Raw genomic sequence first — 72,089 nt, 5'->3', positions numbered from 1 at the left:
ATTGCACATGTTAGGCCGGGAGATACTGACGCAAAATTTCGGGTCATTTGTAACAGGATGGCGGTCTAGAGGGGTCTTAGTACGCAATGACAAAAATGAAAAATGATGGTCAGAACGCTGGTACCGGAGGACTAGTCACGTGGGCGTTAGTCACACTCGTCGGATAAATAGCGAAAGTCCAACGATTTGTAACACAAAAATTTTAGAATTTACCGATAGCCCTTAAAAAAGATGTAGGCGGTAGTGTCATGCCATACTTTTACGATGTGACTTACAGTCCGCCTTACCGACGTGAATGCGTTGATTAAAAAAAAAAATTCAATCATTTGTACCGGGCTAACTTTTGCACAGGTAACCATCGTCGCGCAGCCATTTACTAAAATCGCCATGCCATACTTTTCGGACGATTCCAAATAGTCGCCATACCGCGGAAAATCTGCAAATTTTTGAATTTTTTTTCTCGCCAAACGATTTGTACCACCCTACATTTTTTTTTCAACAACTCCTGAATGATTATAAATAGAAGTGTGATAATGCCATACCTGTGGGAGGTGGCGAATGTGTATAAGATTTTTTTCTTAATGTAAGATTTTATTCGTAGTTTGAACGATTTGTAGCAGTATGGCACTAATTTTTCCCTCTATCAAAAGTATGGCAAATATAATAATGGTCACGTTGCATCATATACTTTCCAAAAATGCCGTACTGGTCAACGGCAAACAACCGACCGACCGACGACGACAAATCGCCAATTCTTTTCATTTTTTTTTACGTCTTGGCTTAAGTCTTACAATCATCCGCCCCATGTTTGCAATCTGCGATATTTTTTGAAGTGAAACTTCTTTATCGGGGGTGGACAAAAATTTTGTGAGACATTTTTGCCGTTACGCCGCGCGCGTGACATTTTTGCGTTACGCCGTACTCGTGACTATATACATGTTATATTAAAGTGATCAGCAAAATCAAAGGGTTTGTTTTAATTCTAATTCCAGTGAATTTCTAAAAAAATATAAATAAGTAATTATATCTTTTTTTCTAATACTTAGGTGTAATAATGGTATTTATTTTTCTAAGTTATTTATGATTAACCTCACTTTTTGATTGTATTTTTCAATACACTAACACGTGGGTGGAATTATGGTATCAATTTTTTCTAATACTTGAATGTTGATTGTGGTATTTATTTTTCTAAAATTGTATTTAAAGTTAACCTCAGTTTTTGATTGAATTTTTTAAAACACCAACACGTGGGCGTGATCATGTTATTTATTTTTCAAGTTATTAATGCTTAACCTCTGTCTTAATATGTATATATTATGTACTATGTGCGTCATTAATTTCTGACTGTTTCGAGATTTGGTGCAAAATAAAACAGTGTGTAAATAAAATTAAACAATTGAGTAAAAGTATAATTTCATAGATAACACGTTGAGAAGTTCCCTGTATAAATATATATTATACATATCTTGTATAAATACATACATAATATGCCTATAGATCTTTACTCAATTGTTTTATTTTATTGATTTTTTACAAATTTTATTTACACACTATTTTATTTTGCACCAAATTTCGAAACAGTCAGAAATTAATGACGCACATATTATATATACGTTTTAATATAGAATATTTTTTATTTTACAACCTTTACAACTTGATCATTAGGAATTTATTACCTCTATTGTTCGAACAAAAATAAGTTACCGACTTTAAGAACGTGCCGACAATGTAAGTACACTATTGTTTCTTAGAAAACATTTTAGGAGTATACGATAATAAATCTATGACTCACGTAAACACGTGTTTGCTTGATTGGTGTCAGGTGTTCAATTATTATAATTTTATGAATTCAAAATTTATAAGAATAAACCTCAAACTCTCTGTCCAAACAAAATCCGCCTAAGTCGAAATCCTTTATAAGCTGAAAACGGCAGTGGCCGGCGTAAATATTCAAATAGGTAGCGAGGAGCGAAGCGACGAGCATCTTAGGTTAACTTTTGAACTACCGCACGAGCCGAGCGAGCGAAGCGAGCGAGTTGCAGCAGCGGCCGGTGTAAATATTTAAATAGGTAGCGAGGAGCGAAGCGACGAGCATCTTAGGTTAACTTTTGAACTACCGCACGAGCCAAGCGAGCGAAGCGAGCGAGTCGCGGCAGTGGCCGGCGTAAATATTCAAATAGGTAGCGAGGAGCGAAGCGACGAGCATCTTAGGTTAACTTTTGAACTACCGCACGAGCCGAGCGAGCGAAGCGAGCGAGTTGCAGCAGCAGCCGGTGTAAATATGTAAATAGGTAGCGAGGAGCGAAGCGACGATCATCTTAGGTTAACTTTTGAACTACCGCACGAGCTGAGCGAGCGAAGCGAGCGATTTGCAGCAGCGGCCGGTGTAAATATTTAAGTAGGTAGCGACGAGCGTGTGACTAACGTATTTCTTTAATATTGTATATAGTAAATTATTTTTTGAAAAATAAGGACATAAAGAAGTTTCACTTCTTACGTGTGTACTCTAGTACACGCACACATTTTTTTTCTAGGTAGAATTGTATACAAACAAACAGAATATAATGATCCCATACTGTAAAAAATTATTTTACGTATTGTACAGTCGTATTTTTGAAACGTGACGAATAAATTAATTTTTCAAGTATGGCAGCACTTTTTCCCCCTACTAGAAGTATGGCAAATATAATAATGGTCACATTTTATCAAATACTCTCCAAAAATCCAAATGGTACAAATTGTTTGGCGAAAAAAAAAATTTTTTGCAGATTTTTCGGCGGTATGGTGGCCATTTGGAATCGTCCGAAAAGTGTGGCATGGCGATTTTCGTAAATGTCTGCACGATGATGATTACCTGTGCAAAAGTTAGCCTGATACAAATGGTTGAATTGTTTTTTTTTTTAATCAACGCATCGCGTCGGTATGGGGGGCTGTAAGTTACACCGGAAAAGTATGGCATGACACTACCGCCTACATCTTTTTTATGGGCTATCGGTAAATTCTAAAATTTTTGTGTTGCAAATCGTTTGACTTTCGCTATTTATCCGACGAGTTCGACTAATGCCCACGCGCTAGTCCGCCGGTACCAGCGTTCTGACCATCATTTTGCACGCCTCATAAGCGAAGCGTTGAGGTGGGTACTACTGTCACTTCGCGCAAAACATCTGATTTTTCAAACTTAAAATGTCTTTATGTATCATACATTGCACTTGTAAGATAATACATACACACACATATTAAGAAATAAAACCGGCCAAGTGCGAGTCGGGCTCGCGCACAAAGGGTTCCGTAGCAGCAAATATAATAAATTACAGTTAAATCAACCTATCTCAAAAACGAGAGATACTTTGATCAAACCAAAAATCGTTGAAAGAGTTAATTAGCATGCATCACCTCTATTTTTTTTAGAATTTTATACCCCGTAGTTATAAAAATAGAGGGGGGGGGACATACTTTTTACGACTTTGAGAGCTGATATCTCAAAAACCGTTCACTTTAAGAAAAATGTTTTTTAGAAAACTTTATATCATTTTAAAAGACCTTTCCATTGATACCCCACACGGGTATGTACATCGAAAAAAAAAATTTCATCCCTCAGTTACATGTATGGGGGGCCCCACCCCCAATTCTTTTTTTTACTATTTAGTGTCATATTTTTGTAGCGGTTCATACAACACATATTCCCATCAAATTTCATCACTGTAGTACTTATAGTTTCCGAGTAAATCGGCTGTGACAGACGGACAGACGGACAGACGGACAGACGGACATGACGAAACTATAAGGGTTCCGTTTTTGCCATTTTGGCTACGGAACCCTAAAAACACTATTTTTAACGTTCATGATATTTTTGATGTCATTTTTAGGGTTCCGTAGCCAAAATGGCAAAAACGGAACCCTTATAGTTTCGTCATGTCCGTCTGTCCGTCTGTCCGTCTGTCCGTCTGTCACAGCCGATTTACTCGGAAACTATAAGTACTACAGTGATGAAATTTGATGGGAATATGTGTTGTATGAACCGCTACAAAAATATGACACTAAATAGTAAAAAAAAGAATTGGGGGTGGGGCCCCCCATACATGTAACTGAGGGATGAAATTTTTTTTTTCGATGTACATACCCGTGTGGGGTATCAATGGAAAGGTCTTTTAAAATGATATAAAGTTTTCTAAAAAACATTTTTCTTAAAGTGAACGGTTTTTGAGATATCAGCTCTCAAAGTCGTAAAAAGTATGTCCCCCCCCCTCTATTTTTATAACTACGGGGTATAAAATTCTAAAAAAAATAGAGGTGATGCATGCTAATTAACTCTTTCAACGATTTTTGGTTTGATCAAAGTATCTCTTATAGTTTTTGAGATAGGTTGATTTAACTGTAATTTATTATATTTGCTGCTACGGAACCCTTTGTGCGCGAGCCCGACTCGCACTTGGCCGGTTTTTGTTATTTAAACTAGTTAAAAAACAGTTTAAAAAAGTTCTGTCTTGGACGTCCGTGTGTCTGTATGTGCGGATCCTTTTTCTTGTTAACACGATAGCGACCGAAATACTTTACTAATCGAGTCTTTTTTTTTCTCTTACGCTTGAGTATGCTCAGGAATAGAACCCTTTCATTTTTCAGGGTCTGATTCGATGTGGTTTAATTGTTATTAAATAAACAAAAATAATAATTAATAAATATTTATTAAAAAAAAATTATGAGGCGTGCACTTTTGGATTTTCCAAATTATTTTTTTCCTTTTGTCATTGCGTAATAAGACCCCTGTAGAACCGCCATTCTGTTACAAATGACCCGAAATTTTGTGTCAGTATCTCCCGGCCTATGTGTAGCTTTTATTTTGCAATTGTTTATAAATACAGGGTGATGTAATTGGTGTAGTACGAATATCTAAAAATCTATGAAGAATTTTGTGATACAGTAAATGGAAGAATTATAGACTATTTTACAGTATTTAATAAAATCATTTAATTTTTTGTTCATTTTCATTAGAAATGTCAATTTTTCTCACCAATGTGGAAATTTGGATGATAAGGATCTTGTTAGAAAAATATAAATTTTGACTAAAATCGGCATTTTTTTTTTCAAAAATCAAATTACTAATTAATAATCAGAGTTATCACCATTTACATTAATTTACAAACGATATCGGTTGTTCTTACTTAAAATTGAATACCAATGTCTTATTGCGGTATGTGTTCTTTGGAAGTGTTCGTAAAGTTGTTGATCCGTAATTAAATTTTGCGGAAAATCTTTGCGTACACGTGTTATTTGTATTGTTTTTATGACCTGAAATTTAATTATTATTTGATAATTGAATGATTATTAATACTTCTATCCAATTGATTATTATTAGAATAAATAATTAAGTTCATCAATTGATTTACTTTTAAATTATAATTTTACAGGTAAATTATGAGAGCTTTCATAATTATATTTGCATATACATATATCTACAACGCACCATTTTACAATTCAAGTCTAAAATGAAACTAGAGTCGCATTTATTTTTGAACATACTGTAAGTGAAATTGCATAAGTGTGAGTACTGTGAACATGCCAGCTTTCCTTAATTGACCGATAGCTAGTATGGGATATAAAATAATCTGTCATATTTTATTCAAATCGGTTCAGTAGTTTAGAGTGCATAATAAACAGCATGACACGTAATTTATAAATTTTATTATGACCAGCTTTCCTGCTGCGGCTTCGCCCGCGTATTCAAAGCATAGTTCCCGTTCCCGTGGGATACCAGGATAAAACCTATGCTACAGTAGGGATATAGGGACAGAGAAAGAGGCTTTATATGATTTTATACAGTCTCTATCTGAGCATCAATTATTTAAATCACGATCAATTCAATCAATCAGAAAAGGAAAGAACGATTTTTAAGTTTCAATTAGTGTTTCCTTTTGTTAGGTATATTAATTTAGAACGTAATGTTAAACTATCACGCAAGTATTAATTACTATCAGAGGGAAGGGCGTGGCCGCTAAACCGAACTGCTAATAATTATACTGTTGATCGTCTTTGATTGATATAATTATTGACTTATTAGTTATTAGGTACATATCGTATAATTACTTATCTTCGGGCCGTACTGAATATTTTCATTTTAGTTGATTTTAGGTGCTTGGAATGTAAGTTTTTAGTTGATTTTAGGTGTTTAGTGAATTATAATAAAGAATAACTAAATAAAATATGACGTATTTAAATTATTATGTAACTAATACTACTACTTACCTATCATAATATTATTTCCAGCGTCGACTTGATATTATCACAGTATTACAATAATATTGTAATACAGTAATATTTTATATTATCATCAATCATCATCATCATCAATATACATATAATAAAATTGTAGAAAAGTAGTGTCTGTACAATTGAAATATGTAAAAAAAAATTAGCAGGTGTTATTATTTAATCGTGCCCGAATCCGAAACTGTTGTTAAAAAAAATTTTGTCTGTTTGTCTGTTTGTATGTTTGAACACGATAATCTCAGAAACGGCTTATCCGATTTAGATGCGGTTTTCACAAATATATTGTGGTAAGCTTCATTTAACATTTAGTGTTTATTTCATGTTAATCGGTTAATAAATAAAAAAAATTTGGAAAATCCAAAAGTGCACGCCTCATAATTTTTTTTTAATAAATATTTATTAATTATTATTTTTGTTTATTTAATAACAATTAAACCACATCGAATCAGACCCTGAAAAATGAAAGGGTTCTATTCCTGAGCATACTCAAGCGTAAGAGAAAAAAAAAGACTCGATTAGTAAAGTATTTCGGTCGCTATCGTGTTAACAAGAAAAAGGATCCGCACATACAGACACACGGACGTCCAAGACAGAACTTTTTTAAACTGTTTTTTAACTAGTTTAAATAACAAAAATGACATCAAAAATATCATGAACGTTATAAATAGTGTTTTTTCTTAATATGTGTGTGTATGTATTATCTTACAAGTGCAATGTATGATACATAAAGACATTTTAAGTTTGAAAAATCAGATGTTTTGCGCGAAGTGACAGTAGTACCCGCCTCAACGCTTCGCTTATGAGGCGTGCAAAAGTTATGACCATTTAAGTAATCACGGCGAACATTTGCTAAGGCATTCTATTGATACACTGTACAGTGTACGATAAAAGCACAATTTAAATAAATATATTACGTAAGTTATACGCTACAGTTATTCCTTGACAAGTCCAGATTGTCATATTGAAAGTCCCCAAGGGGGGGCGGGGTAAGCTGAGGGTGCAGTAGGGGGGAAGAGTTCAAAGGACCTTTATTTAGGTTTTTGCGCAGCCTTAAAATCTGCACAAATTGCATTATTTCTACATAAAATTTCCTTTAAATTATGTCGTAGGTATTATATTTTTAACCCCCGACGCAAAAAGAGGGGACGTGTTATGACCGCTATGTGTGTTTGTGTGTCTGTCTGTGCCACCGTAGCCCGCTAACGAGTAATAAGAATTAGATGCGGTATTTGTGAGGGGGAATATTTTCCGACGCTGGTTCTTAGATATAGTTTATCAAAATCTGTTCATCCGTTTATTATATATAGGGGTAAATGTGGGAATGAAAAAAACGAATGTTGTAATTTATACCTAAGTGACAAATCAAATGAAAGTACACGACCTGTCAGAACAATTAGTCAAATTTATCAAAATCGGTTCATCGATTTATTATATTATATAGTGTTAGACGTAACTTTTGATTTAATATTTTTGTGGATGAATAGTTGTCAATGTAGTTGTCATTATTTCATGTCTGAACATGCTTAGCTGCCGAATACTATACAAAGCCGCTTTCCTTTGACTCGTGGTGCATTCGTACGAATCGTGCCTAGGGGCTCGGACGTTGATTATATGACGTTCGACGCAACTACCCTCACTTTGCTATTAGTGGTTGACTTGCTGCGATTTGTTATCAACTACCTACATCAATTAGGTAGCTGTGTAGAATCGCAGTACATCCTTATTACATTCAAAATAATATTTAACTAACTTCGCATCTAAGGAATTGTGTGTTCTATCTGGGCTAGTAGTAGTGTCTCTTTGTGATAAGCGATCCTCGATGCCTATGTCACAAATGAGTTGGTGTTGTTCCCATGATACGCTAACAAAGTGCCTCTGTCATGTGGAGTGATTGGTGTTCTGTAAGATCAGTGTGGCCGAGGCAGTGTGTTTTTGAAATCCCGATATGAACTACCGTAGTATTGTAGTACGAGAAAAGGCGTACGAGGACGTACGATTGTCAGTATGGCCGTGTTAGACATAACTTTTGATTTAAAATTTTTGTGGATGAATAGTTGTCAATGTATACTTAGTAGAGCCATTTTAATAGGCAACATTTGACAGTTCAACAAAATTCAACAATGTAGCCTAGTAACGACGACATAGAATAACATGATATTTCGTTTTGTTAGAACTGCACATTTGCTTAACTTTTTTCAAATACGATTACATATTTATAATAATAATGACCGATACAAGTAATTTTAAGATTTCATATTACTGATAAAACATTCTAAACATAATAAACAATTTCTGAATTAAAGAACTGACGTCGCTACAATTTTAAAGTGAAACTTTTATTACATCGTCTCAAACTTTTTGGTCTGTGTAGCGCATGTCGTGTGTATCGCGGCTGCCGAGTAGGTATACCTACTCGGCAGCCGACCGACACGCGAAATGCGCTACACAAAGCAGTGTTCGGAACAGTTCGAACAGTTTCACTTTTACCGTGGTTTCATAAAACCACACAACATTTTTTGTGTCAATAAACTTTTTTTCTTTTTAAATACCAGAGACGTTACTCTAAAAATCGAAATCTGACATCTAGAATCGAATGCATTGATTGCTTGTGAATAAAAATCATCATAAATTAATAAATGTGTTTCAAGTTCGATTGACTAATGTTTCAAGTCAGTATCGATTAATTCACTTTAATCGATGTTTTTAAGCAGGTTACCTCTATTCGAAGATAAAATTGATAGACGTCAAATGTTGCCTATTAAATTGGCTCGACTATAGTTGTTATTATTTCATGTCTGAACTTGCTTAGCTGTCGAATACTATAAAAAGCCGCTTTCCTTTGACTCGTGGCGCATTCGTACGAATCGTGCCTAGGGGCTCGGACATTTTTTTTACGACGTTTGACCCAACTACCCTCACTTTGTAAATAGTCGTTGGCTAGCTGCGATTTTTTATCAACTACCTGCATCAATTAGGTAGCTGAGTAGAATCGCAGTACATTCTTATTACATTCAAACTAATATTTAACCCGGCCTCGCGTGTAATTTCTCACAATAGGGTTAAAAGTGGGAATTTAAAAAACGAATGTTGTGAAATATACCCAAGTGACATATCAAATGAAAGTGTATAACGTGTGAAAGTACAATTATAGTCGAGCCAATTTAATAGGCAACATTTGACGTCTATCAATTTTATCTTCGAAGAGAGGTAACCTGCTTAAAAACATCGATTAAAGCGAATTAATCGATACGGACTTGAAACATTTGTCAATCGAACTTGAAACACATTTGCACGACTCATGATGCGAAGCATCAGAGAGTGCTTTACGATCGAAAAATTTTTTTCGCCTCATTTTTGCAGCTATTCTTATTATTATAGCCTTGTTAGTTCACGGAATCAAGATATTTTGCATACTATTGTCGAGATAATTTAATGGAGATTAATCCCATACTTTTTAAAAATTGATTTACTTCAATAGAATTGAAAAAAAAACACCGAAATAGGTCAAAAAATTTTCCTGTCCGTCATGTAACCTGAAAACACTATAACTTGTGAAAAAATCCTTCATTTGAGTTAAATTTTTTTTTAAATATTCTAATCGACGATTGTAGGTCACTGAATGCGAATGATTAATTAATTCAGTGTCGTTTAATTGCAATTAATAAAAAACGAAAACTACAATAAGTTTTTTTATTTTTTTTTTATATTTCATAATTAAATGAGCATTATGAGTCGTGCACTTTTGGATTTTCCAAACTTTTATTAATTTATGATGATTTTTATTCACAAGTAATCAATGAATTCGATTCTAGATGTCAGATTTCGATTTTTAGAGTAACGTCTCTGGTATTTAAAAAGAAAAAAAGTTTATTGACACAAAATTGTAGAGACGTCTGTTCTTTAATTCAGAAATTGTTTATTATGTTTAGAATTGTTTATCAGTAAAATGAAATCTTAAAATTACTTGTATCGGTCATTATTATTATAAACTAGCGGTCCGCCCCGGCTTCGCCCGTGGTACATATTTACGTTTTCTCTACATAAAAACCATCCTCTTACTTCAAGGAATATAATAAAAAAAGAATTATCGAAATCGGTTCAGCCGTTCTCGAGTTATGCGCTTACCAAAACATTTTGCGATTCATTTTTACACGCTTTATATTAGCTTCACCTGTATGTTTGTATGTTTGTAACCGACTTCTTTTGGCGCGATTTTGACCCACTTCAAACGGCCAGATTTCGTTCAAACTTTGTAGATTTATTGAGGACCGATGACAATACACTAATTTGATAAAATTTTCTATTTTTTAGTTCGGTTTTCTATAAAAAGCGTGTTTTTTTTAGTTTTATTAAATTATTGTTATAAATTAATTCCCAACTGGCAACCCGAACCGAGTGGGTGTTTATAAAAATGAGCTGAACAGCGGATTTGACACTTTCCGTTGGGCTCTCGTACGTAACGGTCGTTTTGGTTGTGCTTAACAAACGGACGTCCATTTGGCAAGGGCGTCCGCTTCATACCAAAGACGGACCAGGAGTTCCGACTCATCCAGCGCTATCTTACGCAGCTGGAGAGCAATACCGGAATCTCTTGGTTTTGCTACTCGCTGCCCGCTGAAAGAAGCGTTAAAGTAGCGATCCGCGGCCTGCCGGCTAACACAGAACCGGCACTAGTAGAGACAGAGCTGCGAGAGCTCGGGTTCATCCCAGAGCACGTCCGCGCAATACCCGCTCGTCCAGGCAGGCCGGGCTGTTTGATGTTCGCGCAATTGCAGCGGACCCCGGATCTCATCCCAGGCATTTATGAGGTGAGCGAACTGCTCTGTATGCCTGGGATCACTATTGAGGCCTGGCGCGGCAGAAAGGGGCCCGCGCAATGCCATCGCTGCCAGCAATTTAGACACTCCTCTCAAAACTGCCACCGGCCAATAGCCTGTGTGCGGTGCGGTGAGAACCACCCGGCGAAGGAGTGTCAACGTTCGCGCGAGGAACCACCAACGTGCGCCAATTGTGGCGGCGCCCACACGGCTAATAATGCGAACTGTCCCATCTTTCGCAAGGAGACGCGCAACCGCCGAGCAGGCACCGTCGCACGCACTGCCACAAATGCCCGTGCGCCCGCAACAGAAGTCGATGCACCTGGCTCGCTCATGGCTGCCGCCAACCAGCCAGGACCGACGGGCAAACGCCGCCGTAAACGTGGCAAACGCACACAAAAGCGGCCACCAGCTACACAGCCCTCCGCGCCACCTACTGCAGCCCCAGTCACTGCACCGCCTAGTGTACCGCCTGCAGCATCCACCTCTAGGCCACGCTCTGCGCCGCCCGCCGCGCCGCAACCTACCCAGCATAGCAAAACGTCCAAGCCCACCGTGGTCGCCGCCCCTGTACGGGGGACGAAGGCGAAGCGAGTGATGCCGCTGGACCCCCGATTAACCAAAGTAATCAGCACCCTTAACCAGGTGCTGATAGCCATCCAAGAGCAGCGTGACCCAGTACCGCTGATCTTGGGCTGTATCGCGGAGCTTTGCGCCTCTTATGGCTGAGCTCCGTATCGCATTTTGGAATGCCGACGGGCTCTCAGCTCAAAAAGCCCGTCTCTTTAAAACATTGCTCTCCCAGCGTCAGGTGGACATCGGCCTGGTTAACGAGACACACCTCAGACCAGCAGACAAGTTGAAGGTTTCCGGATACTATGTCTACCGGGAGGACCACACCTCGCCGATCGGGACTGCTTACAGGGGATTAGCAGTCCTGGTCCGTCGGAACCTCATCCACCAACTGCTGCCAGTACCTCAGTTGCAGTCGTCGTACGCCCTCGGCGTAGAAATCTGCATAGACCGCCAGCCCATCCGTGTGTTCGCCTTTTACAAGCCGCCGCAAAATCGACTGGCAGTGGCTGATGTCCGAACCTTGCTGGACTCGCCACTGCCCACGATCCTCGCTGGCGACTTCAACGCGAAACATACGGCATGGAACTCCAACACCGTGAGCCCGGACGGCAGACGCCTACTGGACGATGCAGATCGCCACGGTTACGAAGTGCTAGGACCAGAGGTCCCAACGCACTACCCGTACTGTGCAGCCCACACTCCGGACGTCATCGACATAGCAGTAGCTCGCGGCCTCGCTGCCGCACCGTCACTTGACGTCCTGGATGACCACCTCATCTCCGACCACCAAGCCGTCCTCCTGACGCTGACAATGACTCCATTGACGACATCGCTGCCTTCTCCAAAGCATCGCCAGGACTGGAGAATCTTCGCCAAACACATGGCCGAACACTCGCCGTCCTTTAGAGTAGAGAGCCCTGCAGACGTCGATCGACTCGCAACGGACCTCAGCGCAGTCATGTCCAATGCGCTTCGAGAGTCCAGACTCGATGCTGCAACTACTCGTAGAAAACCCCAGCTCCCTGCCTACATACTAGCAATGTTAGAGGAGAAGAGGAAGCTGCGTAGACTATGGCAAAACCTGCGATGCCCGGCCATGAAGACGCGGCTGAACGCCCTGGCAGCCAAGATATCAGACGCACTGGAAACGGTAGCAGTCGAATCTTGGCACACCGCCATCGAGCGAGCCGGCGATGACTGGTCCGGCATGCACCGCCTTTGCCGCCAGCTTTCCAGGAAGCCCTCTCCGATTAGACCCCTCATGGCCGGTGACGGAACCCCACGTTACCGCGCCGAGGATCGAGCGGAGATTTTCGCAGACTTCCTGGAGAAGCAGTTTACGCCTAATCCGACTGCGAATGTGCAGCACGTAGAGACCATCAAGCGACATGTGATGGACTACTTAGAATTGCCGATACCGCCGACAGAAGATCCCGTCGTGTTCTCCCCTGGTCGAGTCCAAAGGATGATTCGCCGAACTAAACTGCGCAAAGCCCCCGGTCCCGACCGAGTCACCAACGAAGCGCTGCGTCACCTACCCCCGCGAGCCATCGCAACGCTGACGCGGCTCTTCAATGGAATCCTCCGTACCGGGCACTTTCCATCCCCGTGGAAGCTCGGCCGAGTCATCCTGATTCCCAAGCAAGGCAAGAACATCATGCTGCCTGAGAGCTATCGCCCCATCACTCTTCTGTCCTCGACCTCGAAAGTTTTCGAGAAACTACTGTTGCTGCACATTACGCCCCACCTTCAGCCACGCGACGAACAGTTCGGGTTCCGCGCCGAACACTCCACCACTTTACAAGTGACGAGAGTACTGCACCACCTCGCTACCGCTTACAACAAGCGAGAACAATCGGTTGCAGTATTTCTTGATATGGAGAAGGCGTTCGATCGCGTCTGGCACACCGGACTCGTCTACAAGCTGTCCACGTCTACTACTCCGCGTCGAGTAGTTAAGACTGTGGCCACCTTCCTGCAAGACAGGCGTTTTCAAGTGGCGGTTGAAGACGCTTTGTCCACAGAGCGCCCCATCCGAGCCGGTGTGCCCCAGGGAAGCTGCCTGTCGCCCGTCTGCTATAGCAGATACACGGACGACATTCCAGTCGCTGGCGGAGCTATTTTAGCGTTGTATGCCGACGACGCTGCGTTTATCACCACCTCGCTGAACGCCAAGCACGCATCGGTAAAGATGCAGCGAGCACTGGATGCGCTTCCCTCATGGCTGGAGGACTGGAGACTCAAGGTCAACGTGGGTAAAACTCAGGCGATTTCCATCGGGCGGGCGCGCCTTCTGCCGCCCCCGGTGTCTCTCATGGGCGAGAGCGTCGAATGGTCACCGACGGCCAAGTACCTTGGTGTGACCATTGACAAGACGCTCTCGATGCGGCCCCATGTGAAGAACGTAGTTGCCCAGACGCGTGCCGTGCGGAACATACTCCGCCCCATGCTAGCATCTCACCTGCCTCTCCGTACGAAGCTGTGCATCTACAAGGCGTACGTTCGCACGCGACTCACCTATGCGGCCCCAGCGTGGTTCGCGTTAACCAAAGAGACAGACCGCAAGTCGCTGCGAGCGCAGCAGTCGCTAGCGCTCCGCACCATCTCCGGAGCACCACGCTTCGTACGGAATCAGGTCATCTCCAGGGACCTGCGCATGGAGAGCCTGGACGACTTCGTTCGTCGCCTGAGTTCCTCCATGTTCGCGCGCGCCGACGGAGCGCGATCCCAGCATTTGCAGGGCATCGCGAATACCATCGGCGACCGCCGGACATAAGAGGCCTACCACGTGACCTAATCTCCTAGGACACGACCGCTTCCTCGCCGCTGGCTGATGGGCGCCCCCCGGCACCTTGCCGGCGGGCTCGACCTCGCTAAGCGGCGGGTGGCTTCACCCACGGACATTCCTCCCTGCAGCAGCTAGCAGATCGCCCGCGATACCACGCGGGCTCGATCGCACTGCAGCAGGACACTTCCCGGACACGACACCTCGGACCATTAGGTCCCACCCAGTGCCCCGCCTGTAGTTGCAGGCGGCGTTGCCACCACTGAAAGGGGCCGTCGCCCCGAACAGTTACCCCGAGGCCTGTGAAGGCCTGCGTGGAAGACCCCGAGATGAGATGGTTGTGCTTAGTTGTGTTAATAATTATTTTGAGTCGATTATTATTTTATTGTTGAAAAGTAGACATATAAAGTCATTTTGTAAGGAATAAAACTTTTCTAGGTTAAATTTAAAATCGTTAAGATCAGAATTGGGATTGCCACGCGTTTTAGACCGTTTGCCATCTAAATTTAGTGCTTATTAGTTGTTGTTCAGTTCAGTTGTTCAGTGTTGAAAGAACATTATCTCAACCGTAGCGAAATAACATCCGTTGCGTCCTGTGAGCGGGAGTCATTAAGTACCTTGGGGCTATTGATTAGTCATGGTCAGGTTAGGCCGAGTCGGGGAAGCAAAGTTGTTAAGAAAATAACTAGTTGCTATGATAATAACAGGTGCTACGGGACAGTTCTCAACATGCTACGTGTTGAAGGAGGCAACAAGGGTTCCCAGTGGTACGATATGCTGTGCGCTGGCAATGGCACGTGCGCTGTACATCCACTGCGCCGCTGCAGTTGCTGACAACGGGCTTCCGGGCTGCTTGCAACCAATCTACGGCGCCGGGATGCCTGCGTGAACGAGGAACGACGGTAGCCACTCACCGCTGCTGTCGAAGACTTTGTGTTTGTGGTGCTATTGTTTATAGACCACTTAGAGAACATACGAGGGTATGGGTCTCTGTTTTGAAAGTTTGTGGTGCTATTGTTTATAGACCACTAGAGGACATACATGGGTATGGGTCTCTGTTTTGAAAGTTTGTGGTGCTATTGTTTATAGACCACTAGAGGACATACATGGGTATGGGTCTCTCTGTTTTGAAAGTTTGTGGTGCTATTGTTTATAGACCACTAGAGAACGTACAAAAGGTATGGGTCTCTCTGTTTTGAAAGTTTGTGGTGCTATTGTTTATAGACCACTAGAGGACATACATGGGTATGGGTCTCTGTTTTGAAAGTTTGTGGTGCTATTGTTTATAGACCACTAGAGAACGTACAAAAGGTATGGGTCCCTCTGTTTTAAATTTTTGTGGTGCTAATGTGTTTAGGCCACTTAGAGAACATGCAAAATGTATGGGTCTCTGTTTTTTTACAGGTTGTCGCTTATGAGAGCACTTGGAGCCACTGTCGTTACGACGGTGTATTACATTTTGAGTTTTATCTATATTCGTGTTAAGTCTGAAGGTATCTAATTCTGTAATAAGTATTTGCTTTTTAATACACCTTGTCTATGGCCGCTTGAGTGCACGCTTGCGTCCATGGCACTGGTAATGGTAAAATAGAGATGAAGGTCATTTTTCGTTCCCCTGCATAACATAATATACGCTTCAGACTATAACGCGAAACTAGGTTGATTGCTAACAAGTTTCCTTTATGTTCCTGAGACAGCGCTAAGGCGATGTTGAGTAGATTTCAAGGGATGAAGCAAGCAGGTTGGATGGATCTGATGTTACTTGCTAGTGGTAGAAGTCATGCTGCGGTCGAGGACGCCGCACTGTCAGGAACGGCCGTGTTGTGTGCACCTTAGGGGTGATAGTGGAAATAAATAATCCAAATGAAGCATCAAAGGATATGACGTGTACATATATTAGGTACAATTAGACATGATTTACATCAAAATCGGTTCTGCCATTTACTAGGGGTGAAAGGGAAAAGTTGAAAGTCTGTGAAAGTGGAAGGATATGGGAGCGGGAGGATAGCCATACCCTGGAAATTTTGAACTCTTTTGTACCTAAGTTTTTTAGCTCAGTTTAGAAATAAATTTTACTAACAGTTCTTTTGTGTTATTATTTATTAAATTTTTTTTATTTCTTAACTGTAAAATAATCTGCAAGTGCTTATTATTTAATTGTTTATGGTAGTACGTGTTTACTCAATAATTGTGTGTTAAGTAGCATGCAGTCACTATTCCACGCGGACGAAGTCGCGGGCACAGCTAGTACTATAATATTACTGTATAGGAATTTAGTACTGTTCGGTGCAATGACCACCGAACACCCTAGTCAGCAATACTAGGTATCGCGGGTCAGTCCACAAAACAACATATTACCGCGACGCTTAATATTTTAACATTAAACATAGAATATAATAATTTGGAAAATCCAAAAGTGCACGCCTCATAATTTTTTTTAATAAATATTTATTAATTATTATTTTTGTTTATTTAATAACAATTAAACCACATCGAATCAGACCCTGAAAAATGAAAGGGTTCTATTCCTGAGCATACTCAAGCGTAAGAGAAAAAAAAAGACTCGATTAGTAAAGTATTTCGGTCGCTATCGTGTTAACAAGAAAAAGGATCCGCACATACAGACACACGGACGTCCAAGACAGAACTTTTTTAAACTGTTTTTTAACTAGTTTAAATAACAAAATGTGTGCGTGTACTAGAGTACACACGTAAGAAGTGAAACTTCTTTATGACCTTATTTTTCAAAAAATAATTTACTATCTACAATAATATTATAAAGAGGAAAACTTTGTTTGTTTGATTGATTGTAATGAATAGGCTCATAAACTACTGGACCGATTTTAAAAATTCTTTCACCATTCGAAAGCTACATTATCCACGAGTAATATAGGCTATATATTATCACGCTAAGACCAACAGGAGCATAGCCACGCGGGTGAAACCGCGCGGCACAGCTTGTATACAATATTACAGAAATACGTTAGTCTAACACTCTCGTCGCTTCGCTCCTCGCTACCTATTTAAATACAGTCAAAACCGTTTATGGCGACATCGTTTATAACAACATACCGGTTAAATTGACCAAAATGAAAGGTCCTTGCTGAATGTTATATGACCGCCTTATAGAAAACATTGGTTTTTACGGCATTGTTTACTACGACATACCGCATTAAGCGACCACATTTGGTTAATATTTTTGGAGAATTATATCTGTAGAACGACCGGCTCAGCTGTATTGTAAACAATTTGAATAGGTAACTGTATCCACATCTGGCACAGTATAATAGTCAATGGCTATTATCGTAAAAGTAATCAAAGTTTAGGGTCTTTTGTAATTCTTAGAAACAAAGCACATGCATATTTTGATTGGACATAAAGAGTTTGAGGTTTATTCTTATTAATATTGAATTCACAAAATCATATATGAACACCAATCAAGCAAACACGTGTTAACGTGAGTCATAGATTTATTAATGTTTTAAAAAATTCAATCAAAAACTGAGGTTAACTTTAAATACAATTTTAGAAAAATAAATACCACAATTCAATTATAAATTATATATTATATTATAATTATATAAATAAGTATATATATATATATATATATATATATATATATATATATATATATATATATTTACATCATACAATCTTTTTGGCGTCATGCACGTTGTGCATCATTACGACGTCCCCCAGTTCCCCTTGCTTTTTTTAACATGTTTTAATGAATATTGCTTAGTTTTTCGCTCCGTGGGGTACGTCATTTTCGGATAATTTAATTTTTCGCGATATTCTTCTTGCGTTCGTGCCGCAACATTTTTGAGCCCCGAACCATGGTCATAAATTATAGGCGTCCTGGATATATTGATCGTGATTTACCTAATGCATCGACTATCTAGCATCCTCATAGCATGAACGGCATTTGTGAGTGCGATGTTGCCAGATTTCGGTTTACTATCTCTTTCTTTTATTAACGCTTGTCTTTTCATTTATATACCAATTTCGTAAGATCTATACATATACGGATGCACATTATTTTTTTTTATCATTTATTATTAATTATTATCTATCTACACGTATTAGTAACAATGGATTTTGATAAAGTTTAGTACCCAAAGAGTTTATAATACGATAAAGAAAATTAAGCTCCTGTCTGTAATTTTTACATGAAAAATCACAGGTAGTTGCTAAAATAACAAGCATATAATTATGTAAATGTTTATCTAGTCTATTTTTTATAAATTTAAGACAATTAGGTAGGCAATAACTTCATTTGTGGGTCAATATCCCGTCCGATTAGGGCCCTTCTGGCCTCCTCCACTCAAGCGACAGCCCAAGCCGAGGTTCGTGGTCCCCGTGGCGGGGGGACGCCCTTGTGCATGTCGCTACCAGGGTGAACCTTCAGTTCACCCCCGCGTCCGCGTTAAAATGTAGAAGCCCTTCTGGCTAACATTGAGAGACACCACACAAAAAAAAAAAAAAAAAAGTGGGTCAATATAAATATAGGTATGATAAAATCGGGATTGTATCCTACCATGGCCTGAACCAATATTATAATATATGGACGTCAAATATTATATACGGACGTCCAATATCTATATACGGACGTCCAATATCTATATACGGACGCCTAATAGCTATATACGGACGTTCAATAACCTGGCTACTTTAATTGTAAAAATACGGCACTATTTTTTTTCTTTTTATAATCGATAGGCAAACGTTTGACCACAATCAGACCTGATGGAAAGCGGCAATGTGGTCTACTTGGGTGCACGTCTGCCTAGGAGGAGCCTATTCACCCTAGCTTTGAAGAGGTCCAGGTTGTATTGCTCAGGAAAAATAGTTGTAGGGAGTGAATAATTCCATTGTTTGGCTGTTTTAATTATGAAAGAAGTCTCGAAGCGACGAGTTCGAATGTTAGGGATATCCACAATGAAAGGATGAAACCCCTCGGCATGCCTCGAACTACGATTGAGGAATAATTTACTATTTGAGGCAGTACTGTTTGGCTACAAGCTACTGTATGATGGAAATACTATTACCAATCGTGTTGCATCACTTGCACCATATTGGATTATTCCCATTTGTCCCCACAGATTTCCCAGGGATCAATGGGAATTATTGGCATTTAGTAGGAAGAAATATTTTTAGAGAGAAGAAGAGAGATTTTGAGAATATCCCACTAGATTTGAATTGAACATTCGTATATAGCAATTGGACGTCCGTATATATAGCTATTGAGCGTCCGTATATAGCTATTGGCCGTCCGTATAAAGCTATTGTGCGTCCGTTCAATATAAACATATTATTATGTTGCTATTTTAACTGAAAGTTACGTTCGTGGTCTTTTCGCTTTAAATCTTATGGCTTATAAAGAATTTCACCCACGATAAACATTACTGTTCCGCTACCATCGCTTAAATTTCCTCCAATTTGGTAACATTTTTCATTACTGCTCCACTCCTATTAGCGTGATATTATATAGCTTATAGACTACCTCAATAAATGATCTATCCAACACTGAAAGAATCAAATCAATCAAATCGTACTAGTAGTTCCGGAGATTAGCGCGTTCAACCAAACAAACGAACTCTTCTGCCCCGTAGGTGATAGCTTGATAATATGTAGCCTATAGCCTGACCTGACCTCTTAGTAATATTCATGCAAAATTTCAAGTAAATCCATGCAGTAGTTTTTGAGTTTATGCCGGACGTACATACAGACAAACAGAAAAAAATTCTAAAAACTATATTTTTGGCTTCTATATCGATTGTAGATCACGCCTCAAGTATTCTTTAAAAAAAATTCAATAACTGCACGTAATTTTTTTTGTATTTTCACCGACTTTTTAAAGTTTTTAAATAAACTCGGGCTCCTAATGATACGCAACGCGTACACCTCCTACGGCGAATATATTGTTATAATTGCAGTCAGTGGTAAATATTATGATTGTGATCTATCGGTGCGAACGAGCTGGCAACGTCGCAGTTGTGGACGCCAAATACGCGGAGTCGGAGTCAGGAAATCTCCGAGTTATACGACTGTAAATATACGCGCGACAGCAGCGCCTCATCTGCGCTAAGATTTTTTCTCGAACTTTTTAATATATTATTGCAGCCATTTAAGCGATATTTTGGCATCTATCGATATTTGTCCTACGGTTTGTCAGGACCAATAGGACGTGAATGCCACTGGCTATCAAAGTGGCGTCCAGTATTCGGACGCCAAAAGCAGGTGGACGCCAGTTTAAATGCATTTTTGTCTTCAGAGGACGGCTGTTTGTTTGAGGGATAAATATATATATATATATATAAGTATATATATATATATATATATAATATATAAATAATATAATTATATATATTATATTATATAAATTATTAAATTAAATAGATACCATAATTCCACCCACGTGTTAGTGTATTGAAAAATACAATCAAAAAGTGAGGTTAATCATAAATAACTTAGAAAAATAAATACCATTATTACACCTAAGTATTAGAAAAATAGATGTAATTACTTATTTACTTTTTTATAAATTCACTGGAATTAGAATTAAAACAAACCCTTTGATTTTGCTGATCACTTTAATATAACATGTATATATAGTTACGAGTACGGCGTAACGCAAAAATGTCACGCGCGCGGCGTAACGTAACGCAAAAATGTTACACAAAATTTTTGTCCACCCCCGATAAAGAAGTTTCACTTCAAAAATGACATCAAAAATATCATGAACGTTAAAAATAGTGTTTTTTCTTAATATGTGTGTGTATGTATTATCTTACAAGTGCAATGTATGATACATAAAGACATTTTAAGTTTGAAAAATCAGATGTTTTGCGCGAAGTGACAGTAGTACCCACCTCAACGCTTCGCTTATGAGGCGTGCAATTATAACATTTATTTAACAGAATAATTAACATATAATATAACAATTAACAGTAACAATTATACAGTAACAACTAAAAGTGTAATAGCAGTGATTTTAGCAATAAATTAATTAGTGTGCATTTTAGTTTGATTTTATAACAAATCCCTCCAACACTAGCCACGTAGCCCACCACTGGGTATATCGCCCTACAAGTACTTTTTCTTCTTTTATTACAAAAATAAGTACCCTAAACCGCTGAATAATAATTAGACTAATCAACTTTCTTTTTAATATTTGCACACCCAATCAATGGGTAGAATGTATTAGCCACATAATATTGTAATTTAAACATCTATAATTTGTACTATATTCTTGCAAATAAATATAATTTGAATTTGAATTTGAAGGAACTTTATCGATGCCTACTATGTTACGTAACATAGTAGGCATCGATAAAGTTCAACCAACAAAGAAGTCGGTTAACTGGTCGGGCAACTTTTTATTTATTTGGAAGGCGATTTAACATAATTTATATGATTGTTTATGAGCAGATGTCAGAGGCAGGCGAGTGCATAGCAGAGCACACGCGGCTGCTGCGGCTGGTGGGGTTCCTGCGTGCGGGCGGCGGGGGCGGTGCAGGAGGCGAGGGCGGCGCAGCGCACGCGGCGTACCGCGCGGCCGTGCTGGCGCTCACCTCGCTGTACCTGGCGCAGGAGTGCCTGTACGCGTACCGGGCGCGCAGCGACATGGCCAAGCTGTCCCGCGTCATGTTCCTTCTGCTGTGCCATGTCACCTCGATCGTCAAGCAGATAGTGTTCCACGTCGATGCGGCCAGAATAGATAAAATGATCGAGGATTTGGATGGTGAATAATTACATTATCTATATCTATACTAATATTATAAAGAGGAAAGGTTTGTAATTATTGGGATTATGGGTGGTGGTGTGATTAATTTTCACTAAATAATTTAAGAACTTTGTTGTTTTAATATTATCACTTTATTTAACTTCAAAATATAGAGTATCGAAGGTATGTCTTAACACTTTGAAGGTACAAAATGAACTAACGCTTAAAGCTAAAAGATTTAACTTATTGTGTTAAATTTTAAGGGTCTATTCAACTCTCAACATTACACTTTTATTTATGACCGTGTTTGGCTATTCTTTTCTTTACTACTAAGAAACTCAAACTCAAACATTTATTTATTCAATTAGACTTCTTCTAGAAGCACTTTTGAAACGTCATTAGGTACATATTTTTAACATTTACCACCGATTCGGAAAGCAGTATCTACGGAGAAGAATCGGCAAGAAACTCCATAGTTGCTCTTTTTAATCATATCAGTTTTACAATTTTACAAATTACATACAGGGTGTCCCAAAAAGTAGTGATATACTGAAGCTGGGAGGTAGAGGACTTAGAGGGCTATCCGAATCACCCCCATGTGTGTTATGCGATTTTTCGTATTTTCGGAGTTATTACATTTTTTTCAATTTTTCATCTATCGCCGAGTACGATGAGATTTTTATTTATGGTGACGTGAATTATTGCGCTAGATGCTTGATTTTTTTTGTGTGCTAAGCTGAAAGATAGGCCAATTCAGTATGGTAACATTTACTATCGTTAGATCTTCGAATGGAATAAAAAAAGGAATTAAATGCCAAGAAAGATAAAATTACCCAGTATGTTCATAGCTTCAAGGGCCCATAAAAAAATAAAATCACATAAAAAAGGTTTTCCATTTGGCTTTTAAAAACTTGCTCTATCGATCAGGTAGCTACCCTAAAAATTTCATTTTATTATTCTGAAGGCTTCAATCGAAACATTGAAATCTAAATGTGGTAAGTGGAAAAATTTATTAACATGATGATCATTAAAACTAATAAATAGCTGTTAAATTACCAGATTTTTTTTAAAATAGCCCCGCTGTTGCTCAATGCAAGTGCAACATCACCGTAAAAAGTTGTCTTTTTAATGTCTGAATGCTCTTTTATAATTTTTAATGGTTTCTTCTGCAACTATGAATTTCCGGGTTATTTCGTCCAAATTGTGGCAGTCTCTCGTCTTTGTAGTATTCCCACGGAAAAAATTCAATAGGGTTTATGTCCGGAAACCGTGGAGGCCAGGCTAAAGGGCAAAAATACTCTGAAAGATGGATTGGTCGTTGCAGCCTGCGCATGCGCCGGTGATGCCTGCTTTAAAGCCTGGCCTCCACGGTCCCACGACCTAAACCCCATTGATTTGTTTTAATGAGGATACTAAAAAGACCTCGGCTACTTGAGAGAATACCACAATTTGGACGAAATAACCCGGAAATTCATAGTAGCAGAAGAAACCATTAAAAATGATAAAAAAGCATTCAGACATTTAAAAGACAACTTTTTACGGTGATGTCGCACTTGCATTGAGCAACAGCGGGGCTATTTAAAAAAAATTCTGGTAATTAAACACCTATTTATTGGTTTTATTGATCATCATGTTAATAAAAATTTTGCACTTACCACATTTAGATTTCAATTTTTCGATTGAAGCCTTTAGAATAATAAAATTAAATTTTTAGGGTAGCTACCTGATCGATAGAGCAAGTTTTTAAAAGCCAAATGGAAAACCTTTTTTATGTGTGGTCGCGCCAATATAAAAATATACGTAAATATATTCTCGATATGAAAGTGGACTGTATTTTGATCTACGTGGTGTTAGCAAAGAGGGATAGACAGGATCATACGGCACGTACCTCGTCGGAGGGAGTAGCGTCCAGAACACACGCGCCGCCACGCGGTCAGGGTCCTCCAGCTCGCGGCGGGCAAGAACCCACACTCCACACAAACACACACGCGGCGGTGAGCGCGACCAAGGGCCGGGGCACGGGATACCCCGGTGGTGTTACAAGGGCACAATGCCTGATGATCTAGAGAGCCTCGTGGAAGCTCTCCGGCGGTGGCCGAGTCCCGAACCTCGCGAAGGAACGGAGCGAACTCGACTAACTGCAGCGACACGAACGTCGCGTTCACGTCTTATTGGACGTGTCACGTGGTTAGTGACCACGCGATGATTGGTTGTGCTCGTATGTAGGGAAGGATGAAGGAACACACCACAAACAATAAACGTTTAATTTCTACATTTACTATTTTAATTATATTGGCGTTACCATATCCACCCGCCCTAAATGGGTCACCATTTAAAACCAATCATAAGATACAGCGAAAAACTATGACTCTAGGATCGCATAATGCGCGCGGGTTAATAAAAGTCCTAAGAGCCACGGCGGTAATATAAATAACAAGTTCTATGGCTCTAGGAGCGCAAAATGCGAGCGGGATAATAAAAAATCCTAAAAGTCACGGCGGAAATATAACTAACAAATTCTATGACTCTAGGATCGCGTAATGCGAGCGGGTTATATAAATTCCTAAAGTCACGGCGGTATTACAACTAACAAATTCTATGACTCTAGGATCGCGTAAAGCGAGCGGGGTATAAAAAATTCCTAAAGTCACGGCGGTATTATAACTAAGAAATTATAAACGAAAGCGGTGCAAAACTTAAAATTAAACTTAACTAACTGCGGTAATACACTAATGCGGTATAACTATTGTCTTGGAAGCGGACATAAACGAACGACCGGGCGAAGGTAAGTTCCCTTGGCGGTTCTAACTGTACAAACGCGCGCGACGTCGTCCTTTGAAGGATGTACTTTCTCTACGACGGCTAAAGGCCAGGTTAGGGGCGGTGCATTTATTACAACCACGACCGTTCCAGGAGTAATAGGTGTCGAAGGCGTATTCCATTTCTGCCTAACCTGCAAACCGTGTAAGTATTCCATTCCCCAACGTTTCCAAAACGACTGAACTAACTTGTCCAGTAGCGAATGCCTATCAAGCAAACTGACGTGATCAGATTTGACTTGAGGTGCGGGTAAAGCTAATAAAAGCGCGGTAATTAAAATAACACGAAACAAAGGCGTTATGATATTCATATATTTAATATGATAATAGTCAATGATCATGATAATTATGTGATCATTGCGCGGTGATATCACTGGATGCTTATGTGCACATTCCAGGGCGGAATCGCTTAGACGTCCGATGAGGATAAGTCTGTAGCGAATAAAAGGCTTCAAGCGGTTGAAAGCCTGCGAATAAAATTTATAAAAGAGTATATTATAATACTCCTCTGCAAAATATTTATTTTGCAGGGCGGGAATAATTTTATTCTCAGCGAAATTAGGTTCCTCTACGGTCATCATAACACCGCGGCGGGTTAATAATATAAGGAACCTATAAATATAAAATACACGACGCGACGAGACGCGAAGGGCGGTATCGTATAAAGCGCAATGCTTTATAGGCGGGCACACAGTGTGTGCTAATAATTTTCGTTCGGGAATGTCTGCAATAGACTCACCATCGAGACTCCTAAGAGGCCATTCAGATGGGTCCGAACGAGCCCACTGGGGTCCGTGGAACCACAGAGGGTGCGGTACGAGATTTTGTGGCGTAATGCCACGCGAAAGAATGACAGCGGGAATTTCAATACCAGAAACATGGTAGAAATTATCTGATGGGATGTTATACACGACTGTGGGAGCAACGAAGCCCATCATGTCCCACAGACGGGCGGCAATTGACAAGATGGAGTGCTTAGTGCACATCACATCGGCGGGAGCGGTAATTTTAAAATAAAAATAATAAGCAACAGTAGACCAATGCAGACTAAGTAATTTATGTTGCACGGTCTTATCAAACTCCACCGCGGAGGGTAAAAGTTTGTGCGAAGCGGGAAGATTATCTAACACATTTTGCTATTACTATTCCATTTAATAAGATCCCACTGAGCTCCCTTAAACAAATCGATGAGCTGCTGCGACGCGGAAACTGCTTCACATTCCGTGGGAATAGAGAAGGCGATATCATCCATATACAACGAGGAAGACGCAATGCCACTCGCTAGCGGATATTTCGCGCCGTCATCTTCTACGAGCTGTCTTACCGTGCGCAGTGCATGATAAGGACTAGACTTGATGCCGAAGCAAACTCGATTAAATTGATAAAGAAGCAGCGGATCCTGCGGGCTGAAACGATATAAAAAACATTGAAAACGACGATCAAACTCACGCACGAATATCTGCAGAAACTGTTGGCGGCAATCGGCGGTCATGGCAATCGCGTGGAGACGAAAACCTAAAATTATTGTAAACAAATTGCCTTGTAAATTCGGCCCAACATGCAGAAGGTCATTCAATGAACGCTGGCTTCCAGAAGTTGGCATGCTAGCATCTAAAACCATGCGCAGCTTAGTCGACGATTTATCCTCGCGCAGAACAGCGTGATGCGGTATAATATAAATAGGTGTAGGGTCACGCGGATCATACGGAGGCGCGGGTGATATATAATTTTTCGTTAGATAATCTTTTATGACGTCATCATATGCCAACCTTAATTTAGGTGAAGCTTGAAGCTTTCTTTCGAGGCACATGAAACGTTTTGCGGGCAATATTAAATGAGTCACCGAGAGTGTAGAAATCATCCTTAAATGGAAGCGAAACGATATATCTGCCACTCACGGGGTCGCGGGTTGTAGTTAATTTATAATATTCTTCACATTCAACATCATCGGGATGTTGAACGGGCGGTGCGGTAGGAAGCTCCTCGAGCTCCCAGAAACGCCTGACTAATGAGTCAATAGCGGCGGTCTCTTGAACGTGACAACACGTCAAGGGCGGTTTATGTATGTTAGGTATGGTGGGCACTGAACCCATTATTACATAGCCTAACACCGTGCGCAATGCAGCGGGCGCCGACGAGTCACGAGATGCATGAACTACGTCGGGGAGAAGCAGATGAGGGAACAGAGAAGCACCGATTAATAAATCGATTTTGTTTGGCGTACCAAAACTCTCATCTGCGAGCGGTAAATGCGAAATATGCGATAAGACAGAAGTGTCTATAACAGCGGTAGGTAATAAATCCGTAACATGATCAACAACTAGCGGTGAAATATTAAAAGATATGTTGTTGTCAAGACGCGAATAAAATTGTATATTTACGGAATTACTATTTACAATTTTTTCTGAACCACCGAACCCCTTAATAATAGTACGTTCGGTTTTCTGCGGTTTAATACCTAAACGTTCACAACATTCATTCGTAATGAAGTGACTTTGCGAAGCGGAATCTAAAAGCGCGCGAATAATAAGCCGTTCGCCTTTACAATTATAAGCTACGACTTCAGCGGTTGATAATAAAATAGTACATTGTTTATTCGCGGGCGCGTTGCATTGAAATGCGTTATCAGTATCAGCTGTATAGCTAGCGGTACATAGCGCAATGTCGGAGCGGACGCACCCGCCCGACGCGGACGGCGGTGACGGCGCAGGCAACGGCGGTGTGCTGCGCGGCGGGGGGTGAGACGCAGGCGCGGGAATGGAAGATTCGCGTTTCAAATGTAACATCGTATGATGTTTTAATTTACAAATGCGGCAATTAAAATTAGACGAACAACTAGAAACTCGATGTTTTATACTGAGACAATTTATACACGCGTTTCTATCCTTTACGTATTTCAAACGTTCCTGCGGACTCATTTTATGAAAACTTGAACATTTAAATAAATGTTGATGCGTAATATTTGTACAAAGACAACTATATGCGGAATCAGCGGTTGTTACGTAAGACTGATACTTAGGCGGAGCAGACGAGATATTATTTGAACTGCGGTTATAATTATTATACTTTCGAGGCGGTTTATTTATTCCCGAATTTGTGGAAGGATGAATGCGTTCTAATACCTTCGCACGAGTTTGAATAAATTGAACTAAGTTATCAAAAGTAGGCATTTCACTACCAAACTTAGTCTCGAAAGCGCGAACAGTATCTGAATCTAACTTCTTCAACGCGATATGAACAATCATTAAATCTGTAATATTATCTAACTTTATATTCTGTAAGGCGCGCACTGCGCTAATAAAGTTATCAGTAAATAAATCAAAGTTTGTTGCGGACGGAGAAAGCAAAGGTTTAAAATCAAACATTTGATTTAAATACGCGGAAACCAACATACGTTTATCATCATATTTATTTTTTAAAGTTTGTAAAATTAAATTATAATTTTCAGCGGAGGGGGTTATACCAGCTATAACAGTTGTGGCCTTCCCCGTTAATTTACCTAGTAAATAATATAAACGCTCGGCATCTGTAAGGCCGGGATTGTTGTGAACAATTGATTCAAAATTCGAAAGAAATAGCGGAAATGAGCGAATATCACCCGAAAATGGTACTAATTCGATAGGCGGTAATTTAGGCCTATTTTCATGCAAATTATTAAATCTCCGTGTGACGGACTTGGTTGCGAATATTGCGATTTAATTCTTATAACTCTGCTATATAAAGACTCGAATGCAACGAGGCTTTTATAATCAGGTTTCGCGGTAGGTGTTAATAATAATAAGCGAGTATTGTATTCGTCTAAACACTTTTCAAATCTTTCACGTAATGATTCTATCTGCGCGGACTCGTCAAGGAAACTTTCCATAAGCGAGGCGTTGTTATGAACGTTTAAAGACAAATCATACATTTGTTGCACCATTTCGAATATAACTTCGCGTTTAGCTAATAACATGGATAACTGCGAATCATTTATATCTTCCGAATCATTAACATCCGAAGCGTCACTATCAGGTAACTTAGTCATTTTCTTAGGCGGCATTTTTAATAACAAAAGTATATATTCAAACAGAGAATGTTACAATACAAGTTACAATAACAAGTTATACGACTAAATAAAGTAGGTCAGCGACGCAAGCGTAATATGAACCGAGTATGAATTTTCAATATGGTCGGATTATAACAGCGGATCGCGGAATGACCTAGATAACGTTATAAATTTCGAGCGCGGGTAGCGGGTAAATAAATATGATGAAATATGTTCGATTTATAATGATTTTAGCGTTATAACTGCGGATAAACGATATGAATATAGTTTTAATTAACTATTTTAATAATAATATACGCGTAACTTAATGTTACGGGCGGAATAAAATATATTTTAAGCAAAAAATAATAGATGACGCAATGTCGATCTATGCGGTATATTATAGTTATTTCACAATGAATGTACTATTAAATCGCTTATTAGGGCCTACAATGAGTATCCTAATAAGGGCGGGTTTAAAATATATTTTATATGAATAGTAGAAGACGCATTGTCGTTCTATTATATGCGGTATATTAAATAGTATTTCGCATTGAAGATACTACTAATCGCTTATTAGGTCCTACACAATGAGTATCCTAATAAGGGCGGTGGAATCATCAGGTATTATCCTGCTCGAAGTGACCACTCTATGGTTACTATCCGGGTCGAAGGTACCACTCAATGGTCGCGCCAATATAAAAATATACGTAAATATATTTCTCGATATGAAAGTGGACTGTATTTAGATCTACGTGGTGTTAGCAAAGAGGGATAGACAGGATCATACGGCACATACCTCGTCGGAGGGAGTAGCGTCCAGAACACACGCGCCGCCACGCGGTCAGGGTCCTCCAGCTCGCGGCGGGCAGGAACGGCGTCCAGTCCCACACTCCACACAAACACACACGCGGCGGTGAGCGCGACCAAGGGCCGGGGCACGGGATACCCCGGTGATGTTACAAGGGCACAATGCCTGATGATCTAGAGAGCCTCGTGGAAGCTCTCCGGCGGTGGCCGAGTCCCGAACCTCGCGAAGGAACGGAGCGAACTCGACTGACTGCAGCGACACGAACGTCGCGTTCACGTCTTATTGGACGTGTCACGTGGTTAGTGACCACGCGATGATTGGTTGTGCTCGTATGTAGGGAAGGATGAAGGAACACACCACAAACAATAAACGTTTAATTTCTACATTTACTATTTTAATTATATTGGCGTTACCAATGTGATTTTATTTTTTTGTGGGCCCTTGAAGTTATGGACATACTGGGTAATTTTATCTTTCTTGGCATTTAATTCTTTTTTTTTCCATTCGAAGATCTAACGATAGTAAATGTTACCATACTGAATTGGCCTATCTTTCAGCTTAGCACACAAAAAAAAATCAAGCATCTAGCGCAATAATTCACGTCACCATAAATAAAAATCTCATCGTACTCGGCGAAAGATGAAAAATTGAAAAAAATGTAATAACTCCGAAAATACGAAAAATCGCATAACACACATGGGGATGATTCGGATAGCCCTCTTGGTCCTCTACCTCCCAGCTTTCGTTCATCACTACTTTTTGGGACACCCTGTATGTAACATCATAATAATTATATTAACATAATATGCCAAAGAACTGTCCTGTGGTTTTTACGCGACAACCCTCCATGGGTTTTTATCGTCCATATATTCCTTAATACTGTAATAGGCTCTCTGAACTAGTACATTTTTTATATAAGTTTTAAATTTAGAACTATTAAACTCTTTAATATTATGAGGAATTCTGTTGTAAAAGCGTATACCTTGACCCATAAATGAATTTTTAACTTTAGCTAGCCGGAAAAATGGCATTTCAATTTTATTGCACGCCTCATAAGCGAAGCGTTGAGGTGGGTACTACTGTCACTTCGCGCAAAACATCTGATTTTTCAAACTTAAAATGTCTTTATGTATCATACATTGCACTTGTAAGATAATACATACACACACATATTAAGAAAAAACACTATTTTTAACGTTCATGATATTTTTGATGTCATTTTTGTTATTTAAACTAGTTAAAAAACAGTTTAAAAAAGTTCTGTCTTGGACGTCCGTGTGTCTGTATGTGCGGATCCTTTTTAGGGTTCCGTAGCCAAAATGGCAAAAACGGAACCCTTATAGTTTCGTCATGTCCGTCTGTCCGTCTGTCCGTCTGTCCGTCTGTCACAGCCGATTTACTCGGAAACTATAAGTACTACAGTGATGAAATTTGATGGGAATATGTGTTGTATGAACCGCTACAAAAATATGACACTAAATAGTAAAAAAAAGAATTGGGGGTGGGGCCCCCCATACATGTAACTGAGGGATGAAATTTTTTTTTTCGATGTACATACCCGTGTGGGGTATCAATGGAAAGGTCTTTTAAAATGATATAAAGTTTTCTAAAAAACATTTTTCTTAAAGTGAACGGTTTTTGAGATATCAGCTCTCAAAGTCGTAAAAAGTATGTCCCCCCCCCTCTATTTTTATAACTACGGGGTATAAAATTCTAAAAAAAATAGAGGTGATGCATGCTAATTAACTCTTTCAACGATTTTTGGTTTGATCAAAGTATCTCTTATAGTTTTTGAGATAGGTTGATTTAACTGTAATTTATTATATTTGCTGCTACGGAACCCTTTGTGCGCGAGCCCGACTCGCACTTGGCCGGTTTTTTCTTGTTAACACGATAGCGACCGAAATAACTAATCGAGTCTTTTTTTTTCTCTTACGCTTGAGTATGCTCAGGAATAGAACCCTTTCATTTTTCAGGGTCTGATTCGATGTGGTTTAATTGTTATTAAATAAACAAAAATAATAATTAATAAATATTTATTAAAAAAAAATTATGAGGCGTGCACTTTTGGATTTTCCAAATTATTTCTGTTTCTTGTGTCATAACAATGTCTATCTCCGACTTTTGTGTGTAAGTAAGCGTTATTGTGTACATACGTCGCAGTATATATTATTAAATATATACTGCGACGGTACAGTAAGGATAAAGAGATCTCTTAGTGAGTCTCGAGTACGCAAATTATATATAGAGCGTATGGCTCTTTTCTGTAATATAAATATAGTTTCTATATCTGCAGCCCTGCCCCATAGCAGAATTCCATAGGACATTATGCTATGAAAGTAGCTAAAGTAAACCAATCTAGCCGTTTCTTCATCGGTGAGATGCCTTATTCTTCTAACTGCATATGCAGCTGAGCTGAGCTTAGCAGCGGTGGTGGTAACATGGGCCCCCCATTGAAGCTTCTCATCTAATGTCAAACCAAGAAAAACAGTCGATTCCACAGGGTATAATACCTCCCCGTTTAAAATAATATTCCTTTTCACCTTTTTTACATTTGTGAGGATAAATTCTACACAATTTGTTTTTTTTGTACATAATAGTAAATTATTAGTATTTAACCAATTGGATATGCATAAAAGAGCAGAGTTTACTGCGTCAACATTTGTGTCATGTCTATCCACATTAAATATTAATGAGGTGTCATCTGCAAACAGTACTATTTCACACATATCCTGCAAATAATAAGGTAGGTCATTAATATACACTAAGAACAGAAACGGTCCTAAGATAGATGCCTGGAAAATTCCCGGAAAATGCCTGAGAAATTTCCGTAAATGCCTGGGAAATGCGTGGAAAATTCCCGGAAAATGCCAGGGAAATGTCCGGAAAATGTCTGGGCAACATCCGGAAAATCCCCGGGAAATGCTCGGAAAATCCCCGGAAAATGCCTTGGAAATTCCCGGAAAATGTCTGGAAAATCCCGGAAAATAACCGGAAAATGCCAGGGAAATGTCTGGAAAATATCCGGAAAATGCGTGGAAATGTCCGGAAAAAGCGTGGAAAATGCCTGGAAAATCCCCGGAAAATATCCGGAAAATGCGTGAAAATGTCCGGAAAAAGCGTGGAAAATGCCACTTCAAATTTGCGAAGTAATTAAAGCAGAAAACCAAAAAAGAAAAAGAAAGCTAAAAATCTTTCATATTAAAATATGTATACGGGATATTCATATTTCATACTTAATGTATGGGAGGGTTTAAAGATAATTTTTTTGATATTTCTCGATTTATTTTAAAAAATTTATTACGGCCATTTTACTCATTAGGTTAAGTACTTTCGATATCAGTTTAAAGTTTTTTGTTATCTGTAATACTTAAGGAAAAATCGCCTGTGCACACTTAACGATTACACCCTGTATATTATCAATACAAGTTGCAGAAGTAGGTGTTATTCGTGTGGGTTCATCAGAAAGTTTATACAGATTAAATGAATGAAACAAATTAACTATTCGTGTTGCCGTTTGTGTGTGTGAAAGTAAATCAATATTAAAATCACCACATACTATTACCTTCTTTTTACTCCTGCCTAAACGCTTTAATATTTCTTCCATGACTGTCTCAAACAAATTATAGTCACTGGAAGGAGGTCTGTATACGCAAACAATAATGTAACGCTCAAGCTCAACACAGGGCCTAGACAAACGAACGTAACGCCATGGAATAGAAACTGCTAACGCTAATTATTGAAATAAGCTCATGACATTTTGGTAATGGTTCGGACGACCACGACCAAGATTCCAATCTTGCCGAAATTTGTTCAAAATCAATATTAAAATCTCCCGTCATTCTGGTACTCGGAAATAAAAAAATTCGAGGTCAATTAATAAAAAGAAATAGGGTTTATTTACGATTTTCGCCGAGACGGTAAGTTTATCATACAATCACCTGAACCAAAATTGTAGATTACCTAATTATCTATAAAAAAGGTTAAATACATTTTAAAGTGAAACTTTTATTACATCGTCTCAAACTTTTTGGTCTGTGTAGCGCATGTCGCGTGTATCGCGGCTGCCGCGTAGGTATAGGTACCTACTCGGCAGCCGACTGACACGCGACATGCGCTACACAAAGCAGTGTTCGGAACCGTTCGAACAGTTTCACTTTTACCGTGGTTTCATAAAACCACACAAATTTTTTTTTCTAGGAGCCACTGTTTCTATGAAAAACCTGTTTGTTTATCCATTGATCTCAAAAAAGTTTTTTCCAAACACCAATACGACAGGAAATTCTTAAATTCCATTTTTAATTGTGTTTTGCACAATTTTATTTAATTTCGACTGGATGAAAATTTTGTTCGTGATCGTCCTTGTCGTTGGTAGGGTGACCGAATCCTTAGGCAAAACATCATACGCTAATGTCAATTTCTATCGATAGCGTATTCTATTCCTTGGCGTTTTGACGTTCGTCTTGGCCTGCAGGACAGTTCAATGGTGCGTTCTACAGAAAGGCTAACAATGTCAGTTCGTTCCTTGCATTTTAAACTATTGTGTACAAAAATAAGAGAACCTCCATGAATAGCATTTGTCCTAAAGTATATACTTTTTAATTTATAATTATCAATATTTATTAACAACTGACATTGTTTAAGCCAATGTTCTGTTACACAAAATATTTTAATTCTATTTATTATTAATTATGATTTAAAAATAATTCTATTTCTAATAATTTGCTAGCCAAGCCTAGCCTTTGCTATTTTGATGTACAATGGAAAAAGGCTGCTTAGCTGTTGTCTTACATACTAGTTTAAGGGCCGATTTTTCAATCGCGAGATAAACAGTCTAATAACTACCCCTCGAATAGATTTATTCAATTATTTATCTAACTCATTACGGCTCGCCTATTTTTCAATCGTGATTTATTTGATGAATAACTATCTGACCAAATATTTCCATATTGGCAGCACTGCTCTCGGAGTGGCGAAACAAACATATTAAATTAGTCAGGTTAGAGCGGGATAGAGTCAAATCTTGCAATTTGTCAACAACCGTCATTATGACTCACGTCAGGAGTGCACTTGTCTTCTATGATTGTTGATTGTTGTTTTGATTCGAGTAAAGAGTTTGGTTAAATTTGTGTTTCAATTTATTTATTTTACGATGGAAACGACATACTTAAAGGCAGCGTTCGGCAAATTTTCAATGGCATGGTCATCAGTACTATCAAAAACATCAATTTCAATATGATTTTAATTGATAATAATTATATAGAAAGAGGTTTAATTGTTAATAATTCTACGCTCTATGTTATGACATACGAAAATATCTCAAATTTGACGCGTCAGTTGTCAACTCAAACGCCTAACAGTCGAATAGCGCGCTATCTGGCCGTTGGAGCGGCAAATAGATTTATTCCTCAAATAACGTAGTTATTGGATAGATAAGTCCTATTCGTCTATTGAATAAGGAAAAAAACCGGCCAAGTGCGAGTCGGGCTCGCGCACAAAGGGTTCCGTAGCAGCAAATATAATAAATTACAGTTAAATCAACCTATCTCAAAAACTATAAGAGAAACTTTGATCAAACCAAAAATCGTTGAAAGAGTTAATTAGCATGCATCACCTCTATTTTTTTTAGAATTTTATACCCCGTAGTTATAAAAATAGAGGGGGGGGGACATACTTTTTACGACTTTGAGAGCTGATATCTCAAAAACCGTTCACTTTAAGAAAAATGTTTTTTAGAAAACTTTATATCATTTTAAAAGACCTTTCCATTGATACCCCACACGGGTATGTACATCGAAAAAAAAAATTTCATCCCTCAGTTACATGTATGGGGGGCCCCACCCCCAATTCTTTTTTTTACTATTTAGTGTCATATTTTTGTAGCGGTTCATACAACACATATTCCCATCAAATTTCATCACTGTAGTACTTATAGTTTCCGAGTAAATCGGCTGTGACAGACGGACAGACGGACAGACGGACAGACGGACATGACGAAACTATAAGGGTTCCGTTTTTGCCATTTTGGCTACGGAACCCTAAAAATTGAATATTTTGTTAACTGAAGAATAAAGTCTATCTAGCTGTTTATCTGGGCATTGAAAAATCGGCCCTAAATCTAGCTTAGGGCTAGTTTGTCTGTCAACACTAAACCTAGGTTGATGTATATAATCACTACTACATAAAATTATAGTAGATCGATGGTCTGCTACTGAACATGTATCAGACTGGTTAATAATTTTATATGCTACTAGTGGTCCGCCCCGGCTTCGCTCGTGGTACATATTTACGTTTTCTCTACATAAAAACCATCCTCGTACTTCAAGGAATATAATAAAAAAAGAAGTATCGAAATCGGTTCAGCCGTTCTCGAGTTATGCGCTTACCAACACATTTTGCGATTCATTTTTATATATAAGATTAACTTAGCAAGTTCTCTCTTATATCTAGATGGCAGATACACTGTATTCCTTGTCAAACAAAAAGATTTTGTACAAGAATTTATGTCAAAATTTATAAATGCATCACTATGATGATTTGTTAAGTTATTTAATTTTAAGTTAATATTATAGATAAATCTATTTTGATTTTGTGTCAAACCAGGCAAATATGGTAATGTGCACAACATAAATTTGCATTTTGTTTCACTACTAACTTTCAACATTTTTTGAAATCCTATATCAATGTCATGTTTTTTTAAATTAAAACTATCTCCGTATAATATAACAACAATACTATTTTCATTAAAACTAAAATTATCTAATGAATTCATGATATATGTAAATGAACTATTAGGAGTGCAAAAATTGGTTACTTTATGCCCTAAGTTGTTAAGCAAAGCGCCAAAACCCTGACCTATATTATCTGACAACACAATAATTTCCTGCGTGGAAAGATGTTTTGTTTTACTAGATGAAATTGTTGCCATTGGTTGAATACTATGTATGTCAGTGCAGTCAATGGGCTTATGGGGCGACGGTTGCTCATTGTCACTTATGGAACACTGACATACATAGTTATTGGTCATCGACTCGAAGCGATCCATATTTTCATTGCTTAACTTTATTAAGTAATCTGCCTCTTTTATGTGTTCAGTAATTTGTAACTGGGCAGCAGAATAGTCTTGTAGTCTTGTGTCTATAATAATATAAATCTTCACAAGTTGTGAACATGTGTTACTCCAAATGACGTGGTACTTACAGGGCTTATAATTAGTTTACCAAATGTTTACGATAAGAAAAAGGTCATTGTAATAAATAATACTTGAAAATGTCGAAATAAATTATAGCTTTTAAAAGGAGAAACTTTTGTTTATAAACTCAATATTTCAACAGTAATTATGTATGTATGGTTTTCACGCATAAACTACTGGACCGATTTCAAAAATTCTTTCACCATTAGAAAGCTGAATCTTTACTGAGCAACATAGGCTATATTGCATTTTCAAAAAAATTAGAGATCCTTACCAAAAATGCAATAATGTAACCCAAGGTGTAAAAAATTCCTTAATAAAAATTCTGTCATCGCGAGCGCTGCGGAATCTATTCAAGATAGAAAAAAATAATTTGGAAAATCCAAAAGTGCACGCCTTCTAATTTTTTTTTAATAAATATTTATTAATTATTATTTTTGTTTATTTAATAACAATTAAACCACATCGAATCAGACCCTGAAAAATGAAAGGGTTCTATTCCTGAGCATACTCAAGCGTAAGAGAAAAATAATTTGGAAAATCCAAAAGTGCACGCCTCATAATTTTTTTTTAATAAATATTTATTAATTATTATTTTTGTTTATTTAATAACAATTAAACCACATCGAATCAGACCCTGAAAAATGAAAGGGTTCTATTCCTGAGCATACTCAAGCGTAAGAGAAAAAAAAAGACTCGATTAGTAAAGTATTTCGGTCGCTATCGTGTTAACAAGAAAAAACCGGCCAAGTGCGAGTCGGGCTCGCGCACAAAGGGTTCCGTAGCAGCAAATATAATAAATTACAGTTAAATCAACCTATCTCAAAAACTATAAGAGATACTTTGATCAAACCAAAAATCGTTGAAAGAGTTAATTAGCATGCATCACCTCTATTTTTTTTAGAATTTTATACCCCGTAGTTATAAAAATAGAGGGGGGGGGACATACTTTTTACGACTTTGAGAGCTGATATCTCAAAAACCGTTCACTTTAAGAAAAATGTTTTTTAGAAAACTTTATATCATTTTAAAAGACCTTTCCATTGATACCCCACACGGGTATGTACATCGAAAAAAAAAATTTCATCCCTCAGTTACATGTATGGGGGGCCCCACCCCCAATTCTTTTTTTTACTATTTAGTGTCATATTTTTGTAGCGGTTCATACAACACATATTCCCATCAAATTTCATCACTGTAGTACTTATAGTTTCCGAGTAAATCGGCTGTGACAGACGGACAGACGGACAGACGGACAGACGGACATGACGAAACTATAAGGGTTCCGTTTTTGCCATTTTGGCTACGGAACCCTAAAAAGGATCCGCACATACAGACACACGGACGTCCAAGACAGAACTTTTTTAAACTGTTTTTTAACTAGTTTAAATAACAAAAATTACATCAAAAATATCATGAACGTTAAAAATAGTGTTTTTTCTTAATATGTGTGTGTATGTATTATCTTACAAGTGCAATGTATGATACATAAAGACATTTTAAGTTTGAAAAATCAGATGTTTTGCGCGAAGTGACAGTAGTACCCACCTCAACGCTTCGCTTATGAGGCGTGCAAAAGACTCGATTAGTAAAGTATTTCGGTCGCTATCGTGTTAACAAGAAAAAGGATCCGCACATACAGACACACGGACGTCCAAGACAGAACTTTTTTAAACTGTTTTTTAACTAGTTTAAATAACAAAAATGACATCAAAAATATCATGAACGTTAAAAATAGTGTTTTTTCTTAATATGTGTGTGTATGTATTATCTTACAAGTGCAATGTATGATACATAAAGACATTTTAAGTTTGAAAAATCAGATGTTTTGCGCGAAGTGACAGTAGTACCCACCTCAACGCTTCGCTTATGAGGCGTGCAAAAATGTTCTACGGTTATTATAGAATGGATCAATATCTACAAGAGAGTCCGCGATACCATAATATGTTCATCTTCAGTAGTTATGTTACTACAACAACTTTTTTACGTTTTCAAAGTAAATAGAAGTGCAGTAATCAAACCATGTTATCCATACACATTACACATAATTATATTAATCCTTATCCCATTAAATGATGTTTTATTAATAGACTGTTTCAATACCAGCAAAATACTTTTTAAATTAAAAAAATTGGGTATTGCATTCAAAAGATATAACGAATTTTATAAGTGTCAATCTACAGAAAATAGTAGGTATACTGTTTAATACAATGAGCAGGCTTAGTGCGGGACGGGGTGAAGGTGATTTTCATGTGATTAAAAATTAAACCCATAGTCCGACCTATAGTAGACTTTTCACTGTCACAATATCGCTATCTATGCGGGTGAAACCGCAGGGCATTGCTAGTCTTAATATATATATAAATCTCGTGTCACAATGTTTGTCCTCAATGGACTCCTAAACCACTTAACCGATTACAATAAAATTCGCACACCATGTGCAGTTCGATCCAACTTGAGAGATAGGATAGTTTAAATCTCAAATCGTTTTAGATAAAGCGGGCGAAGCCGCGGGCGGTAAGCTAGTATATATATAGCCTTTTATTCCTAAACATAGGTGCCCTGCCCATCTCCATTTTTGTATGTTTATCCGGGTAAGTATATCTGTGAGCTTTGTTCTTTTTCTTGTGTCTGCGTTCCTATGGCACGTTGACATTTTATAAGCTTCTCTCTGTGGTAGTGAGTTGTCGACCAGGTTTCGCAGCCATAAGAGAGAACTGGGAGAATACAGGTGTCGAACGTTTTCTTTTTTATACGATTGTCCAGCACCAGCACCCTACTTTTCATTATTTCCTGCATCGATCAGTATTTCCTCCATCCTTGGGCTATTTGTCTGTTAATTTCTTTACTTCTGTAAAGTACAACACATTACAATTTGACCAGAGTAACAGCTTTTAATTAACTTAGGGCTGATTTTTTACCCGACTACGGCAAAGCAAAAGGAGGGTTATGATTTTGACAGGCTATGTATGTATGTATGCATGTATGTATGTATGTATGTATGTATGTATGTTCATCTGTTCCCTCGTAACTTCTAAACTACTTATCAGAATTCGACAAATGACATATCATTAGAAGCGTCTTAATTGTCCGCTGGTTATAGGCTATATGGGGTTTCACAAAATCTAATGTGGCGCCCTCTAGCGGACAAAACATACAGAGTAAAAAAATAAAGTTAAAATAAATATGCCGTGTTTGGTATCATTTGAAAGCTTTTTACTTGCATATTTTGAATATATATATATATTACTAGCATTTGCTTGTGACTTTACCTGTATTCATGGGCTGATTGCATATAATTCACATCTTTTCGTTGATAGCTTCTTTATTAGTTCATCAATTTAACTTTTGTTAATATTATGCGCCACAAATACACTTTAACACCAAAATAGTACAAATAATAAAAAGTAAAAAAACTAAAACCCAACTGCGACAAAAAACGACGCTGAAAAAGTATAAAACAAGATTTTCAGAATTCCACTATGTAGAGATAAATTTTCATGTTTGGAAAGGCGTAGTCACACGTTACATATATCTACCGTAGCACTTTGACAACGTGTGACTACGCCTTTCCAAACATGAAAATTTATCTCTACATAGTGGAATTCTGAAAATCTTGTTTTATACTTTTTCAGCGTCGTTTTTTGTCGTAGTTGGGTTTTAGTTTTTTTACTTTTTATTATCAATCCTTGGTTAAAACTTATTCGTCGAATAATGTATAAAACTACCATTTTAAAAACGTATTCTAATTGCCCGTATTTGACAGTTTACGTGACATTTTAATATTATCGTGTAATACTTTATTGGACGGATAAGTTTTAACCAAGCATTGAAAAATCGGCCCTTAGAGCGGCACGGTTTTTATCTGGGGGCCCGCCAAGTTCAGCACGAAGCAAATCTGCCTTACGCTTAAGGTGCGGTGTACAACGGCGGCGGAGAGCGCGCGCAGCGGATGCGCGCGTGCACGAGGGTGCGCGCACGGCGCGTGGTGCGGGTGTACGCGGGCTGCGCTGTGCTCACGTGCACGCTGTGGCTGCTGTTCGCGGCGCTGGACCGCGCACGCGGCCGTCCCGTCGAGTTCCCCTTCTGCACCGGTCTCCACGCCGACCAGCCGCTCCAGTGAGACCATTTTTGTTTAAAAAAAGGGGTAAAAGGGGTTTGGATAAATTTGGCGTCGTGATGATCTTTTGTGGCCAGTGATGAAACTTGTATATTTGAAAAGAGCAATATAATATTGTGAGTAAAAGTTATTATGGACATAAATCTCGAAACGTAATAGGAACAGAGATATTTGGTTTTGTATTATTCATTTACCTAGAATCTAGATGATTTATTATAACATTTTCTGAGTTTTTTGAAATGAAATGAAATGAAATGAAAATGAAATGAAATGAAATGAAATGAAATGAAAATAAGTTTATTATGGACACAAAAAAAAGATACAATTTAGTTAAAAAAAAGGAACTTAAAAGATATACGTATGCCATAATTAGGCCAACCACTCAGTGTGTTATCACTGATTTTCAGTGGCCGCCTTAGGATGTCCTATTGACAGTAGATGTATTTCCGTTCAGACTAAGGTATCCAACAATATGCAAGTATAAATATAATTGAATCGATATACAGGGTGTCCCAAAAAGTAGTGATGAACGCAAGTTGGGAGGTAGAGGACCTAGAGGGCTATCCGAATCACCCCCATGTATGTTATGCGATTTTTCGTATTTTCGGAGTTATGACGTTTTTTTTCAATTTTTCTGTTATCGCCGAGTACGATGATATTTTCACTCATGGTGACGTCAATTATTGCGGAATATGCTTGATTTTTTTTGTGTGCTAAGCTGAAAGATAGGCCAATTCAGTATGGTAACATTTACTATAGTTAGATCTTTGAATGGAATAAAAAAAAGAGTTAAATGTCAAGAAAGATAAAATTATCCAGTATGTTTAAAACTTCAAGGGCCCATAAAAAAATAAAATCACATGAAAAAAGTTTTCCATTTGACTTTTAAAAACTTGCTCTATCTATTAGGTAGCTACCCTAAAAATTTTATTTTATTATTCAGAAGGTTTCAATCGAAAAATTGAAATCTATTGTGGTAAGTGCAAATATTTTATTAACATGGTGATCATTAAAACTAATAAATAGGTGTTTAATTACCAGAAATTTTTAAAATAACCCAGCTTTGGCTCAATGCAAGTGCGACATCACCTTAAAAAGTTGTCTTTTAAATGTCTGAATGCCCTTTTATCATTTTTAATGGTGTATTCTGCTACTATGAATTTCGGGGTTATTTCGTCCAAATTGTGGCATTCTTTCAAGTAGCCGAGGTCTTTTTAGTATCCCCATTGAAACAATTCAATGGGGTTTAGGTCGAGGGACCGTGGAGGCCAGGATTTAAGGCAGGCGTCACCGGCGCATGCGCAGGCTGCAACGACCAATCTATCTTTCAGGGTATCTTTGCCCTTTAGCCTATCCACGGTCCCCGGACAAAAACCCTATTAATTTTTTCCGTGGGGATACTACAAAGACGAGATACTGCCATAATTTGGACGAAATAACCCCGAAATTCATAGTAGCAGAAGAAACCATTAAAAATGATAAAAGGGCATTCAGACATTTAAAAGACAACTTTTTACGGTGATGTCGCACTTGCACTGAGCAACAGCAGGGTTATTTTAAAAATTTCTGGTAATTAAACACCTTGTTATTGGTTTTAATTTGTTTTTATTAATCATCATGTTAATTCAATTTTTTCACTTACCTCATTTAGATTTAAATTTTTCTATTGAAGCCTTCTGAATAATAAAATGAAATTTTCAGGATAGCTACCTGATAGATAGAGCAAGTTTTTAAAAGCCAAACGGAAAACTTTTTTTATGTGATTTTATTTTTTTACGGGCCCTCGAAGTGGTGAACATACTCGGTAATTTTATCTTTCTTGGCATTTAATTCTTTTTTTTATTCCATTCAAAGATCTAACTATAGTAAATGTTACCATACTGAATTGGCCTATCTTTCAGCTTAGCACACAAAAAAAAATCAAGCATATTCCGCAATAATTGACATCACCATGAGTGAAAATATCATCGTACTCGGCGATAGCAGAAAAATTGAAAAAAACGTCATAACTCCGAAAATACGAAAAATCGCATAACATACATGGGGGTGATTCGGATAGCCCTCTAGGTCCTCTACCTCCCAACTTGCGTTCATCACGACTTTTTGGGACACCCTGTATATACTTTATAAATATAATAAGTAAATGAATAATATATAATATATTGTGTATTAAATTAAATTTGTGCATATTTAATATACATAGATAAAAGTCAGCAATATAATATATTCAAATATTGATACATACATATTTATATTTATATGAAATTTGTATAAGTGAGTGTATTTTGACACAAAGAAAATTAATCAATAAAGGACAATTGGATGGGGTTAAAATTTCTGATTGCGCTTTTGAATGTCAAGAAGATAAGACTTCAGTTTGTTTTTAAAAGAGAATACGCTTTGTTGGGAACGAATAGGCGGCGGTAGGTCGTTCCAGCATTTTGAAGCTTGGTATCTAAAACTCCCCCTAAATGCGGATGTTCTGTGAAGAGGTATTTCTAATAAAGAAGTTGCGTGACGAGTCTGGTAGGCTGTATTATGATCCGCCAGCCATTTCAGTTTGTCGTACAAATACACAGGCACTCTGTACTTTAAAACATTAAATAGAAGCGTGGCCAGGTGCACGTGGGTACGGTACTCCATTTTTAGAGAATTGTTATTCGACAAAAATGGTGTTACATGATCACGGTAGGGTATTTCATAACAAAAACGGGCACAGGCGTTTTGCATCCGTTGCGCAATTTTTTTCGTGGATGTAAGCAATCTAGGCCCAACTACCGTATCAGCATAATTAAATTTGGATAATATAAGTGATTCACACAGCAATTTTCTAACATTAACACTTAATGAATGTCTAATACGATAGAGCAGTTTTAGCCGATAGAAACAATTTTTTGATATGTTTAAGATGTGCTTGTTGAATCTCAAACCCTCATCGAATATAACACCGAGATTACGCGCTTCCGTTACTCTTTCGATAGGTTCTCCATTTAGAAATATAGCAGGTTTTTGAGCTACTATTGAATCAATTTGATGAGGTGAACCTATGACCATGTACTTGGTTTTACTGGAATTAAGAGCAAGGCAATTCGACTCTGACCATACTGATATGCGATGCAAGTCTTCGTGGAGCCTTTTTAGAGCCATATCCATCTCACTGACCTTGAACGAAAGGTATAATTGAATATCGTCCGCATAGAGATGGTATTTGCAATATTTTATGCATTGTGTCACATCGGCCGTATACAGTATGAACAGAAGGGGACCAAGAATGGAGCCCTGCGGTACTCCTCTAGAAACTTCCGCCCATGCAGATGAACATGCCCTTTGTCCACTATCCCCTTTTATTTCGACCATTTGTGAGCGACAAGAAAGATAGCTTTTAAACCACTGCAAGGTATTGTCATCAAAGCCATAGTAAGACAGCTTACTGAGAAGCAATTGTATATTAATACAATCAAAGGCTCTAGAGTAGTCCAAGAGAATCAGAAACGTTCCTTCTCCTCGATCTTGAGCCTCAAGCATATTGTCTACCACATCCAACAGTGCTGTTGTAGTGCTTTTTTGCTTCCTAAAGCCCGATTGCCTTGTTGGTAATATGTCATTTTCGTCCAAGTACCGCCTAACCTGCGCACACACTACTTTATCTAGAATCTTTGATAGACACGGTAAAATGCTTATTGGTCTGAGATCTTTAAAACAATTTGGGTTGTTAATTTTGGGTAACGGTTTGATGAGCGCTTTACGCCAAATAGAAGGAAAGGTGCAAGTAGATAAAGATGTATTTATGATACTTGTAATTATTTCAGCAGTATAGGGTAACGTTAATTTAAGCATGTCTAGTGAAATTCCGTCGCACCCAATGGCATTAGAATGCAAAGACCGACAGTACTTAAGTACCTCGTCTTTAGAGACAGTCGCAAAAGAAAACTGTGAAATGTATTTTTTGTTATTTACAAATAAATCTAATTCCTCTTTAGACACACCAGATTTACCTGGAATATCCAAAAAGTGACGATTTATATCATCTGGGTGTCTAAGATGATCTGGCAACGAAATTATATTTTGCACGCCTCATAAGCGAAGCGTTGAGGTGGGTACTACTGTCACTTCGCGCAAAACATCTGATTTTTCAAACTTAAAATGTCTTTATGTATCATACATTGCACTTGTAAGATAATACATACACACACATATTAAGAAAAAACACTATTTTTAACGTTCATGATATTTTTGATGTCATTTTTGTTATTTAAACTAGTTAAAAAACAGTTTAAAAAAGTTCTGTCTTGGACGTCCGTGTGTCTGTATGTGCGGATCCTTTTTCTTGTTAACACGATAGCGACCGAAATACTTTACTAATCGAGTCTTTTTTTTTCTCTTACGCTTGAGTATGCTCAGGAATAGAACCCTTTCATTTTTCAGGGTCTGATTCGATGTGGTTTAATTGTTATTAAATAAACAAAAATAATAATTATTAAATATTTATTAAAAAAAAATTATGAGGCGTGCACTTTTGGATTTTCCAAATTATTTTACATTTATGTTAACATTTTTCTTTATATTATTCCACAACATACGAGGATTATTCAAGTTTGAATTTACGTAAGTTTCAAAATAACACATTTTTTCACGTTCAATGGCTTCTGCAACTACCTTTTTTAACTGTAAGTAGTAAGATTTGTGACTGTCTTGTTTAGACAATTTAGCTCTAGTATAAGCACTATCCCTGCGTCTCATTAACAACTTGATATTATATGTAATCCAAGGGTAGTTGTGATTTTTTACATAAAAAGACTTTAAAGGAGCAAGCCAGTCAAAAATTAATAGAATAGTTGAATTAAATTTAAATACGAAGTTATCAATGTCTTGGTGATCAATTACAATATCCCAGTTAATTTTCGTCATAGCGGTATCAAATAAATCCATGTCTATATCTTTAAATGACCTATGTTCTATTTTTAAAGGAATGGGCTTATCCTTAACGATATGAAGTTCGCACGTAACCAAGGCGTGGTGACTAAGATCATTAATATAGTTGACTGCAATCCGTCTAACACTTATATCAGTACACACAAGGTCAAGGATGGTTTCACTATGATTAGTGAAATGGGTGGGTTCGTTTACGATCTGCGATAAACTCGTCATCGTTAAAAATTCGGTTAATTTGCGATATCCCATAGTGCTTGTATCTGTAAAATTAATATTAAAGTCACCCATTACAATCATATTGTCAGCCCACGAAAAACTTACAACCGACTCATAAACCGCATTAACGAATGTGTCGATATTTAGCCATGGCGGGCGGTATGCCGTTCCTATTACGAGTTTTTTACATCTTATGTTAAACGTTATCCACATTTGTTCAACATTAGAACAACAAGGATGTTTTAACACTTTAAAATTCAAGCTATTCCTAACATAAAACCCGACACCGCCGCCGCGAGCTCGCACATGGGGCGGTCGAGGCTTGTGAACAAGGCGATAACCAGAGATTGTAGGCGCACGACCCTCCTCCCCTTCCTTTAACCACGTTTCGTTAATACCCAGTACGTCCACGTTATGGTGTTCCATTGCAGCAATAAGTTCCTCGTGACCAGTACCAAGAGAACATATGTTTATTAAACCAATTACGAGATTTGACTTAACCATAATTAAATACATTAAATATATAATTTAAATGAAGTACATATATGTAATATATTGGCCAAAAAATAAAATAGATAAAATAAAACATATAAAAGCTTGAAACACGAATAATACACACCACCATCAATAAGGCAAATCCATACGAAGGTACAACAATAAGGATACTTGCAAACATCTTTGAATGTATAAAACAAATAATTTGGAAAATCCAAAAGTGCACGCCTCATAATTTTTTTTTAATAAATATTTATTAATTATTATTTTTGTTTATTTAATAACAATTAAACCACATCGAATCAGACCCTGAAAAATGAAAGGGTTCTATTCCTGAGCATACTCAAGCGTAAGAGAAAAAAAAATAATTTGGAAAATCCAAAAGTGCACGCCTCATAATTTTTTTTTAATAAATATTTACTAATTATTATTTTTGTTTATTTAATAACAATTAAACCACATCGAATCAGACCCTGAAAAATGAAAGGGTTCTATTCCTGAGCATACTCAAGCGTAAGAGAAAAAAAAAGACTCGATTAGTAAAGTATTTCGGTCGCTATCGTGTTAACAAGAAAAAGGATCCGCACATACAGACACACGGACGTCCAAGACAGAACTTTTTTAAACTGTTTTTTAACTAGTTTAAATAACAAAAATGACATCAAAAATATCATGAACGTTAAAAATAGTGTTTTTTCTTAATATGTGTGTGTATGTATTATCTTACAAGTGCAATGTATGATACATAAAGACATTTTAAGTTTGAAAAATCAGATGTTTTGCGCGAAGTGACAGTAGTACCCACCTCAACGCTTCGCTTATGAGGCGTGCAAAAGACTCGATTAGTAAAGTATTTCGGTCGCTATCGTGTTAACAAGAAAAAGGATCCGCACATACAGACACACGGACGTCCAAGACAGAACTTTTTTAAACTGTTTTTTAACTAGTTTAAATAACAATAAAACCGGCCAAGTGCGAGTCGGGCTCGCGCACAAAGGGTTCCGTAGCAGCAAATATAATAAATTACAGTTAAATCAACCTATCTCAAAAACTATAAGAGATACTTTGATCAAACCAAAAATCGTTGAAAGAGTTAATTAGCATGCATCACCTCTATTTTTTTTAGAATTTTATACCCCGTAGTTATAAAAATAGAGGGGGGGGGACATACTTTTTACGACTTTGAGAGCTGATATCTCAAAAACCGTTCACTTTAAGAAAAATGTTTTTTAGAAAACTTTATATCATTTTAAAAGACCTTTCCATTGATACCCCACACGGGTATGTACATCGAAAAAAAAAATTTCATCCCTCAGTTACATGTATGGGGGGCCCCACCCCCAATTCTTTTTTTTACTATTTAGTGTCATATTTTTGTAGCGGTTCATACAACACATATTCCCATCAAATTTCATCACTGTAGTACTTATAGTTTCCGAGTAAATCGGCTGTGACAGACGGACAGACGGACAGACGGACAGACGGACATGACGAAACTATAAGGGTTCCGTTTTTGCCATTTTGGCTACGGAACCCTAAAAATGACATCAAAAATATCATGAACGTTAAAAATAGTGTTTTTTCTTAATATGTGTGTGTATGTATTATCTTACAAGTGCAATGTATGATACATAAAGACATTTTAAGTTTGAAAAATCAGATGTTTTGCGCGAAGTGACAGTAGTACCCACCTCAACGCTTCGCTTATGAGGCGTGCAATTATAAACACACTATAAACTGTTCCAGGAAGCACAAATGCAAAATAAACACTATAAAGCCTAAGTTTTATTTCTATTTCTGTGAATGTAATGCTTAAATAATAATTAAAATTAACTGTAAAATAAATTATCACACCCAAGACAACATCTTTACATATATTATGAACAAAATTGCTGTTTAAGTATAACAATATAAAATAATGCATCTTATCCAACCACGACAAAAACATATTATACGTCGAAATAATAAATAAAATTGTTACATTATACAAAACAAGCTCATTCCCAATAAAAGGAGGTGTAAGTTGGTGATAAAAATATGCTTCATGTTTGTATAGAATACAAAAACAATACAAAAGATTTTTTAGTAATATAACAGACTAGCAATACCCTGCGGTTTCACCCGCATAGATAGCGATATCGTTACAGTGAAAAGTCTACTATAGGTCGGACTATAGGTTTAATTTTTAATCACATGAAAATCACCTTTACCCCGACCCGCACTACGGCCCTTTTTTTTTGTTTTAGTGGGGAAATCTTTCATAGATACCCACGGCCTCCGGGGGAGGGGCCGTGGGTTATGTCGGATTCCTACCGACCAAAACCCCACTGTGTTCCGTCAAGACGCATTTTGGTAGAATTCCTCCGTGACCCCCGCACTACGGCCGGCTCGAACAGTATACCTACTATTTTCTGTAGATTGACACTTTTAAAAATTCGTTATATCTTTTGAATGGAATATCCAATTCTTTTCATTTAAAAAGTATTTTGCTTGTTATGAAAAAGTCTATAATAAAACATCATTTAATGAGATAAGGATTAATATATGTGTATGGATAACATGGTTTGATTACTGTTGGCACTTCTATTTACTTTGAAAACGTAAAAAAGTTGTTGTAGTAACATAACTACTGAAGATGGACATATGGTATCGCGGACTTTCTTGTAGATATTGATTCATTCTATAATACCGTAGAACATTTTTTTGTTCTATCTTCAATAGATTCCGCAGCGCACGCGATGACAGAAGTTTTATTGAGGATTTTTTTACACCTTGGGTTACATTATTGCATTTTTGGTAAGGATCTCTAATTTTTTTGAAAATGAAATATATATAATATATGAAATATATAGCCTATGTTGCTCAGTAAAGATGCAGCTTTCTAATGGTGAAAGAATTTTTGAAATCGGTCCAGTAGTTTATGCGTGAAAACCATACATACATACATACATACATACATACTTACAAACTTTTCCTCTTTATAATATTAGTATAGATAATAATATACTATGCAATATGTTCTTATAAGGCATACATTTAACAGCATTACATTTTAGGCGACAAACCATAGTGACATTTATACATATAAGTAGAACCACATAATTATTGCAATAAAATTTAAGTGTATAAAGGCCAAGTAAATCACTCATAACACAGTTCACAATTATTGCAATATTATAACAAAAATCAAGAATGAGTACATATAAATATGAAATAATTAATAAACATATTCGTATAGGTTGGGGATAATTGCGAGTTCAAAAAGATTATGAATAAAAAACCTTATTTATGTCGTCTTCCGACTTAATATTAACTACTTTAGATTTATTATCCCGTCTAGCATACACATGACCCGCGCGAGTCCAAACGAAACGCCAGTTCTTAGACCGCCCTAACTTCTCACGCGCTGCAAAGAACAGTTTTCGGTTACTGTACGTGAGATGTTCGTTCACATAAAAGCGGCGAGGCTCGCCCTGTACCCCCGTGCCAGCGGTGTCCGCGCCGCGCCGCACGCGCGCCGCGCGCAGCAGCTCGTCGCGCAGGTGACGCCGCGTGAGGCGCACGACGATAGGGCGCGATTGCGGCGCTTCGCTCGCCCCGCTTCCCTCGCCCTCTCCTCGTCTGCGCACGCCGCGCCTGTGTACGTTCGCAATATCGCGCTCGTCTATAGCTAGACCTAGTTTTTGAGCCAAAGTTATAGTAATATGAAGTAGATTTTCGCCACTATTTTCCGAAATACCCGTGATTTCTACATCATTTAACAGCCTTTCTTGCTCGGATTCATTCAGCTGTTTTTTTTAAAAGGTCGATCGAGTCAAGACTCTGTTGCAACTGCTCATTGTCTTTATCGGCCGCCGCGCCAGACCCGGCCTCCAAATGCGAGACACGCTCCTCTATGCTATCCAATCGACTAGCGAAGTTGGTAACTAAGGTGGTTAATTTAGTCATATCCACTCTAAAATTTGATATTTCAGTACGAAGCAGCTTAATCTCGTCTATTAGAGAAGGGGAATTTTTTTGTTGGGGAGATACGACATCCAAGAAAACATCAGCATCATGACACTGAGCGGGAGTTATTTCAACTGCTTTTGAAGTGTTTTTCGCTTTGCAAGTCTTACACATCCATTTGGTATTGGCACGGGCGTCTGGACTAAGATTACTGCATTGTCTGTGATAAGATGTATTACACTTAATACATTTAACGCCATCTGCCGAAGCAATGAACTTTCCGCAGGTATTGCACTTGTTTGTCATTATCAGTTTTAACACAATGCTACAAGTTAAATTCGCTAGATGGCAGTGATATAAATTGGTCTATAGATTGAAGTCTCCAAGTAATGAATCAGCTGTGCGGGTATCGTAAAATCAGCTGATCGTCCGTTGTGCACTAAAATTTACTTACTATAGTTTATAAACACAGTTGTTCGCCAAGATAACACTACACGTTGTAAACTGTATATCAAATAAGTGTTTTGTGTACTTTATGAGTGTAATCAGGTAAGTTTACTATTTTTACTATTAAAATATTAGCAGAGCAAAACTGTCACACACCACTATCAAAAAGACACTCTAGCTTTCTCCTTTATTTATTTAGAATTCTAATCAAAACTATGTATGAATAATATGGACGCTTATATACGCAATATATTGCTCTTTTAAAATATCCAAGTTTCATCACTGGCCGCGAAATTTCATCACGACGCCACTAGCCCATACAAAAGTACCCAAACCCCTTTACTCTTAAAGCGCCTAAAGAAGTGTCACTTCAAAAAATTATACACTGAAACTGAAAACCGATTTCGAGGAAGTGCACGGTGGCTGCTTCAAAGTCGGTTGACATCCGAATTGGACATCAAAATTCAAAAGATGAAAAATAATCGTTTCAATTGATACGCAGATTTACGTTGGTGTTACTATATTCCTACTACGTCACGACGCTCGTCGGTATTGCCAACACAACAATGGATGCCTTCATAGCTACTATTCTTTATCAATGTCAGACGCAATTTAAAATTCTAAGGTCGGTTTTTATTTCAAAAATATTTTATAAATAAATATATTACAGCTCGTTTATGTTTGTTCGTTGAAAGGATTCTTTTTAGCGAAAGAGTTATTGTTTTAGAATGGAGTTGGAGGAGCTACCAGATAGTGCGTGGAAGTTCAGCCTGAAAACAGGTTTGGATTATGACAAGATTCTGATGGAAATTTTTGTCGAACGATTGCATCATTATAAAAGTATTACAGAGTAAGTAGAGTTATGCAACGTTCAACAATTGGAATATTCCCAGAAATATTTCATACAAAATAATACTTTCCAGGATGGCAAGTCTTCTACAAGATATTTTCAACACTGCAATAGTGGTTCAATTTGGGATAGGTGGTTGGATATTGTGCATGGCTGCTTATAAACTTGTCAGCGTAAGTTTATAAGTGAAATAATTTGAGTTCAATCGAAAATAAGTGACATAAAATGCAATACTAATATTATCTTTTATTACCATAATAATATAGTTGAACGTGCTGAGCATCGAGTTTGCATCGATGACGTTGTTCATTTTCTGTATCCTCACGGAATTGTTCCTGTACTGCTACTATGGCACTGAGCTCACAGTCGAGGTATCGTCCCCTTATTGTCAATAATATCTTAAAATGGTAATTAATGAGTATGCGCAAGTAAAATCCAGTAATATAACATGTGACAGAGCGAGCGGCTGGCCAGCTCGGTGTACGCGATGCGGTGGCTGGGCACGAGCGCGAGGTTCCGGCGCGCGCTCGTGCTGCTGATGGAGCGCGCGCGCCGCCCGCTGCGCCCCACCGCCGCGCGCGTCGTGCCGCTCTCGCTCGATACTTTCCTTAAGGTGAACCCACTGCCGGCCACCCTGAACCGTCTACCACTACATTATCAGATTGCTACTTAATATTACCCTATTATTGCCCTCTCAAATCTATTTTCACTCTGAATAGAATATCCAAGTAATAATTTTTTTTTTCCTTTTCAGATTCTAAAATCCTCATACACATTTTACGCTGTACTTCGTCAAACAAAATAAGGTCACTCCTAAATAAAATTTCGACTTATTATTATTATACTGCACATTGATTCTCAACGAAAAATATATTCACAAAGGCCGTAATAAAACTATGTATATGAGTAGAATTGTAGAACACCGACCGCGACGCCGCGACCGCGACAACTCGCTTGGAGAGAGAAGAGCGCGTTTGAAGATTATAACTTTATAAGAATAGTTTTTCTTATAATAGACTTTGTATCTGGTTTGACTAAGTGAATCTGAATTTGATATTATCAGTAGTATTTTAAATCAATTTTAAAGTAGATATTATTATAGACTAAGATAAAAAAATAAAATAAAAAACCAAAAACTAAGTAATTTTTTGCATCATCTTTTAATTCACTACAACTGTGCCATTAATATTTTTCCACAGGACTTGCAGTTTTCGGGAAATCCAGAAATAGCCCGTTGTTTGCCCTTAAAGCAATCCCACGGCTCAAACTCAGATCGACCGTAATTCATATTTCCTCTCATTTTTAGGGTTCCGAAACTCAAAATTCGAAAAAAACGGAACTCTTAAAGGATGACTTTGTTGTCCTCCTGTCTGCCTGTCAAGATCCTTTTTCTCAGGAACGAAACATATTAAAAAGCAACTTCTTATACCACATAAAAAGGAAAAATTACTAAAACATTTTTTTACTAAAATAATTTAATAAATAGGTTTTAAGAAGGGCGTGGAATGATCTCATCTTTTGTAAATGAAAATATTATTAATTTAATTTTATTATCTACTAGCTTTCCACCCACGGTATCGCCCGCGCAGTCAAAGAAAAACCCGCATAGTTCCCGTTCCCGTGGGATTTCCGGGATAAAACCTATCCTATGTCCTTTCTCGGGTATCAAAATATCTCTATACCAAATTTCATGCAAATTGGCTCAGTAGTTAAGGCGTGATTAATTAACAGACAGATAGACAGAGTTACTTTCGCATTTATAATATTAGTATGAATGTATCAATGAATTACCAAATTGTTTCTGAAGTTTAGCCATGAGTCTTTAATGGCATGACAAGCTTCAGATTACCCGTGTGCAATTTAGTTTAGTTTGTATTAGCTGCCAGCTGGTCCATTGTGGGGCGGATTTACGTCAGATGCAATCAAAACAGAATTTCGGAAGGAAGCGGTGGCTGGAGTGGGGCGCGGGATTCGGCGCCGGAGGTGCGGGGGGAAGTGGCGCGGGCCCGCGGGGAGGGGCAGTTCGCCTTCGAGGTGTCAGCTTGATGCCTCTGCGGACAGCGGCATGGCGGAACACAGTGGAGTTTAGTCGGTAGGACCCTGCACTCAGCAGGGTGAGTCCGACATAACCCAGGGCTCTTCACCCGAGTGCCCTGGGTAGTGGGTATGCCTAAATGCATTCTCCACTATAAAAAGAAAAGGTGTCAGCTTGATGATTAAAAAGCGATCGAGGTCGAGATCACACGGAATTCTTTGATAAGGAACGTCATTACTACAAGACCATAGCTAAAAATTGCCGGTGTTGTACTTTCCTTGCTAGTTTAGTTCACTTTGTATCAGTTGGTAGAGCATTATTACATTCTGTTATATTATTATAGTATGTGCTGCAACATTTTTCTTAGCTCTGGTTTATATTTTATTCAACAAACTAGAAACTACGTAACTATTTAGTTATTTGAGATTAATATCTATTGATCTAGAAAGTATCAATAAACGTAAGTAATACATTTGAAAATTATATTTTGAAAAATGGGCAGCTATCACAACAATAAAAATACCATTGCGATTTAAAAGGGTCATATTTTAAAGAAACTAAAAATAGATTATTATTTACTAGCTTTCCACCCGCAGCTTCGCCCGCGCAGTCAAAGAAAAACCCGCATAGTTTCCGTTCCCGTGGGATTGCCGGGATAAAACCTATCCTATTTCCCGGGGTAAAAAGTAGCCTATGTCCTTTCTCGGGTATCAAAATATCTCTATACCAAATTTCATGCAAATTGCTTCAGTAGTTAAGGCGTGATTGAGTAACAGACAGACAGACAGAGTTACTTTCGCATTTATAATATTAATAGCTGTGTTTTACCTGAAAATAAAACACATATTAAATACTTACATATATTTGAAGCTTACTTATTGAGAAGGCACCTAGCTTCTTCCGCCTATTTTTCCCTCTCTTTCCGTTGTATATATGCTATCTCTCTCGCACACCTCTCCACCAGGTCTCCGCTGGATGTTTTTCATTGAGTCGAAATCCACAACAGGTGGACGTTAAGTGTAAGCTTCAAATATAGGTAAGTATTTAATATGTGTTTTATTTTCAGGTAAAACACAGCTATTAAACACTTGACCGTAATTTGAAGCTTACTTATTGAGACCCGTTTGTTACCCACCTGGTGTAGAATATATGGACGCCAATGTGAATTTGAAAACATAAGTAATTACTTATTTCTTTATTTGAAAGAGTAAGGTGTGCAGATAGCATACCTACCAATAAATCACACAAATTTTTATATTATATAATATTATATTAACAATCCCAGATGAAAAGTTAATCAAATAAGAACCAAAAAGTTAATCATAATGATTAAAAGTATTAGAACTTATGAGATTGGTTCAAGTGTTCCTTTATTTAACCTTTTGGGCTTGAAAAGTTAAAGTTACTACAATTTCCACTATCCTTAGCGTAAATCTGCGAAAGCGCCAGTAACGACTTTCAATTAAGCATTTAGATGTTACTTACAAAATGAAGCAAAAGCTGATCCCGACGAGGCAAAAATACCTCAAACTCAAACCTTTATTTATTCAATTAGAACTCTGCAGAAGCACAATTGAATCATCTTAACATAAAATTACCACCTGTCTCAACTCACACAGTTTTAACCCAACCTGCTACAAGCCGACAAGAAGAGACCTTGGTCCTTACTTTTGGGGTCAGAAATAAATTTAAAAAGGTCACCCCTTGAATAAGGCAATAAAATATCAAAACAGGTAAACGGTTTTAATTATAATACAGATTTTTAACATCCAACCAAACCGTGCGATATCTATTAATGTTTAGAACCAACGCCACCGATCATAATCTAAACATGGCTAGTACTTTCAGTACAATGCATGAATTATTTATTTAAAACTGATAGGTCATAAACTCTGTACTGAAAACAAATATACTGAACTCAAGAGACTAAAATGATAAGGAGCTTATCTGTGTCCCAAAACTGCAATTACTACAGCCAAGTACGTTACTTCTAATCAATTCGGTTTTAAGATATAATCTAGACACGCGGCAGCGTGTCAAGCCAAGTTCAAGCGAAGAGAACTGGCGAGCAGCGGCCGTGTGTATATTTACACGAACCATTTCGAGCCACTTTTCACCCCCTTATAACTCGAAAACTATTTAAGTTAAATAAACCAAATTTGGTACATATCAAGAGGACCTCGAGATAAACAAGAACCTTAAATTTCATAAATATAGATTAAACAGTTGCGTAGATATTAATGTCCAAAAATCGCAATTTTTAAGACTGACTGACTTATAGACATATACAAAACCTAACCCACTTCCAGATGACCTAGAAAGTTCAAATTTTGTAATCAACTAGGTAATAGTGAGTGTACAAAGGAAAAAATCAGAAAATACTGAATTTATCTGTATTTAATTTTTGAAGTGAAACTTCTTTATCGGGGGTGGACAAAAATTTTGTGAGACATTTTTTGCGTTACGCCGCGCGCGTTACATTTTTTGCGTTACGCCGCGCGCGTTACATTTTTTGCGTTACGCCGCGCGCGTTACATTTTTGCATTACGCCGTACTCGTGACATTTTTTTTCTTATCCCTACCACGCGTGACTCGACGTATACTTTCTCCAGCGGAGTAGGGATATCGTATCGTTTTAACGTACGTCCTACCACTTTACTTGACCGTTTTTCTATTGCACTCGTATTTATTTCCAACGCTGTATGGTGACGTGATAATATTAAATTAAAGTGATCAGCACAATCAAAGTGTTTATTTTAATTATTCTAATTCCAGTGAATTTAAAAAAAAAGTAAGTAATTACATATCTTTTTCTAATACTTAGGTGTAATTATGGTATTTATTTTTCTAAGTTATTGCACGCCTCATAAGCGAAGCGTTGAGGTGGGTACTACTGTCACTTCGCGCAAAACATCTGATTTTTCAAACTTAAAATGTCTTTATGTATCATACATTGCACTTGTAAGATAATACATACACACACATATTAAGAAAAAACACTATTTTTAACGTTCATGATATTTTTGATGTCATTTTTGTTATTTAAACTAGTTAAAAAACAGTTTAAAAAAGTTCTGTCTTGGACGTCCGTGTGTCTGTATGTGCGGATCCTTTTTCTTGTTAACACGATAGCGACCGAAATACTTTACTAATCGAGTCTTTTTTTTTCTCTTACGCTTGAGTATGCTCAGGAATAGAACCCTTTCATTTTTCAGGGTCTGATTCGATGTGGTTTAATTGTTATTAAATAAACAAAAATAATAATTAATAAATAATTATTAAAAAAAATTATGAGGCGTGCACTTTTGGATTTTCCAAATTATTTAAAATTAACCTCACTTTTTGTTTGTATTTTTCAATTTTTTCAATTTTATTATAATATGTATAGATAATATGTATAGATACACTAGCACGTGGGTGGAATTATGTATAAATTTTTTCTAATACTTGAATGTTATTGTGGTATATATTTATTTTTCTAATTCTAAAATATTTACAGTTATTCTCAGTTTATGATTGAATTTTTTAAAACACCAACACGTGGGCGTGATCATGTTATTTATTTTTCAAGTAATTTAAGCTTAACCTCTGTCTTAATATGTATATATTATGTACTATGTGCGTCATTAATTTCTGACTGTTTCGAGATTTGGTGCAAAATAAAACAGTGTGTAAATAAAATTAAACAATTGAGTAAAAGTATAATTTCATATATAACACGTTGAGAAGTTCCCTGTATAAATATCTTGTATAAATACATACATAATATGCCTATAGATCTTTACTCAATTGTTTTATTTTATTGATTTTTTACAAATTTTATTTACACACTATTTTATTTTGCACCAAATTTCGAAACAGTCAGAAATTAATGACGCACATATTATATTATATACGTTTTAATATAGAATATTTTGCACGCCTCATAAGCGAAGCGTTGAGGTGGGTACTACTGTCACTTCGCGCAAAACATCTGATTTTTCAAACTTAAAATGTCTTTATGTATCATACATTGCACTTGTAAGATAATACATACACACACATATTAAGAAAAAACACTATTTTTAACGTTCATGATATTTTTGATGTCATTTTTGTTATTTAAACTAGTTAAAAAACAGTTTAAAAAAGTTCTGTCTTGGACGTCCGTGTGTCTGTATGTGCGGATCCTTTTTCTTGTTAACACGATAGCGACCGAAATACTTTACTAATCGAGTCTTTTTTTTCTCTTACGCTTGAGTATGCTCAGGAATAGAACCCTTTCATTTTTCAGGGTCTGATTCGATGTGGTTTAATTGTTATTAAATAAACAAAAATAATAATTAATAAATATTTATTAAAAAAAAATTATGAGGCGTGCACTTTTGGATTTTCCAAATTATTTTATTTTACAACCTTTACAACTTGATCATTAGGAATTTATTACCTCTATTGTTCGAACAAAAATAAGTTACCGACTTTAAGAACGTGCCGACAATGTAAGTACACAATTGTTTCTTAGAAAACATTTTAGGAGTATACGATATTAAAACTATGACTCACGTAAACACGTGTTTGCTTGATTGGTGTCAGGTGTTCAATTATAATTTTATGAATTCAAAATTTATAAGAATAAACCTCAAACTCTCTATCCAATCAAAATCCGCCTAAGTCGAAATCCTTTATAAGCTGAAAACTTCAGTGGCCGGCGTAAATATTCAAATAATTTGGAAAATCCAAAAGTGCACGCCTCATAATTTTTTTTAATAAATATTTATTAATTATTATTTTTGTTTATTTAATAACAATTAAACCACATCGAATCAGACCCTGAAAAATGAAAGGGTTCTATTCCTGAGCATACTCAAGCGTAAGAGAAAAAAAAAGACTCGATTAGTAAAGTATTTCGGTCGCTATCGTGTTAACAAGAAAAAGGATCCGCACATACAGACACACGGACGTCCAACACAGAACTTTTTTAAACTGTTTTTTAACTAGTTTAAATAACAAAAATGACATCAAAAATATCATGAACGTTAAAAATAGTGTTTTTTCTTAATATGTGTGTGTATGTATTATCTTACAAGTGCAATGTATGATACATAAAGACATTTTAAGTTTGAAAAATCAGATGTTTTGCGCGAAGTGACAGTAAGTACCCACCTCAACGCTTCGCTTATGAGGCGTGCAATAGGTAGCGAGGAGCGAAGCAGCAGCAGCCGGTGTAAATATGTAAATAGGTAGCGAGGAGCGAAGCGACGAGCATCTTAGGTTAACTTTTGAACTACCGCACGAGCCGAGCGAGCGAAGCGAGCGAGTTGCAGCAGCGGCCGGTGTAAATATGTAAATAGGTAGCGAGGAGCGAAGCGACGAGCATCTTAGGTTAACTTTTGAACTACCGCACGAGCCGAGCGAGCGAAGCGAGCGAGTTGCAGCAGCGGCCGGTGTAAATATTTAAGTAGGTAGCGACGAGCGTGTGACTAACGTATTTCTTTAATATTGTATATAGTAAATTATTTTTTGAAAAATAAGGACATAAAGAAGTTTCACTTCTTACGTGTGTACTCTAGTACACGCACACATTTTTTTATTTTTCAATGACATTAATTTTGTTTGTATGGAAAAATGGAAAAGTTAAAAAAAATAGAAAATATTATATTCACCATAATAGTGTTAAAATATAGATCAAAACTAATCAGTGGCAGAAAAAAAAATTGAAATCCATCAATAAATGACTGAGATATAGATTATTGAAGTTTACATATTTTAGCGCGAAACATCTGTGGATTCGATGCGCCTCTGACATCACACTCACTCGCGCTAGTATCGCTAGGGCAGATTACTTCGATTGCATGATTTCTTTATTCAAAACTGTTATTAAACATAAAATTAGTGATGCAACGAATACTACTTTTACGAATACGAATACGAATACGAATATCAAACCTACTATTCGGCGAATACGAATACGAATACGAATATCTCGCCTTGGTAATAAAAGACTTATTTATTTAATGAATGTTTACTCTTTTAATAATTAAAATTTACAATAGGCAAATTTTTATTTAAAAAACATAAAATTCTTAGATTTTCTGGTTTTAGGCGATTTTTTTTTAAGTCTGGATGTTTCCAGCCGTTGAAAAAAGGCTTTCTTCTCGCCAAAAGGCCAGTGGATCAGCAGTCTCTGCACACGTCATATTTTAACGCGCGATTTTTAAATCTGTAGTAAATAGAGTTGCGTACAAAAATATTCGTTTTTAAATATTCGTATATTCGCCGAATACGAATATTCGTATTCGTATTCGTTGCATCACTACATAAAATAAAAGAAAATTGTAATAAAAATATTGCTCATACAGTTAAAAATAATATATAATTTTACATATTCACATTTATTTATTCTTTATTAATTATGAGTGTTTAGTTTAGTTTTAATTTCAGTACAATGGAAGAAGGCTTCGTCGAAGGTAGAAATGATTTAATTTGCGTAATATTAAAATTATAATAAGTGAAACTTCTTAGGCGCGTTGAGAGTAAAATGTCAAGATCGCGTCATGACAATACCGTCACGTCATGGAGTAAGGCGACGATTCTTCTACGACGATCTTTGCATCTTGCCAAAGAAGTTTTACTTCTGACACGTGTGCTCGGCACACACGCTTTTTTCAAACTTTGCCCTTTTTATCTGGAACGGCTGGACCGATTTTGATAGGACTTGCACTGAAAGATAGTAGTACATCTACTAAGACCAAGTAACCAAGTAAGAATCTAGATACTAAACTTAGGCAATAGCCTGAACAGTTATACAAAAGTTTTTAAATAATATAAACTCAAACTCAAACTCAAATTGATTAATGCAATATAATTATTAACAAGTGTATTATTCAAATTCAAATTCAAACATTCATTTATTCAATTAGACTACCTACTATTTAGTAGCACTTTCGAATCGTCATTACATAGTATTTTAACATTTACCACCGATTCGGAAAGCAGTATCTATGGAGAAGAATCGGCAAGAAACTCCATAGTTGCTCTTTTAAAATAATGTCAATAAATTTACATAATATGTAACTTATATCTAACTAAGTACATAATATGCCAAAGAACTGTCCTGTGGTTTTTACGCGACAACCCTCCATGGGTCTTTATCGTCCATATACTTATTCCTGAATACTGTAGTACGCTCTCTGAACTAGTACATTTTTTATGTAAGTTTTAAATTTAGAACTACTAAACTCTTTAATATTGTGAGGAATTCTATTGTATAAGCGTATATCTTGACCCATAAATGAATTTTTAACTTTGGCTAATCGGAAAAATGGCATTTCAATTCTATTCCTGTTCCTTGTGCCATAATCGTGTCTATCTCCTACTCTTGTGTGTAAGTCAGAGCTTTTGTGTACATGCAAAATATTATTAAATATATACTGTGATGGTACAGTAAGGATACCAGTATTCTTAAAATGATCTCTTAGTGAGTCCCGAGCACGTAAATTATATATAGAGCGAACGAAAACGCAAGAAAAAATAAAATAAAATCGTTTATAAAAAGCATTAAATACATAAATTAAATCTTTGCAAAGTAATTTTCTGTACAAAAAGTAATGATATCCCAACAAAAACATAAATGTAAAAATTGGAGCCAAGTTCAACCGTCGACTTGCCGAAAAAAGAATTGAGATCTAAATGTGTGCCAAGTTCTGTAGACAGTCCAGAAATTTATTTACTAAGATGTATAAAATTCTTAGGTGAACTGAAAACTCAATTGTTTTATTTTCCCTTATAGAACAATGTTTATTCAAAATATTATTTTTTTTTAATTTTAATAAAAGAATTATTTACACATAGCAAACAACTAATGACCTACTGAACCTCATAATTTGACTTGGCTAGTTTTTACAAGTTTCTAAAATAATAACGTTCAATATCAGCAATTTGAGAAGATATTATATAGATAAACAGTACCTAATTGTACATATTAATGCGCAGAGTATTCCGGCACACTATCCCGATCTCCTAGCTACTTTCGACTCCAACCCTGTTCACGCAATTTTAGTTTCTGAGTCCTGGCTAAAACCCTGTCTCCCTTCCTCTTCGTATAGTCTTCCTGGATTTAATTTGATTAGAAATGATCGCATCGGCCGAGCAGGCGGCGGGGTGGCTATATATTTGCGGTCTCAAATTTCTTATTCCATTATTAGTTTATCTCCTCAGCCCCCACCTGGCGATGCGGCCGAACATCTTCTTATCGAAATTACTTCCTCGAATACTAAAATCCTTCTTGGTGTCTTCTATTCCCCCAACCTTACAGTTAATTATTTCCCGTCCTTCGATCACATCCTTGAATCCTTTTCACCACTTTATAAGCATATTATTTTTTTGGGAGACTTTAACACTTGCTTACTCAAGGGTGACCATCGCAGCAAAAGGCTTTCATCCATTGTAGATTCTTTCAATCTGAAAATCCTTCCTTCACAAGCTACCCATACCGCTCCTAACTGTATTCCATCTCTCCTCGATCTTGTCATTGTTTCCTCTCCAGAGCATGTCACCGAGCATGGTCAGTGTTCGGCCGACATGTTTTCCTCACACGACCTTATTTTCCTTTCGTATAATTTAAAACCCCCTAAGTTAAAACCAAAAATTGCCATGCATCGTAATTTTGCTAAAATAAACACAGAGCGCCTTTCTGAAGATGCAAGTAAGACTGATTGGTCGGGTATTTTTTCAGCCGATAATATCGATGAGAAAGTGTCTCTTTTTAATTCTCTGATTATTCAACTTTACGATGCGCATGCCCCGCTCCGTCCTGTTAAGTTAAAGCACTTACCAGCTCCATGGATGACAGATGATCTAAAAAAACTGTTAAGAAAGAAGGCGCGAGCAAAGTCTAAATTAAAATTGTCTAACTCGGATACCAATCGGGAAAAATTTAATATAATTCGAAATCGCTGCAATACTTTATGTAGGGATGCACAACGTCAGCACTTTTCCAAATCCATTGACAACGGTGACCCGTCGAAAATGTGGAAATTCCTTAGATCCCTTGGTCTTGGTAAATCCCCGCTCATTTCCTATCCTAGTACAGTCCATGTCAACGACCTTATTTCCCACTTCTCCAATCCCGCTTCTGATTTCCTTCCTAACTTAAAATCCAACACCTTAACCCATCTTAATACCTTACCCCTCCCTACTACGCCTCCTTTCGTATTCCGTCGGTTCTCTGAGTGTAGCGTTAAGAAGAGCGTGTTGTCAATTACCTCGAAGGCTGTTGGTAGTGACTGTGTTGGTCGAAGCATGATCATTCCAATCCTTCCCATCATTAATCCTATCATTACCCATATCCTTAATTTTTCAATTTCTTCAGGAAAATTTCCTAGTGATTGGAAAAATGCTCATATTCTTCCTCTTCCTAAAAAACCGAATCCTGCGACCCCATCTGATTTCCGCCCTATTGCTATCCTGCCTTTCCTATCCAAGGTTCTTGAACGGTTGGTTCAAGAACAACTAAGCATTTTCCTAAATCATAACCAACTCCTAAATCCTTTCCAGTCTGGTTTTCGACCAGGGCACAGCACGACCACTGCCTTAATTAAAATTACTGACGACATCCGCCGAGGTTTCGACAGCAAAAAGCTCACCATACTTACGCTGATTGACTTCAGTAATGCATTCAATAGCGTAGATCATGATGTACTGCTAGCTGTTTTACGCTCTCTTAACTTATCTCTCTCGGCTGCTGACTGGGTACGGAGCTACTTACAGGGACGTCGTCAGCGTGTACTAATTGAGGAACTTTCCTCAACTTGGTGCAATGTGTCCGCTGGTGTTCCTCAAGGTGGCGTTTTGTCTCCCCTCCTTTTTTCCATATTTATAAATTCCATTTCCAATTCCATTGTGTCACCTTACCATATGTATGCAGACGATTTTCAATTGTATAACCACGCCTCACTCCTTGAACTTCCTGAAGCGATTTTCCAAGTAAACGCTGATCTTGCAGCAATTGTCAGATGGAGCAAAAATCATGGTTTAACAGTTAATCCTCTCAAAACCCAGGCTATTATATTCGGAAGTAGGCAATTAATCTCGAAAATCGACTGGACCAATTTTCCGAACGTCATCGTTGATGGTGTACTTATCCCGTACAGCACGCAGGTTAAAAATCTTGGCCTGACTCTTGACCAAACTTTCTCCTGGGATGAGCAAATTAAACAAGTGAAAAAAAGGGTTTTTTCTTCTGCTTTTTCCTTACGGCGCTTACGCAACTTTCTTCCTATCTCAACCAAAACTGCGTTAGCTCAATCCCTCCTCCTTCCTCTCCTTGATTTTTCTGACTCCTGCTATCCTGATATTCGTGAATATCAGCTGGACACCCTTGAGAAGCTTCAAAATTTCTGTGTCAGATTTATATTTGGACTACGTAAATTTGACCATGTCTCTGAGTTTAGGAAAAGATTAAAGTGGCTCCCCATCCGCCAACGCCGGGATACTCATTTGCTGCATCTTCTGTACACTATTCTATTTAGCCCTAAGTCACCGCAATACTTAAAGGACAACTTTGAGTATTTAAGCTCTAGCAATTCCCTCTCTCTTCGTTCTTCCAACCTGTTATTACTATGCACTCCTATCCACCATTCCAATTTTTTCAACAACTCTTTTACTGTTCGTGCTATCCAACTTTGGAACGCTTTACCTGAGAGTGTTAGACGCGCTAAAACGCTCTCCTCTTTTAAATCACTATTAAAAGATCACTACCTTTCCTTACTGTAGCTTTTTCCCTACCTTTCTGTTTCTGCTTGCTGACATCTGTAACTGTAACCATTGTTTTTGAATGTCTTATCATCTGTGTACTATGGCTTGTGTATAGTATGTATTTTGTAATATGTATGTGTATGTTTAGTATGTATTTAATATTATGTATGTGTATGTACAATATGTATTTTAGTAATATTTTATGTATGTATTTTAGTATGAACCTACATATTTTTGAAGTATATAATATGCAATATTTAGTTTATATAAATATGTGTGTAAATGTGTCTATTTTACATTATTTGCAATGTATTGTTATATTATGTAATTGTAATTATAGTCATTTATTTTGCGCTATCCCACGACCTTCTTACATTTCCTTTCCTACCAGGTTGCCTGGTAGAGATTGCTGTTCAGCAATAAGGCCGCCTTTTGTACAAATGATGCCTTTGTAATTTTGTTCTTTTTTTTTCTGCTTTGTCCTTTCATGTTTGTACAATGAAGTATTATAAATAAATAAATAAATAAATTATTCTAAAACAAACATCTACTACTAGCTACTCCGTATGTCTTTTGGGTAGACGGAGGCAAATAGGGTTTTTATTCCAACTATATCATTTGATATTGCACGCCTCATAAGCGAAGCGTTGAGGTGGGTACTACTGTCACTTCGCGCAAAACATCTGATTTTTCAAACTTAAAATGTCTTTATGTATCATACATTGCACTTGTAAGATAATACATACACACACATATTAAGAAAAAACACTATTTTTAACGTTCATGATATTTTTGATGTCATTTTTGTTATTTAAACTAGTTAAAAAACAGTTTAAAAAAGTTCTGTCTTGGACGTCCGTGTGTCTGTATGTGCGGATCCTTTTTCTTGTTAACACGATAGCGACCGAAATACTTTACTAATCGAGTCTTTTTTTTTCTCTTACGCTTGAGTATGCTCAGGAATAGAACCCTTTCATTTTTCAGGGTCTGATTCGATGTGGTTTAATTGTTATTAAATAAACAAAAATAATAATTAATAAATATTTATTAAAAAAAAATTATGAGGCGTGCACTTTTGGATTTTCCAAATTATTTTGAAAATGTACTCCACATTTTCATACCGTCAGAGTCATTTTGCAGATTATAGTGGTGCGGCACTGAACACTGTCTATTAGGTGGCTGGTGCTGCTGACCGGGCCTTCAGTTCCGCTTTCCAGAAGACCTTCACCCTTCTAGGTGCTACTACTACTGAAATAGCGGTACTCTATCGCGTCCTTCAGGTCTGTAACTGACAGGATTTCTCATATTATTGTAACAACCCTCGCTCGTTCTAACGAGAACAAATTATCGCCAAGGAATTCTGCTGCAGGATAATGGCAAGAGAGATTATAAGCTTAACTATGCATTATTATGTTCAGGAATATGGTAGATTTTGAATACTATCGTCGTCTGAAAGTATCTCCTTTCGATTAACTTTATTAAGGATGCAGATCTGATCCCATCTTTGTTCCGTAGGAATGCTTCGACAGTCTAAACGTTACACTGGACAAAGAAAATTGCCCTAAATATAGTCGGTTGTTCCGTAATATGGCTAGCCTACCTTGCTAGCCCTTGATTGTAACTGCTACCAATGGTGGCATTGGTCTTGTGTTGTCCACAGTTGTGCGAGTGCAAAAATGAAGAACTGAGCTCGTGGAAAGCTATGTCAAATGAATCTGTGTTAAGATTATGACAGTATATGACAGTCGGCTGTGGATGCGAAGACAGGACATTACTTTATTCATCCGTAAACACGCGAGGCAGCCACGGACAGCGATATAGCAAGAACTAAACTAGCAAAGTTTAGTTCGCTTACCAGACTTTGTCAAGTTTTAAATGCAGTAGGTATATCCTCTGTATAGCATTGCATTTATGACTATTGATAAACTTAATTCACCCGTAAACACGAGAAGCAGGCACGGATAGCGATATAGCAAGAACTAAACCAGCAAAGTTTAGTTCGCTTACCAGACTTATATTTTAAAAGCCGTATAGTCTGTACTGCATTTCATTTATTGCCCCCCCCCCCCCTCAAAGCAAAGAAATGAGAAGTCATTTGGCAGAGCTTTCTCGTTAAGGGTAGGGGTTCCAAGTAATATCTAATAATAAGAGGCTTTTGTTTGGAAAGATTGACTTTCCGTTATTTATCCTCTATCCTATGTAACTCAACAGTCAGTTCTCAGCATTCGTTGAGTACTTAAACGTTTTACGTTTATAGTTGTATATAACTTTATTATACAACTAGCTGGTGCGTTGTGCGCGGGCTGCAAGCAGCCCGCGAGCCCCTTTTGCCCCTGGGTTGAAGCAATAGGGCAGTCATTTGAAAATGCATCAAAATCCCCCGTCAATTTGTTATTATTTGCCAACAGCGATTCCACAGTCAATCGGAAGTGCTTATAAATTCCCAATTCAAATATTTTCTATTTTGAAATGCTGTCGACCTTCGAGGGTGCGTGGTGCGCGGGCTGCAAGCAGCCCGCGAGCCTCTTTTGCCTCTGGGTTGAAGCAATAGGGCAGTCATTTGAAAATGCATTCGAATTTCCTGTCCATTTGTTACATCTGCTAACAGCGATTCTACAGTCAGTCGGTAATGCTTATAAATTCTCCATTCAAGTATTTTCCACTTCGGGAGGCTGCCCACCTTCGAGGGTGCGTGGTGCGCGGGCTGCAAGCAGCCCGCGAAGCATCCCAGGGCAGAAATCTTCAGTCAGTTGAAAATGCATAAAAAATCCCCGTCAATTTGTTAATATCTGCTAACAGCGATTCCACAGTCAATCGGAAGTGCTTATAAATTTCCCATTCAAATATTATCTATTCCGGGGGGCTGTCTACCTTCGAGGTTGCGTGGTGCGCGAGCTGCAAGCAGCTCGCGGCTTATCCCAGGGCAGAAATCTTCAGTCATTTGAAAATGCATTTGAATTCCCTGTCCATTTGTTACATCTGCTAACAGCGACACTACAGTCAGTCAAAACTGTTTATAAATTACTTATTCAAATATTGGTTAAATTCTTGAAACGTGATCCCCGAATTTCATCATTTTGAGGTGTCTAATCGATAGTGGGCAGTGACTTTTCATAATAAACTGTTAAAGAGTTTACTTAACACGCTCGTCGCTTCGCTCCTCGCTACTTCTTTGAATATTTACGCCGGCCGCTGACGTGACTTGCTCGCTTCGCTCGCTTGGCTAGTGCGGTAGTTCAAAAGTTAACCTAACTGGCTCGTCGCTTCGCTCCTCGCTACTTCTTTGAATATTTACGCCGGCCGCTGACGTGACTTGCTCGCTTCGCTCGCTTGGCCAGTACGGTAGTTCAAAAGTAACTTAACTCGCTCGTCGCTTCGCTCCTCGCTACTTCTTTGAGTATTTACGCCGGCCGCTGACGTGACTTGCTCGCTTCGCTCGCTTGGCTAGTGCGGTAGTTCAAAAGTTAACCTAACTGGCTCGTCGCTTCGCTCCTCGCTACTTCTTTGAATATTTACGGCGGCCGCTGACGTGACTTGCTCGCTTCGCTCGCTTGGCTAGTGCGGTAGTTCAAAAGTAACCTAACTCGCTCGTCGCTTCGCTCCTCGCTACTTCTTTGAATATTTACGCAGGCCGCTGACGTGACTTGCTCGCTTCGCTCGCTTGGCTAGTGCGGTAGTTCAAAAGTTAACCTAACTCGCTCGTCGCTTCGCTCCTCGCTACTTCTTTGAATATTTACGCCGGCCGCTGACGTGACTGGCTCGCTTCGCTCGCTTGGCTAGTGCGGTAGTTCAAAAGTTAACCTAACTCGCTCGTCGCTTCGCTCCTCGCTACCAATTTGAATATTTACGCCAGCCGCTGCCGTGATTCGTGATTCGCTTCGCTCGCTTGGCTCGTGCGGTAGTTCAAAAGTTAATAAATATTTTCTACTCCGGGAGGCTGTCGACCTTCGAGGTTGCGCGGTGCGCGGGCAGCAAGCAGCCCGCGGCGCCGTCTTTTGCCGTTGCTATTCAATTACCCTTCCTACTATGAAAATTTCCATACAAAATTTTCGAAAAAAAAAATTTCGCTTTTTAACAAAAAAATTTATATGCCTGGAAGCGGACCAAGTTTTGAAGTATTTTTTACTTCGGCGACCCCGACCTACCTGTCACCGATTCAGAGAACCATTGAATTTCGTGATGTATGGAAAATGGAAACCGGGGGTCGGAAAGAAATTGTGAGTATGTAGTTTTGTAAATCTGGCCGATTAGAGCATAGAAGTCAATTTTCAGACCGATCGTAAAGTAACCGGCGCCACCATCTTGCTTTGAAAAATTGGCCATTTTTGAAAAAAAAATTGCGTCCAATTTGAAATTTCTCCATTGCCCTGGTAGCGCCCCATCTTCCTTATCATTTTTTAGTTCTACACCCCCCACCTATCTGGCGCCGTTTCGGATAGCCGTCGAATTTCGCGTTGTATGAAACTCGGAAACCAGCGATGGAAACTCGATGATGAGTATGCCAACGTAATGTGAGGCTCGATTAAAGCCCCTGTGCCAAGTTTCAGCGCGATCGGACCAGCGATGGCCGTTTTAGCATTTGTATGGCGGCGGCCATTTTTTCCGCCATTTTGAATTTTTTTCACTATCTGTGGTAATTGCTCGAGGTCTACTACAAGTTTAGTTCGAGCACCCCAGATGTAGCTGCTACAGTTTGCGCGGGCCGTTGACCGTCTTCGAGAGATGAGGGAAAGTTTAAGATTTCGTATTTTTCTGGATATCCTGGGAGCTGGGCGAGTACGAATGCATCATTGGTGTATTTCTCCGTTGCGCCACCTCGTCTAAATTTACGTTTTTATGTTTGCGCCAAAAATTGAAAAATTCCAAAATCGAGCGTCCCACTATGGCTCCCTGGTAGCGTCCCAGGGTGGTGATCATTTTTAGTTCAGGGACCCCCCACCCAACTCGCACCGTTTCCGCGGGCCGTTGGATTTTCCAATGTATGAAAGTCGGAAACTGGGGCCCGGAGCCACTCGAACGGGGCGCCGATCGATTCGCCGGCTCGAACAGAGCACGTGTGCCAATTTTGAGACGTAAGGATTCATAAACGGCGATTTTGGCAAAGTACGGCGGCCATCTTGTTTTCGCGAAAATCCCCATTTTTCCACCACCCCTGGTAATCGCCACCAGTTTTGAGCATTTTTTGTTCAGACACCCCCCCTCCAGGTATCACCGTTTTTGCGCACCTCCAGGGGTCCACTTGGTTTTCGAAGATGATCGAGATCGCTATATTTTTCCTCTGGTCACTCGGCGCACCTCTACACAATCACGTCGAAATCCCCCCCACTTTCCACGTAGTTTCCGAGAAAAGCGATGTCAGTGAGTCAGTGAGTGGTAGTGTAGCTTTATATATATATGATATAATAATCCTGGTGGGATGACAAGAAACTTGTCTAACAAACGATTATCCTAATCCCTCACCGATTTATTGTTTGAGCCCTGAAGAAAAATCTCATGGGTGCAATAATGAGGTTTAAATGGGTTGAAAAAACGAGTCAAATAAATTGCCTACAAGACCGGGCAACTAAAATAGGCCTATGAACGTTAGAAGTGAATTGTAAATCCTTTGAAATAAATGTATCTAAATCTAATTTATATTAAGGTATCTCGATAATTATATTATACGATAACCCTTTCAGCAGTTCAGTAAACCAAAGAATTTAATTGTAAAATTTTGGTACTTACTCGTTTTAACAAAAAAGTTGCATCATTGGAAACATAGGAAACGTAATTTTCAATCAAATTAGCCGTGTGTAATATGTCTATTTTCACATAAAAACGGATCAGAATAATACTCATAAAAGGACACGTATAGACTACGGATAGTTTTGAATGTGTGGTACATTTATGGTACGTATCTACTATACATGAGCGAATTCCATCATTATTCAGTTGAGCGGTAACTCCCGTACGATTTATAAAATAATATCCCATCAAAAACATCCTGTAAAAAACCCAAGTCTCGCAGCTCAGTCTTTCTACCGTCAAAAGTTGTGAGATCCATGTAATACCAAGTCGGTTAATCTATTTAGTGTCTACTTGAAGGACCTTCTGTCTTAAGTTATTACATAAGTTATTATCATGCCAATATTAAAAATATTTAACGTTTTAAACAAATAGATCGACTTGGACATCGCTTGATTTGATTATTAGTATGTATCATCACACTACACAGCACGACGGGCCAGCGACCAACAGGAACGAGAGTTTCAATCGCGTGAGGCGCGAGAGACTAAAGAATCTAATATAATATTGTAATATTCATTTTGTTTTCATGCGATGTCCAAGTCGATCTATTTGTTTAAAACGTTAAATATTTTTAATATTGGCATGATAATAACTTATGTAATAACTTTAGACAGAAGGTCCTTCAAGTAGACACTAAATAGATTAACCGACTTGGTATTACATGGATCTCACAACTTTTGACGGTAGAAAGACTGAGCTGCGAGACTTGGGTTTTTTACAGGATGTTTTTGATGGGATCTCACTTCTTTTTGTAGAGCCTTTCTTTTTGATACCATCTACTTCTAACGAATTTTGTTAAAGGTCTTATGATATTTTCTTATTTTTATATGTAGTCTTCCTCTTTTTCTTTTCCGGTACTACTTCTCGAGCTTCAGCCACAGTTTTTCTCAAAGCCCACTCCCTGTCTCTATGGGCTTTTCTCGGAGGCTTTGATGTCTCAATTTTTGACAAGTCTGGACGGTAAATACTTAATCTGTTGTATTCACAAATTGATGATTCCTGCGCTTTAATACTTCCAAAGTCGACATTAATGAGATGTAAACCGCCCAGACTTGTAACTCTCGAAAGTGCCACGTAAGCTTGACCGGATGTGAACACTGCAGAACCTATATCCATCAGCGCATTACTTAGGCTAAGGCCCTGACTTTTATGAATAGTTATAGCATAGGCTATACATATGGGAAATTGTTCCGGAGGCTAGTCGCGCCAACAATTTATATATAACAGATTTAAATTAAAATATATTGTTTTATTAGATTTTCGTACTTCAAGACATGTCCAATCATGTGTTTTTCATTACGTCGACCATTTTACAAGTAATAATGTTGTTCAGTTTCATGGGCTAAACACACCCTTACCCACCCTATACCCCCTCCCTTGCCTCATATGGTAGGTACCTATCTACAGTCTACACCTATTAAATTTATAAACACCACCAACCACCAACTGCATAAATAACTTTGTAATCCCATATATTTATATCGGATTACAAAGTTATTGATGCAGTTGGT

General features: G+C 37.8%; 1 protein-coding gene and 2 pseudogenes across 1 annotated transcript; 1 reads left to right on the top strand and 2 right to left on the bottom strand.

The window, feature by feature from the left end:
- Positions 1-21,985: 21,985 nt before the first annotated feature.
- LOC149908151 (odorant receptor 4-like) lies at positions 21,986-52,827 on the top strand. Its single transcript, XM_090103285.1, has 8 exons — positions 21,986-22,186; positions 40,929-41,133; positions 51,675-51,797; positions 51,900-52,022; positions 52,096-52,195; positions 52,289-52,393; positions 52,480-52,635; positions 52,777-52,827. The coding sequence occupies exons 1-8, from the start codon at positions 22,069-22,071 to the stop codon at positions 52,825-52,827; spliced, it is 981 nt and encodes a 326-aa protein (XP_089959411.1). The 5' UTR covers positions 21,986-22,068.
- LOC149908153 (uncharacterized) lies at positions 24,155-26,852 on the bottom strand (annotated as a pseudogene).
- LOC149908152 (uncharacterized) lies at positions 50,044-51,031 on the bottom strand (annotated as a pseudogene).
- Positions 52,828-72,089: the final 19,262 nt, after the last annotated feature.

The sequence above is a fragment of the Colias eurytheme genome, chromosome 6, assembly GCF_061535395.1.
Source record: "Colias eurytheme isolate Ceu_HAF_F1 chromosome 6, ilColEury1 Martin Lab GWU primary, whole genome shotgun sequence".
Lineage (NCBI taxonomy): Eukaryota > Metazoa > Arthropoda > Insecta > Lepidoptera > Pieridae > Colias > Colias eurytheme.
The sequence above is the reverse complement of the archived record's forward strand: the minus strand, read 5'-3'. Positions and strand labels throughout refer to the sequence as shown.

What these genes read in the sequence shown, in the direction of transcription:
- LOC149908151 (XM_090103285.1), top strand. Translation starts at nt 22,069, where the DNA reads ATGGCCAAGCTGTCCCGCGTCATGTTCCTTCTGCTGTGCCATGTCACC. An exon ending in GCACTGAGCTCACAGTCGAG is followed by an intron (nt 52,394 to 52,479) that starts GTATCGTCCCCT and finishes AACATGTGACAG; the next exon opens with AGCGAGCGGCTGGCCAGCTC. An exon ending in CGCTCGATACTTTCCTTAAG is followed by an intron (nt 52,636 to 52,776) that starts GTGAACCCACTG and finishes TTTCCTTTTCAG; the next exon opens with ATTCTAAAATCCTCATACAC.